General features: G+C 46.7%; 1 protein-coding gene across 4 annotated transcripts; it reads left to right on the forward strand.

Moving 5' to 3' along the window:
- Window positions 1-11,017: 11,017 nt before the first annotated feature.
- Window positions 11,018-58,907, forward strand: LOC128331499 (von Willebrand factor A domain-containing protein 5A-like). 4 transcript variants are annotated; one of them, XR_008310325.1, is made up of 21 exons: window positions 11,018-11,169; window positions 13,009-13,115; window positions 16,142-16,344; window positions 21,483-21,723; window positions 27,441-27,613; window positions 27,779-27,893; window positions 28,052-28,224; window positions 28,736-28,824; window positions 35,075-35,219; window positions 35,608-35,687; window positions 35,773-35,887; window positions 36,547-36,711; window positions 36,873-36,976; window positions 38,752-38,960; window positions 45,930-46,007; window positions 47,874-47,975; window positions 54,959-55,006; window positions 55,872-56,038; window positions 57,008-57,131; window positions 57,972-58,116; window positions 58,736-58,907. XR_008310325.1 is itself a non-coding variant. In XM_053264987.1 (20 exons), exons 2-20 carry the CDS (start codon window positions 13,076-13,078, stop codon window positions 58,049-58,051), a joined length of 2,451 nt encoding a protein of 816 aa, XP_053120962.1. In that variant the 5' UTR covers window positions 11,018-11,169; window positions 13,009-13,075; the 3' UTR covers window positions 58,052-58,675. The 4 variants fall into 4 exon arrangements, 3 of the variants coding, with proteins under 3 accessions (XP_053120962.1, XP_053120964.1, XP_053120965.1); XM_053264987.1 differs by lacking the exon at window positions 58,736-58,907 and having other exon boundaries at window positions 57,972-58,675; XM_053264989.1 differs by lacking the exons at window positions 11,018-11,169; window positions 58,736-58,907 and adding an exon at window positions 11,383-11,533 and having other exon boundaries at window positions 57,972-58,675.
- Window positions 58,908-62,581: the final 3,674 nt, after the last annotated feature.

The raw sequence follows: 62,581 nt of genomic DNA on the forward strand, positions 1-62,581 counted from the left end.
ATGCTTTTTAATATTTGCATGAAATTGCTGGGTGAGGTCATCAGGAGATTTGGTGCAGGGTGTTATCAATATGCTGATGACACCCAAATCTATTTCTCCTTATCATCAATCATCATCATCATCAGGAAATGGCATTCACTCCCTAAATGCCTCCCTATGGGCAGTAATGGACTAGATGAGGGATAACAGATTGAAGCTGAATCCAAGCAAGACATAGGTGCTCATTGTGGGGGATCGGAATTTAAGGGATGAAGGAGGAGAGCTGGTCTTGTGGTAGCAAGCATGACTTGTCCCCATAGCTAAGCAGGGTTTGTCCTGGTTGCATATGAATGGGGGACTTGATGTGTGAGCACTGCAAGATATTCCCTTCAGGGGATGAAGCCACTCTGGGAAGAGCAGAAGGTTTCAAGTTCCCTCCCTGGCTTCTCCAAGATAGGGCTGAGAGAGATTCCTGCCTGCAACCTTGGAGAAGCCACTGCCAGTCTTCACAGTATTGTGATACCGCTTCACAGTATTGTGAAGACAATACTGAGCTAGATAGACCAATGGTCTGACTCAGTATATGGCAGTTTCCTATGTTCCTATGAGTTAGATCTTCCTGTACCGGATGGGGTTACACTCTACCAGAAGGAACAGGTATGCAGCTTGGGAGTGCTCTTGGATCTAGGCCTCACCTTGGTATCTCAGGTAGAGGCTATGGCCAGGAGCGCTTTCTATCAGCTTCGGCTGATTCAACAGCTACATCCATTCCTTGAAGAGAGCGATCTCAAAAAAATGGTGCATCAGCTGGTAACCTCCAGGCTCAACTACTGCAATGTGCTTTACATGGGGCTGGCTTTGTACGTAGTTCAGAAACTTCAGTTAGTTCAAAATGCGGCCGCCAGATTGGTCTCTGGGGTAACCCGGAGAGACCATATTATGCCTGTCTTAAAAGAGTTGCATTGGCTGCCAATATGTTTCCGGGTGAAAAACAAAGTGCTAGTTATTACCTTTAAAGCTCTGAACGGCTTGAGTATGGGCTACCTTAGAGAGTGCCTTGTTTGGTATGATCCCCATTGCTCGTTGAGGTAATCTGGAGAGGTCCGTCTCCAGTTACCACCAGTACGTCTGGGCGACTTGGAACCGGGCCTTCTCTGTAGCTGCTCCTGGCCTACGGAATGCACTCCCGGCAGATATCCGCAGTTTAGCCTCGCTGTTGGCCATCAAGAGAGCCCTAAAACTTTATTTGTTTGGCTTGGCCTTCCAAGGTTTGTAAAGTGTTTTTGTATTTTAATTGGTTTTAAATGGTTTTAATTTTTTTAATTGTTTTTATATTGCTTTTAGCACTGTGTTTTGAATTGTGTGTTTTTATGTCTTTTTAAAATTGTTGTACACCACCCAGAGCCTTTGGATGGGGCAGTTTATAAATGTAATACATACATACATACATACATATTAATATTAGCCAGCTCACAGTCCAACTACCCAGAACCAGAATGTGGGGGGAAGGTTGGGGGGAAGAGGAATGAGGATAGATTAAAACAAAGTCTGTTTTGCATATCATGCCAAGGCATCCACTGGGCTGTCGATGCTGTGATGCACCTGCCCCAAGGACAATCCAGACAGTGGCAAAAATGGGCGTCAAAATAATGTTAGCATATTGGCAGTTGTTAAATAACAGTTCAATTATGCATTTTCATAACTGTAAGTAGACTATATGACTGTTTAGGCCCAGAATGAGGTAGGCATTATTAGGAAATCTGATACTATAGCATTTGGGTTCAACCAGGGGTGCACCTAGGTAATTCTGGAACCCCGACACCTCTTTGCCCCCACCCCCACTTGAGGGGGACAGGGGCAAGTTAAAGCGTTTTTTCCCCTTACTTTTTTTCAACTGCTGCTGCATGGCGAGGACAGGGGCATCTGGCGGGGTGTGCGGCACAGGCACTCAAGCAGAGACCAAGGAGGAGGAAGCAGTGGCAAGAGCTCCTTCCCTGAGACTACCTGCCACCCAAATGAGAGATCGGGCAATTTTGGGCCCATTTCAGGCCTCTGTGTGCACGCATACGCAAAGAGCCCCTAAATGGGCCGGAAACAATGTCTAACTGTGACCTCTTTAATGGGTTCTTTGCAGGGCACTTTCTAGATTAGCCGCTCAACAGCAGCAAAATGCTTCCGTTCAGGCAAATCACATTCAAAATGTAAATAGCAAAGCACCCAGCAGGGGGAGCAGTCTCGTGAAAACTAACAACTCAAAAAAACAGCAACCTTTTCACATCGGATACACAACATCATAGCAGGAGCTGCTGTATTATTAATTTTATTATTATTATTATTATTATTACTACTACTACTACTACTACTACATTTATATCCCGCTCTTCCTCCAAGGAGCCCAGAATGGTGTACTACATACTTAAGTTTCTCTTTCACAACAACCCTGTGAAGTAGACTAGCCTGAGAGAGAAGTGACTGGCCCAGAGTTACCCATCTAGTATTATGGATGAATGGAGATTTGAACTCGGGTCTCCTCGGTCCTAGTCCAGCACTCTAACCACAACACCACGCTGGCTCTCAGGGGTCCATTCTGTCACCAATGCTTTTTAACATGAAACCACTGGGTGAGGTCATCAGGGGATTTGGTGATGGGTGTTATCAATATGCTGATGACACTCAAATCTATTTCTCCTTGTCATCGATATGAGAAAATTGCATTATCCCCTTAAATGCCTCCCTACTGGCAGTAAAGGGCTGGATGTGGGATAATAAAATGAAGCTGAATCCAAGCAAAATGGAGGTGCTCATTTTAGGGGGTCATAATCTGCAAAATGGGTTAGAATTCCCTGTTCTAGACAGGGTTACACTAGCCCAGAATGAACAGGTTCATATCTTGGGAGTGCTCTTGGATCTGGGTCTCTCCATGGTGTCTCAGGTTGGGGCTGTGGCCAGGAGCACTTTCTACCAGCTGTGATTGATTCGACAATTTTGCCTGTTCCTTGAGAAGAATGAACTGAAACCAGTGGTGCGCCAGCTGGTAACTTCCTGGTTGGACTATTGCAATGCACTCTATGTAGAGCTGCCTTTGTACATAGTTTGGGAACTTCAGTTCATGCAAAATGTGGCAGCCAGATTGATCTCTGGGGTATCCACATTATGCCTGTTCTGAAACAGTTGCACTATCTGCTGATACGTTTCTGGGCAAAGTACAAAGTGCTGGTCATTACCTTTAAAGCCCTAAATGGCTTCGGTCCAGGTTACATGAGAGAATGTCTTTCTCTACAACAGGGGTGGGGAACCTTGGCCCTCCAGCTGTTTTTGAACTACAACTCCCACCATCCCCAGGCTGGGGATGATGGGAGTTGTAGTTCAAAAACAGCTGGAGGGCCAAGGTTCCCCACCCCTCCTGGGGATGGTGGGAGTTGTAGTTCAAAAACAGCTGGAGGGCCAAGGTTCCCCACCCCTGCTCTACAAGATGCCCACTGCTCATTAAGACCATCAGGAGGGGGATCCATCTTTGGGTGCAACCAGTTCATCTGGTGGCAACCAGGGATTGGGCCTTCTCAGTTGCCACCACTCTCCCTCGTTCTATTCTCGCCCTGCTACCCCACCTCAACTCCCCAGCTTTGCCGGCAATCGCCCTCCCCAATTTGCATCAGTGGGGGGGGTTGTTTCCTCTCCTCCTCCTTTCTCTTGTGATCTCCCCTCAAAGCCCCAGACAGCTCCAGCCACAATCTGTTTATTCCCATTTTAAAGCCAGTTAGGGTTAGCGTAGGGCTTTCACACCACTTCCTCCCTCACTCAAGCGAGCAGTCTAGAAAGCACCCTGGAAGCCTCACTCAGGATGCAGTTTCTCTGATCAGTTTCTCAGCTGCAGGAGGAAAGAGCAACAAGCAGCAGCCTAGGTAGGAACCGCATCCTGAACCACACAGCTGCATCCTGGGTGGGCTCCTCTGTTCAGCATCCCCAAATCCACAATTTTGATTTTTCAGCTAAGCACAGAGCAGCTCAACTGCATTCCTCAGAGCTGAGTTGCCTCAAAGCCGCTGCAGGCTGGATTTCCGTTGGTCTTTCATATATAGCCCACCCTTTATTCTTCTTTCCACCGCCAGATTATCTTCCTAATAACCCTGTAATGCAAGTTGGACTGAAAGGAGGTGCCTGACCCAAGGTCATGTTGGAAATTCTCTGTGGTGAGAGAATCCCTTTCTCATTATAGCAGAGTGCACAGAGGCACAACACAGCGGAATTTAGTTAGGCATGCGTGTATGCTGAGAGTAAAGTAACTTGGAGCCAATTCATAGTTTCAAATCAATATATAAGGCATTTATTAAGGAACTCCATTCTAGATAGGAAAGTGGGGAGTTAGAATCTCTAATCTATCTATCTAGCTGGATGCAGATGGATTCTGCATCTTCTCTGCACACATGGTGCAGGGAGAGGAGCTTGCCATGTTGCAAGGTAGAAGGGCAGGCAGGGAAGAGAGAGAGGAAGGAAGTTAATCCCTGAGATTAGCAATCTACATATCCAAAGGGATAGTGTCAGAGCAGTGGAGAAGAGATGACCAATGTCTTGACCCTCTAGCCCTCTGACTCACTAGTCTGTCCTCCACTGTCTGAGACACGAGACAGCGCAAAGTCCTTTAACTTCCAACAGGTCACTCCGTCAGCTTTACGACGCAGCAGGAATCTGGACACGAATTTCCCCATTGTCAGTCAGCACTGCCCCACATTGACTATGGGATAGGTATAGCCTCTCTTGCTCCTTCTACAGCAGTTCTGGCAGGGTCCACACCGGCAACCTGAAGAAGAGAAAGCAGGGTGGGAGTGCCCATGAGCCTCCAGAGATGCTTCTGATGGACAGGACGCTCTCTTATAGCAGCCCTTTTTCGACTGCAGAGGTTCCCGTCATTGGTCCCCAGATGTTGATGTTGGACTACAACTCCCATTATCTGCAGCCACAATGTCCAACAACATCTGGGGATGCAAGGTTAGGAACTCCTGCTCTATTGCTTGCCCACTTGAGGTGCTTTCGAAAGGAAAGTCTCCCGTGGAGTGGAAGATGGCAGGACTGTCCTTGAGAAGCTCAACCCTCTCCTTAGAGAGCCTAGACCAGTTCACCGGACACTGCTGAGCGGAGCAGCTACACCCACTTATTGTGCAACAGGGAGTTGTGATTCACCGTGTGTGTGTGTGTGTGTGTGTGTGTGTGTGTGTGTGTGTGTGTGTGTGAAGAAGTTGCCATATACTGAGTCAGGCTATTGAGCAGCTACAACCACTTGTTGTGCAACAGGGAGTTGTGATTCACGTGTGTGTGTGTGTGTGTGTGTGTGTGTGTGTGTGTGTGTGTTCACACACATATCCATCTAGCTGAGTATTGTCTGCGCTGACTGTCTGTGGCCTCTCCAAAGTTTCAAACAGGAGTCTTTCCCAGCCATACCTGGAGATCTCAAGGATTGAACCTGGGTCCTCTCTGCATGCAAGGCAGATGCTCTACCACTGAGCTCTGGCCCCATCCTCATCCTTGCTGTTTTCTCAAAATAAATCACACTGTGGTTGATTAAGTCAGACACTCTCTCAGGACTGCTTTTGAAGCCGAAACAGCCCAGGACTGTTTCCCAAGTATACTGTGAGTTCCAAAGATATCTGGATTGCCAGGAAGCTCTGAATTTCTCCCTCTCTTATTCTGTACATCGCCTGCTACCTGGACCACAAAGAACACCAGATATGGATATATTTTGATATTTGGGAGCAGCGTCAACACTCCCTCCTCCAGCTGCTTTTTTTAATCTATAGAAGAAAAAATAGAAAAATGAAAAATATAGCCACCTCTAGTTTTTTTCCCCTGGCTGAACAAATCAGCTCTCGGTTTTGGATCTCCTGGAAGAACATGTTATCTTTTGGCCCTTAAACCAGAAGCTTGTGAGAAGTGCCTGCTTTTTGTTGTCCTGTGCAAAAAAAAAGCACCTGTTCATTGTAGGGCATTCTATAAATATTGGCTGACATTCACACTACTTGATAGAATAATCCCCATTCAGCTGGGTGGCTCTGGGCCAGTCACTTCTCTCTCAGCCTAACTTACTTCACAGGGTTATTGTGAGAAGAAACTTAAGTATTTAATACACCGCTGTGGGCTCCTTGGAGGAAGAGCGGGATATAAATGAAATGAAATAAATAAATAAATAAATAATAGAATTAGTTAACAGGGGAAAAGTCCTATTAAAACTAAGTAGTCCTTTAAAGTAACTCCTGAGAAGTACTAGTGAGTAACTTAATCTGGATGTTGACCAATATATTTTTTTCCCATATGTGTCCTTAGGGTGCTATAATTATCCATTTTCATCTACAATTTTTCAACACATTGGGCATATTCTGCTGTACTTATTTTGGATTACTCTACCTGGCATGTGAATTGCAATTGCTAAGATGCTTTTATTGTGCTAGTTGAAGGGGATAATATATTATGTGGATTTTTAACTGATTCTCTTATCTGTGACACAAATGTGTATTGTGAACTGCCCGGGGACATTGTTGTATTGGGCAGTATATAAATGTACTAAGAAAGAAAGAAAGAAAGAAAGAAAGAAAGAAAGAAAGAAAGAAAGAAAGAAAGAAAGAATAAATATCCGACTGTCAAAGCAGTTATTTCCAATTTGAAGGAGTATTTCCGATTTTGACCGGCAGGTGGCAGCATGGGATGTGACCAGAAAACTGTGATGCTACAGATGAGAATGGAAGAACATAGTCTGTCAGAGTCACTCACATGGGCTCCTTCCATCTTACTAACCAAATTTTTTTTAAAAAAACAAACAAACCCAGAAATTCAGTCATTGTTTTCCACAGGTGGGGCGTGTCCACTGGCAATAATCTCCTTTCTAGAGATCATCAGGTAAGACTGATATTGGCCTTCTCACACGCTCTTGGAAGTCAGGTAAATTGTCTGCATGTGGCTATTTGGTTAACTATATACAAATGTGCAATTGGTGCAATTTAAGTATAAATTTAAGGTTTAATTTAATTCTTTTTTTTAAGTTCTTTTGACCTCTGTGTGAATATGCTCCCTTAAAGCAGAAAACGAGCACAGCAAGAAGTAGCTATCCTGGGACAGACTATTTCCCCTTAAAATGAAAACTTTATTTATTTATTTATCATCATCATCATCATCATCATCCACCCATTCATTCATTTTCAGGGAGTTTGATGTACTTCAGACACGGTATCCCCCACCTGCATGGCAAAGTGGTACACCCCACTCTTTCACCTTTGACCTAACCATCTCATTCTGCCACACATGTAGTCCAGGCCCAAGTCCAGGGTCAGTCTAAATATCACCATTGACCTAATGGTGCAGCAGGGAAGTAACTTGCTTAAGGAGCAAGAGGTTGCCAGTTCAAATCCCCGCTGGTATGTTTCCGAGACTATGGGAAACTCCTATTTCGGGCAGCAGTGATATAGGAACATGCTAAAAGGCATCATCTCATACTGCCCGGGAGAAGGCAATGGTAAACCACTCCAGAATCCTACCAAGTAAACCACGTGACTCTGTGGTCACCAGGAGTTGACACCAACTCGACGGCACAACTTTACTTTTCTTTTACAGAGAGGTAACATGGGGCCTAGAGGAAAATATAGTCTTGGGGCCCACCCTTGTCTTGCATATACACGCTCCCAAATGGTGTCTGTGTGAACCAATACCTTGGAGACCTTAGCCTTGTGGGGTTCCAGGGCAGTACCCGCTCCCTGAGACCCTGCGTTCCCACCTCAGGATACCACTGTTTACAACCACCTCTTCTGTTCTGCCTCTGATGCTGGGTCTCTGCATTGGGCAGTGTTAGTTGTTAAGAGAATGGCCTGTTTGGGAGCTCCCAGCAGCACCCCTGCATATGGTTTGGGACTACAGACTTGTAGTTTCCATTTTGGACTCCCAGAACTCACGAGATCATCTTACTGACTTCATTCATTCATTCATTCAATTTCTATACCGCCCCTCCAAATATGGCTCAGGGCGGTTTACACAGAGAAATAACAAACGAATAAGATGGATCCCTGTCCCCAAAGGGCTCACAATCTAAAAAGAAATGTAAGATAGACACCAGCAACAGTCACTGGAGGTGCTGTGCTGGGGGTGGATAGGGCCAGTTGCTCAACTTCTGCTAAATAAAGAGAATCACCACGTTAAAAGGTCCCTCTTTGCCAAGTTAGCAGGGGTGAGTCAGCTTACATGAGCTGACTCACATGGGTAAGTCATTTAGCAGGCAACATGGGGAAAGGTAACTCCAAATCAAGCCTAACCCGCAAATGAAAGAGGACTATTCCTCCGCAGTGCAAGCAAACATGTGACAACACAAGATGCATGCACGCATCGGCGTCGTGTCGCATTGACAGGCCAGCCAGGCAGTGCACGGAGGCGCGGCGTGTGCTGCAACTCGAGGGAGCAGGGTTAGGAGTCGGTCAAGATGTCTACAATGGTTAAAGGCCAAACCCATCAAATTACCCATCAGAACAGAGAGATGGAGGGTGAAGGGAGGAGGAGGAAATGCAAACTGACTGGAACAAAAAACTTTCAGTTCACTTGGCCTCCACTCTACAGACCTCTTTCTGCACAAGGCTTGCATGCTGGGGCTAAGGCTATTTATTGTCAAATATCTGGGACTTAGTGGGATTTCCCTCAGTTAGCTACCAAGTATATGGCATGGTGTTGTATGGTTGGCTTTTTGAACATATTTATGAAAGAAGGAGAAAGTTTTCTCTCTATATATATACCATGTATAATTTTATAGACCTCTATTATGTCTCCCCCCAGTCGTCTTTTTTCTGAACTAAAAAGGCCCAGCTGTTGTAGCCTCACCTCATAAGGAAGGTGCTCCAGGCCCCTGATCATCTTGGTGGCCCTCTTCTGCACCTTCTCCATTTCTACAGTGTCCTTTTTGAGGCATGGTGACCAGAACTGCACACAGTACTCCAAATTCAGACACACCATAGTTTTGTATAAGGGCATTATAATATTAGCACTTTTATTTCCAATCCCCTTCCTAGTAATTCCAAGCATTGACCTGTTTCACAGCTGCCACAAACTGAGTCAACCATTTCAACGAGCTGTCCACCACGACCCCAAGATCCCTCTCCTGGGCACTTTCCAGGTTGCCACAGTGTCACTATATCTCTTAAATGTGCTTCCATATTGCCTGTGTTGTGACACCACAGTCCCTGCAATGTCAGCAAGGTGCCGTTCACATTTCTGACGCCTTCTTTCGGATTTTGTTGCTGCGCTGTAGCCCTATAAAGCTGAATGTGCGTCACAGAAAAATAGCTGTATTTCCCTGTTGTAGAAGGCTTACCGCGTCGTTTTTACATTGTAATGTGGTGTCGTGTGGATGGTTCCAATCACAGTGTGGTGATTTATTGATTTCTAGAGCCCCTTTCCATTCATGAAATTTTTTTTTTCCTCAGCAGGTCGGCCAGTATTTCAGGGACTGCTTCCCTCCTGTCCCCCGGCCCGGCAATTCTCAGAGCGCTCACTTTCAGCCTCTTTTTAAATGGTGCTTGCCATCCTGTGGTTTTATGCATCCTTGTATTGAAAATCATGTGTGTGTGCCTGTGTGTGTATTTATGCATATAATATATTGCTTAGGCACTTTTTTGAGTCAATCAAAAGGTTTTTAAATCAAATAATTTGAATGACTGATTGATGAACCATTGCAATCCTAGGAAAAAACAATGCTTCTGCTATAGAACCCCTGCTAACTGGGCAAAGAGGCACCTTTTACCGTGGTGATTCTCTTTATTTAGCAGGGGGAGAGTAACTGGTCCTATCCACCCCCTGCACTGTACCTCCAGTGACTGTTGCTGGTGTCTATCTTACATTTCTTTTAAGATTGTGAGCCCTTTGGGGACAGGGATCCATCTTATTCGTTTGTTATTTCTCTGTGTAAACCACCCTGAGCCATTTTTGGAAGGTCGGTATAGAAATCAAATTATTATATTTATTATTATTATTATTAATAATAATAATAATAATAATAATAATAATAATAATAATAATAATATATGTTGCCCCAATACAGGCATTTCTGTATACTAAATGTTAAAGAATCTATTGATAATGCCTGCAAACATGACCTTAGAATTTGTTTTACATCTCAGAATCTTGTTTTACATCTTTACATTCTTGCAAATTCAGTAGCTTAAATTAAATATTTAAATTTAATTTAAATATTTTGAATTTAATTTAAATAAGCAAACTAAATAGCTTAAATATTGGATCCTTTAGAGACAGAGGGGGGAGTGGGGAAAGAAATATGTGGGATGGGAATATGTTGAGTTGCATGTTGAAATGTTTCTGCTAATGCAAATCTGCATAACTATACTTGTTTTACATTCTTGTGAGTTCTGTTTGTTTGTGCCCTCAAGAATGCACGTGTTAAAAATACTGCTTGTGTGTAGGACGATGCTTGTGGTGTGGGTGGGGCAAAGGGCCTTTAGGTCCAGGCTCCAAAATTACCTAGTTGCACCAGTTCTAGCCAGAAGAAAACAAAACATATAAAACACACCCATTTCCTCTCAGTCAAGAAAATGGGAGCAGCTACATTCCTTCCCGATCATGCAAACATTCTGTTGAGCTTGTTTGCTCTCCCTTAATGAAAGGATCAGACTTGCATTTGGCAGTTTATTTTCCTTATTTTAAAGGTTTGACCTTGCTGACAGGCAGGAAGAATTGTTCTTTCCTTGCTGCTATTATTGGTCCTCCACCTGGATAGACCAGGCACTCGAGTCCTCCGAGGGTGGAATTCACCGATGCCAGCTGCTTGCTATGCCACCTAATGGCGCAGCGGGGAAACGCTTGGCTAACAAGCTGAAGGTTGCCAGTTCAAATTCCCACTGAAACACCTATACTGGGCAGCAGCGAGATAGGACGATGCTGAAAGGCATCATCTCATACTGCGGGGGGAGGAGGCAATGGCAACCCCCTCCTGTATTCTACCAAAAACAACCACGGGTCTCTGGGATGCCAGCAGCTGACACTGATTCGACGGCACACTTTACCTTTAACTGGTTGCTGGTGGGTGGAGAATTAACGGGAATCGCTTTGGCTGTTTTCGCTTTTTATTTACTGTCTTACTTTCGGTTTTGCTCAGCTACGCAGCGAGTGATTTGCAAAGAAGCGAGAACAAGGCAGCTCCCTCCGTTCTTCAAGGTAGGGCGGCGATCCTGGGGTCCCTCTCTTTAGCACCCCCAGATCCACAACTCTCCCCTTCCTCGCTAACTAGCAGGTCCGCCCAGCTGCATGCTCGGATTCCTCAGTCCGGGTGGAATCTGGCTTCAGCTGTTCAGTGTTGAGAGACAGATACTAAGCACAAACCCTCCGCGGCACTTTGTTATAAATTCCTGGGTGGGGAGGGGGGAGATGATCGAGTTCCGGATTGTAATTCAAAGGAAGAACTTGAGGACCGGGAAGTTTGGGGGCGAGGGAGGGAATTGTCAATTGTTTTGCTCCTAGTGCAACCAGAGCGGACTTTTGCACTATACCGCTGGCGGAGACAGGAGCAGGAAGCCACACAGTATGTTATTACAAGACGTTATTCCAGCGGCATTGAAATGTGTTAGTTTTGATTGTGGAGAAGCAAATGTCCTGGGGAGACTCAAGCTTAGAACAGACTCTGACCCATTTTCTTTGGATCTAAGAGCCAGCCCCCAAATTTAGACAACATCTAGACAACGAACATTCGACAAAATTGTCAGACACACTGATGGATGTTGTGGAGGGTAGAGGGACTCTTCTCATGGACATCCAGCATCCGGGGGCAGGGGGGGTGGGAAGAGGTGCACCTAGGGAATTTTGGAGGCTCGATCTAATGGCCTCCCCCACCACTGGCAAGATAAACATCATCCCCCTATGCACACACATTGTGATGCACACCAGGGGCATAGCTATAATTGAACGAAAGGGTTCAAAGAACACGGGGCCCCAGCTCCTGAGGGCCCTCCAGCTCCATCCCTCCCTATCTTCTGCATTGTCTCCCTCACTATGGGGGGCCGCCCGAGAGAGGGATGAACATGGCCCCCTCTCCCCTAGCTATGCCCCTGACGCACACATTATTGAATGCGTGAGGTCCCAAACAAGTACTTCTACAAAGTACTTTTATAGCTGTTTCCCTCATACACACAGAGAAATCTTATGTAGATTTAACTAAAGGTTTATCCAGCAACAACTCCCTTTTTCCTCCCTTTTCCTTTGATGACTCCTCTCCCCACACCCACACCCCACAGGATCCCCACTGGAACAAACATCCAAACAACAAAATACAAAAGACTACAGGATAGAATACAACACAGCGCAAAACACAACACAAAAATTCAGGACTTAAAAAGAGCAACAACTAAACGAGAGACAAATCTCCCCTTCAGAAACTATCGGACAGCAAGTCCTGTACTAGGTCAAATAGAAGAACTTGAAGTGGAAATTCCCATTCAGGTCTCATGACCAAAGCAAAACAATCACTTCACCAACATGAACAACAGTTGCCACACCCTCCCAGAATTCCAGGTTTCACCCGGATTTTAAGCCTCTCACCCAGATTGCTTAGACTGCAGATTTGCCTGGATTTCAGCTTTCATTTAAAAAACAAACTAAGCTCTAGCCTCTGGAAGCGGAGGAGCAAAATGTGCAGTCACTATTCTGCTCAAAAATCATTTTCAAGCCAAATTACATAATACAGGTTGAGTATCCCTTCTCCAGACATCCGAAATCCGGAATGCTCCAAAATCTGGAAACCACCACGGTGTGCGGCATAACAAAACAAAAAACAAAATGCCTCGGCTCACTTGCTCTGTCGAGTCAATGTTGCCTCCTGGCGACCACAGAGCCCTGTGGTTTTTTTTTGGTAGAATACAGGAGGGGTTTACCATTGCCATCTCCTGCGCAGTATGAGATGATGCCTTTCAGCATCTTCCTATATCGCTGCTGCCCAATATAGGGAGAACAAGTAACTTGTTTGTCAGATTCATTGACGTGGGCTCTTTCCATCTCTCAAAGGAAAGACAGCAGAAATACAATCCTCATTGCCTAGGATCAACTTCCTCTCCGGAGATTATCATCAGCCATGCCTGAATGTGGCCTTCTGACACACTCTCACAAGCCTGGTAAGTCATTTGTATATGGTTATTCTGCCAAGTGAAGTAATGTGAAAGGAGTAGCTATAATATAGTCCTGGATTAATAATATGTATATACAAAAAATAAAAATATAAATGGATATTTTAATAATAAAAGTTGATGGTACTTAATAGAAATACTTAAAAGTTAAAAAGTCATAGTATATAAGAAGTCCTCAAACATACGCTGGTTAATTCATTGATTTTTGTATCATAAAAAGTCCTCGGTATAAGAGCATGGCTCCTTTAAGAAAAAACCTTTTGGAGAGAGGATATGTCAGAATCTACTACAGTATATAAGGAACTGCTGAAAGGGCTGTACTTCAGTTACCTTCCGGATCAAGGTCATTCCTTGTTTCTTTAAAGTGTTTTTTCTAAGCGTCTGCAAAATTGCAATGATATGTTGTTTGACATGGTAGAATTGAAGATGTTACAACTGCTTTAAAAAAAAGGTGAATCTACAGCCGGTCTGCTCAACTTAGGCCCTCCAGCTGTTTTTGAACTACAACTCCCATAATCTCCAGCCAGGGATAGCCAAGGATTAGGGATAGCCAAGGATAGCCAAGAGAGCCAGTGTGGTGTAGTGGCTAGAGTGCTGGACTAGGACCGGGGAGACCTGAGTTCAAATCCCCATTCAGCCATGAAACTAGCTGGGTGACTCTGGGCCAGTCACTTCTCTCTCAGCCTAGCCTGCTTCACAGGGTTGTTGTGAAAGAGAAACTTAAGTATGGAGTACACCACTCTGGGCTTCTTGGAGGAAGAGCGGGATGTAAATGTGAAAATAAATAAATAAATAAATAACTGTAGGCCAACATCTGCAGGAGGGCCGTAGTTGCACAGCCCTGATCTACAGTATTATAGTTTATGGTACATGGCTGGGCATTTTCCAGATTAAAGGCTACAACAGTGTCACTATGTATCTACTAAGTGTAGATACATCCTTCCTGAGTTGCAATACTGCAGTCCCTGCACTGTCAGCAAGGTGCCATTCACCTTTCCAAAGCCTTCTTTTGGATTTTATCTTTGTGTTTATAGTGCTACCTACCACAAAGCAAGTGTGTAGAAAAAAAAGTAGCTGTATTTTCCCGTTGTAGGCGTTTGAGATTCTGGGGATCGTTTTCAATATGATCCCACCAAGCTGACACATTTTACTGCTGTTGTAGCGGGTAATCTGGAAAGCGCCCAGGAGTGATATGTCAATGGCTCCAAGTTATCCTGGAGGGGGGTACCAAGTGGAGAGCTACGGGGCTCTTTCCTGGGCCCTGTGCTATTTAACATTTTCATAAATGACTTGGAGGAGGGAGTCGCGGGGATGCTTATCAAATCTGCAAATGACACACAACTGCAGAAGATTGCTGACATCTTGGAACACAAAATCAAGATTCAATCTGATCTGGACAGGCTTGAAAACCGGGCCAAAGCCAACACGATGAAGTTCAGTGGAGACAAATGTAAAGTTCTGCATTTGGGTAAGATAAGTCAAATGCACGAGTTCAGGACAGTAGAGAGCTAGCTAGGCAGAAGTACGAACGGGCTGGGTGTCTTAGTGGACAGCCAACTGTGGACAGCCAACTGTGTGGTGCAGCTGCTAAAAAAGAGGATGCATTCTTCGGCTGCATTAACAGAAGCATGGTGTCCAGATCATGAGTAGCAATTGTTCCACTCTGTTTTAAACTGATCAGCCTCACTTCGAATATGTGTCCTGTTCTGGGCCCCACATTTTAAGAAGTGTGTTGGTAAAATGGAATGGGTTCAGAGGAGGGCAACAAAGATGATGGGGGGCCTGGAAACCAAGTGATGCCTCACCATGAGGTTTGTAGAGATTTCTAGCTCGATAATTGGTTGCTGCCGCCACTTGAGGACACTTTCAGCACTCACCCGGATCCTTCAAGTATCTCAGGGTAGCTGGGTTGTCTTAGCACAAGACTCCTTCCGTCTTCATGTGGGAATTTTATTTTATTTTTAAATTATTTTTACACTTATATCCCTCTTTTCCTCCGAGGAGCTCATAGGTACATGGTTATTTTTATCCTCACAACAAACCTGTGAGGTAGGTTAGGCTGAGAGATACATGACTGGACCAGAGTCACCCAGGGAGTTTCATGGTTAAGTGGGGATTCGAACTTGGCTCTTCTCGGTCCTAGCCCAACATTCTAACCACTACGCTATGCAGGCTCTCTTTTTGACGGTAAAAGATGCCACCCAGGATAAACAACCACCAAGGATTTATTCTTGTTTGAAATAAAGATAGTACTTCTCCCGTTTACACAGAACTACATAAAAGCACATCTTCCCACAAGTAACAGTTTCATTTCAACTGACCTTAACTGTCGCAGATTCCTTGTCTGCATTCCAATCTGCATATGGAATCCCCACTGCTCAAGCTGCTTCTCCTACGTTCAGCACAAAACCTCCAGTCTAACTTTATACCTTCCCACAAACAAAAACACAAATCGATATTTTATCATTGAAATTCTAGAATAAGAGAAACCCTTGTTTTGTCACAGGGGGGGTCAGGAAACCAAGTCCTATAAGGAATGGTTGAAGGATGGGTATGTTTAGCCTGAAGAAGAGAAGACTAAAGGGAGATAGGATAGCAGGCTTTAGCTATCGGAAGGGCTGTCACACAAAAGGAGGAGGAAACAACTTCTCTGTTGCTCTGGAGGGCAAGACAAGAGCCAATGAGTTGAAAGTTCAAGGAAGCAGGTTTAAGCGAAACATCGGGAAGAATTTCCTAAGGATCAAAGCCATTCAACAGTGGAATGCTCTGTCTTGTGTAGTGGTAGGCTTTCCATTGCCGAAGGACAGAGACAGGACAGCCGCCTGCAAGAGATGCTATATAGCGGCTTGCTCCACTGAGCAATCTGTCAGACTAGAAGACCTCCAAGGTCACCTCCAACTATGCCAAAAGCGGGTTTCCCTGCTGCTGTGCTGGCTAGCTGCAAAATCTGAGCCAGGCACTGCAATGACTGATTTGCTGACTCTGCCTCCCCCTTTACTATTTTCTGACCCCAGTACCCTTGCAAAGCATCTCCGTTGATGTGCTGGTCCGAGGCTTTGTGGCTGATGTGGTGTCTGAACTCCGATACCAAAATGAAGAGAAGAACCCAGTGGAGGCTGTGTTTGTCTTCCCCCTGGATGATGAGGCTGCCGTATATGCGTTTGAGGGCCTGATTGGCGAGACGCGGATTGAGGCCCAGATCCGAGAAAAGAAACAGGTATGTTGGCCCTGGGAAGAATGGGCGACTTTAGGAATGGGATTGCGGAGTCTCAGAGTAGAGCCAGAGGCTTTTCTGAAATAGGATTTTGACCTCAAATACAAGCCTTGTATCAGGAATCCCAAGATGGTACTCAAGATAAACTGTGACAAATATCAGGATCAGCAAGTATTTTGTGGAATAGAAAAAGGCCCTTTTCAAATGATACTTTACCAGCTCACACAATTAACAGGGGACACGCTTGTGAGCACACCAATTGTGAAGTCTTTTGTGGACATCCTGATTAGGGATGTGCCCGAAGACTCTTCGGCACCAGCGGGGTAGCTCTTTAAGGGCGGGGGGGAGTGTACTCACTCTAACCCCACCGGCGCTCTTCAAAGTCCAAGCCCCTCGGGGCGGCAGTGTTCCTCCCTGCCACCCCGTTCCCCCCGTCGGCCGGAAGTGGCCGGAAGTTGCGATCGCACATGCGCCCGTTGTGCGCGTGCACGGCAGACGGGCGTGCATGCGCACGCACAACGGGCGCACGCGCGGGTGCAACTTTCGGCCACTTCCGGCCGACGGGGGGAACGGGGAGGCAGGGAGGAACGCTGCCGCCCCGAGGGGCTTGGACTTTGAAGAGCGCCGGCGGGAGAAATGTGGCGTGGGGGGGTGAGTACACTCTCCCCCGCCCTTAAAGAGCTGCCCCCGCCGGTGCCGAAGCACCGAATCCCGCCCAGTGCCGAAATGTTTCGGAGGCCTTTACAATGGCCTCCGAAATGTTTCGGGTACATCCCTAATCCTGATGCGCTCCTGGCACATCCCCTTTATTGCAAGGTGGGGGCTGATGTCATTCCGTTCTAACTGAGGGATGTTTCAGAGTGTGGGGAGTATCTTCCTGTCCTTAAGAAAAGTAAGGGGAGGGATAAAAATTGGAACTTTATGCAGTTTGAACTAATATGCACTCCCCTGGGGCAACTCTAGAAATAAGATACTAGCTGACCCAGGTGCAGAACATCTGCACCTCTAGTTCTCCTCCCTCCTTCCCCCCTCCCTCTCGGCTCTCCCCCTCCCACAATTCTCAGCTCCCCCAGCTCCCACCACTTTCTCTCCAGCTGCCACTGTTTCTCTCCCCCCCCCACCCAGCCACTGCTGTTTTCTCCCCACCACCACCTCCACTTTCTTTCTTTTCCCCCCCGGCCACCTCCACCATCGTTTTCTTTCCCCAGCCGCCACCATTCTTCCCCCTCCCTCTGCCCTCATGCTTGTCCGCCACCGCTTTCCTCTGCCCCTCCCGGCACTTTGCTTGCAAACTCTTGTGAGAGTTGCCACACATGGGATTAGCGATGGATACGTCTTAGAGTATTATATATAGAGATTGATAGATATAGATCTTATGCTGGTCTACAACCGAAATAAAGAATCTGTCTATCTATATATAGATCATTTGTGTAATTTGTAATAAATACTGGTGCTGTTGGTGATTTAGAGAATTTGCACTTTAATCTGTTTGCTTCCTGTTCTTAGATTTGTCTTAACAATGTGCTTTTCTTAAATTCTTTCTAACCTTTTATTGGTCCCCTTACTGCCCCCAGAGAGCAGAAGCAACGTAAAGATAACAAATGGTACAATCCAGCCAAAGTTACACATCATTAAGGTTCTGCTCTCTCCCTGAGTGGATGTGTGGGTATTCTGTTGCAGAAGGAGTCCTGCTTCTGCTTGCTTAGCTCCTTTGCTGAAACTCAGTTGGTCCGCCCTGGTTGCATATGAATGGGAGACTAGAAATGTGAGCACTGTAAGATATTTCTTACAGATAGAGCTGCTCTGAGAAGAGCAGAAGGTTTCAAGTTCCCTCCCTGGCAGCATCTCTAAGATAGGACAAGATTTTTTTATTGAACCAACAAACTACCAAAGCATACAGTACGTTGCCAAAGCACAATTCTATACAAAGTGTTGTTTGTACATGATATATCTACAAATATTTACACACAAGGATTTGGAAACCCACAAGGTTATGAAGTATATGCAGGTGGTACTGTAACTGGGGGGGGTGGGATTTCAAGGCACATCAGGTAATTGGGGGGGGGGTTACGTCCGACGTCCATTTCCACAATTTGTCCCATTACTGTTTAGAAGAGATACTGTACTCTTGTCTGCCTGCAACCTTGGAGGAGCCGCTGCCAGTCTGTGAAGACAATACAGAGCTAGATAGACCAATGGTCTGACTCAATATATGGCGGCAACTTCCTATGTTCCTATGTCTTCTCTGTAAAGTTCATTGATGTCAGTGATGGATTTATACACATGCCTAATTTTTTTTCTCTATTGAACGTAATACAGTAAGACTTGAAGTACTTAAATGGCTGGATTGTGTTTGTAAACATCAAAGTTATAATCTGCTATTTTTACAAATGTTTCTATGTTCTGTGGGAGCAGGGAAGCTGCATGTACCTCTTAAACTTCAGCCTGAATGCATCCCTCCCCAGCTCAATTTCCCGCTGAAAGAGCAAGGCGAAGCGTGGGTTCCTGGAGCCTCATTTGCAAAGTCAGCATAAGATATGAGACTTTTAAAAGTCTTTACTGCTTATGTGGCACATAAGCTAAAATGGGTGCCTTAATTTTCCGTTTCCATGCTTTTTAGTGCATGAGTGAAAATTGAAAGCATCTCATCTCTCATTTTAAGCCAAAAGGTTTTTGTTTACTTAACGTTCAGGCCTCTTGAAAAAGAAAATCTGACTAGATACTATGAAAAGGAAGCTCATATCCATGCTAAGTAGTCTCCAAAATGCGGCAGCAAGGCTGGTCTCCAGGGCAACTCGGAGAGACCATATTATGCCTGTTTTGAAACAGCTGCACTGGCTGCCAATATGTTTCCGAGCAAAATACAAAGTGCTGGTTATTACCTTTAAAGCCCCTAACGGCTTAGGTCCAGGTTACCTTAGAGAGCGCCTTCTTTGGTCTGATCCCCACCGCACACTAAGATCATCTGAGGAGGTCCGGCTCCAGTTGCCACCAGCTTGTCTTCTCTGTAGCCGCTCCTAGACTGTGGAATGTGCTCCCTGAAAACATCCGTAATTTGAATTCTTTATTGGAATTTAGGAGAGCCCTAAAGGCCTACCTGTTCGGCCTGGCCTTCCAGTGCTCTTAAATTGTTTTAAAGGGTCTTTAAAGTATCGGGTTTTTATAAAGTTTTGAATTGTTTTATTTTTTAGCTGCTTTATTGTATTATAAAAAAAATTTATGCCCGGTCATTGATTGATTTTAACTGTTTTATGATGTTTGGGAACCACCCTGAGCTATTTTGTAAGGGCGGTCTAAAAATCGAACAAATAAATAAATAAATATTATTGAGGTGTAAAGCCGCCATGTTCAAAGCAGTCTACCCCATCATTCTAGGTGCTCATGGAAGGAAATCTTGCAGTGGTGTTTCCTTTGTGCACATGGTTGGAGGTTCCCAGAAGTATCTAACTGGGCACTGTGGGAACTGGATGGTGGGCTAGATAGATATTTTCTGTGACCTAGGAGGACTCTCACCTTCCTTTTAAAAGATGACACAGATTAATGGAGGTGAAGTGTAGTAGTGGCTTTTACCCTTGCTGGCTAAGCTAAGTCCCCATAATAAGAGATACTGTGAATCTGATATGGAACCTCCACGGTCAAAGGCAGGCTGCTACTGCCTTGTGTGCCCTCACAAGTCCATCTGCCCTTGTGGCTCCCTGTCACTTAGCTGCCATGCCATGCACCCTAGCAAGCTTCTTCACCACCTCTCCATCACCTTCTGTGCCCTCGCAAGCCCCTCTGCCACCTTGCCACTATCTTGTGGGCCCTCACAGATTCCTCCACCACCTTGTTTCATCATTGTGGGCCCTCCGGCACCTCACCACTGCGTCACCTCATACTCTCAAATATCTCCGCCATTTTGCCACCACCTACCATGACCACACTAAGCCTCCCATCTCCTTGCATGCCTTCAGGAGCCAAGACAACACATTATTGCCACCTTGTGTGCACTGGAGGCCCTGCCACTTCTCATGCCTTCATGTCCATTTGCCCCCTGTGCAGTGTTCCTTCTAAGGCTTGCATGCACGCTCACACAGTTTTTGATGTCTGCTCAGTTAATTTTAGATCCCGCTCAGCTTGAATTGGGAAGATCCCACTCTGAATGCATGTGTGCATACACTGCCTTGATACTGCCTCACAGAACAAAACTCATTCCGCACACATGAAAAAAAATTAGAGAGAACACTGCCCCTGTGCCCACACAGATCCATTCACCACCTCATTGGTCAGCTCCACATTCTCAAAAGGTCCTCTCCTTGCTGCTACCTTCTATAGTCTTGCAAGGACCCACCCTTTCTGTGCTCCATGGCACTGGGGGAGGGAGAAAACAAAAGTGGAAGAAGAAGAGAAAAGGAGAAGAAGAAGCCCATGAAACTAAAAGGGGTAGCGGGAGGGAACATTTCTTTAGCTCTAGAGCTGCCAGAGTCCTCCTGACCTAGACGTTCATTACCAAGCACCTAAGTTCAAAAGCAGGAGGTCACACTCTGGAACTTGCCTGGACTTGCCCCTCCCAATTCTAGCTTCAGAACCCTCAATGAGCAAAATCAGATTTTATTTTAGTTGCTTTTACAACTAAAATAAAAGTTGTAAGGGACTTTATGAGGCTAATGACTCGGGGAAGACTGAATGGATTTTTTTCAGAATAATACAGTATTATGATTCAGTATATACTTGGATTTTTAAAGAAACATTTAAAGGAACATTCAAAAATAATAATAATATATGTTATCTGATGGCAGAAATAGTAACCAACTGTTGTTTTCTAGCATTTAAAATACAGTTCTTAAACTGCTGCATCTTAGCCATTTTACATTGGATGTGCACCAGATTTGGAAGAGTGGTATGGTGTCACCTAGCTAGACTGTAAACCTTCTCACAAATGGGACAGTCGGTTTTATGATTTTATGGTCAACCACTTGTTCAGAGGTTGTAATGTTAGAATAGTAAAGCAACTACTCATCTTAAATATAGGTTAAGTATTATGTTGCAACTATTGGGGGGGGTGTCTCAAAAGAGCTTGTATTCTAGCCTTATCTGTGACCAATTTTCCTTGCCTTTTTGACATGAAGTCCTCCTTCCTCTCCCATCCTCTTCCAATACAGGCAGAGCAAGAATATGAGGATGCCTTGAGTGAAGGCCGCGAAGCTTTCCTGCTCGGGAGGGAGGCAAACACCAGTGACATCTTCACCTGCAGTCTGGGCAACCTTCCGCCCGATGGGGAGGCCACCCTGAAGCTGCGCTATGTCCAGGCATTGGCTCCGGAGCCAGACGGGGCTGTCCGCTTTGTCCTGCCCGCTGTGCTGAATCCTCGCTATGTACCCCAGGGCTTCGTCCCAACACCTGGTATTCTTCTCTGGGGGAGGGGGGATTGAAAAAGTGGGTTATTGATGGCCATTTCTCAGCCCTTACCCCACACTGACTCATAATTACATAGGAAGCTGCCATATTCTGAGTCAGACCATTGGTCCATCTGTTTTCTGCACAGACTGGCAGTGGCTTCTCCAAGGTTGCAGGCAAGAGTCTCTCTCAGCCCTGTCTTGGAGATGCCAGGGAGGGAACTTGGAATCCTTTTCCTTGGAGAGGAGAGCTGGTCTTGTGGTAGCAAGCATGACTTTTCCCCTTAGCTAAGCAGGGTCCACCCTGGTTGCATGTGAATGGAGACTAGAAGTGTGAGCACTGTAAGATATTCCCCTCATGGGATGAAGCCGCTCTGGGAAGAGCAGAAGGTTCCAAGTTCCCTCCCTGGGTTCTCTAAGATAGGGCTTAGAGATTCCTGCCTGAAACCTTGAAGAAGCTGCTGCCAGTCTGTGAAGACAACACGGAGCTAGATAGACCAATGGCCTGACTCAGTATATGGCAGCTTTCTATGTTCTAACCTTCTCATGCAAGCATGCAGGTGCTCTTCCCAGAGCGGCCCCATCCCCTGAGGGAAATATCTTACAGTGCTCACATATAGTCTCCCATTCAAATGCAACCAGCGTGGACCCTGCTTAGCAAACAGGACAATTCAGGATTGCTACTACAAGACCAGCAGTTTCTCTTTAGGAAGTGTGTATCTTGGCACAGCTGACCTGGCTGAGGCCTTCCATTCCCTGCCCTGCCCCACTCATGTCCTGATATTGGAACCCGGCATACCAGTCCCTCTTTAGGGTGTTTCTAGTGGGGGACTTCTTTGTGGAAGATTCAGTGGCCTTGCACCAGAACTGCTTGCAGGATATATTGTTGAGCACCCACAGCTCGCAGTTTATTGCATTATTTTTTGTCTATGCCAAGATGGATACTCCAGGTTGTGCTCCCTCCTTGACACTCCTGCTGTTCCTTTTTCACCGCTGCCTTAGGTGGGTGATCTGTGCATCCACAGAAAGCATACTTTTTATATTATTTGTTGCACTAGAATGCACTTCTGACTTTCCACAGAACCCACCCCCCTACTTCTGCAGAATCTACCCCACATACTCCTGTTGAATCTCCCATGGAGCTCCCGTTGAATTAAGTGTTTAATTGTATCTCTTAATAAAATATTTCCTGCAAGCAGGTCAAATTGTTGCCCTTTCCTCCTGCCCAATCACCCAAAATTACTTGGCTCAGTCTTAGGCCCACTTTCCTGGGAGTAATCCAATTGAATTTTCTGCCTGTATTTCACAGGCAGATTGCACAAGGAAGTTGTGTGATGTGCTGAACATCATGTGGACAGCCAATGGCATTGCCCATAAGAACCAGCATCACTGCTGATTCTTACGGGCAATGTCATGGGCTGTCCACATGATGTTCAGCACATCGCATAATTTCCTTGTGCAATCTGCCTGCCAGTTTGTGAAATACCAGTACTTTTTCAACAGGAGATTTTTCCTGACTTGATCACAGAGGGGAAGATATTGCAGGGGAAGGGAAAGTATGGATTGGCCATAGTACAACCTGCAATCTATTTGTAAAAATAAAAAGGTGGAAATTGTTATCTCAGCTGGAGAACAGATGTATATTTACTCAGAATTAAGACACATTAAAGTCAGAATTGCATTCTAGTGCAACAAAGACCTCTCCTCCTTCATGAAGGAGAGGTCTATCAATGGCTACTAGTCAGAGGGCTGTGGGCCACCTCCAGTCTCAAGGGCAGGGTGCCTCTGAGTACCAGTTGCAGGGGAGTAATGGCAGGAGAGAGGGCACGCCCTCAACTCCTGCCTGTGGCTTCCAGCGGCATCTGGTGGGCCACTGAGCGAAACAGGTTGCTGGACTAGATGGGCCTTGAGCCTGATCCAGCAGGGCTGTTCTTATGTTCTTATGTTCTTAAATAATTTTAAATAGCTGGCTAGATCTTAGGGGGAAAGACCCAAATATCTAAGAGTCCCAGAACAACAACCCAGGTGGTTCAGATTTTTCTAAGAGCTACTTTGGAGTGCTGGGACCTGGGAAGAAGAGAGCATGGAATGTTTTGAAAGAGCCGTTGGTGACAGTTGGACGGGGAGTGGCAACTGATGGTGCAGAAAGACCAAGGGAGAAAAGAGATAAGGAGGAAAAGAAAGAAGACATCAGGAAATAGAAGACTGGATATGAAGCAACAGGAACAAATAGACTAAGAACTGCCTGTTCTTAGTATCAATGGCTACTAGTCGGAGGGCCAACTCCAGCCTTCAAGGCAGGATGCCTCTGAGTACCAGTTGCAGGGGAGTAACAGCAGGAGAGAGGGCATGCCCTCAGCTCTTGCCTGTAGCTTCCAGCAGCATCTGGTGGGCCACTGTGAGAAACAGGATGTAGTGGTTAGAGTGCTGGACTAGGACCGGGGAGACCTGAGTTCAAATTCAGCCATGATACTAGCTGGGTGACTCTGGGCCAGTCACTTCTCTCTCAGCCCAACCTACTTCACAAGGTTGTTGTGAGGAGAAACTCGAGTATGTAGTACACCGCTCTGGACTCCTTGGAGGAAGAGCGGGATATAAATGTAATAATATTAATAATAATAATAATAATAATTACAAAAAGCAGCTTTACTGGGAACAGCCTATATTCTGCGACGATATCTATAACCATTGACAATAAAATTCTGGCATCCCAGGTCCTTGGGAAGGACTCGATGTCTGGATAAAACAAACCAGTCAATAACACCTGTCTGACTGTGTAAACAAGAGATAATAATAATATAATATAATAAAAATTGCACTTTAATTTGCCATTTCTGTGCTTTCTAGAGCATGAGTGGGCATTTAAAGCATCTTAACCCTCATCATAAACTGAAGGTATTTCAATTACTAGATTTCCAGGATTTTAAAAAAGGAAAGCCTGACTGGCCGCTTTGGGAAAGAGAAGTATAAAAGTGGCTCTTACCATGCTGGTGAAGTGGAACCTACATATTCATACGTATTCTATCCCAGAATACCTGTGCTATATAGAACATTAAAAGTTCAAAGGCAGAACTTGAGTTGCTCATCAGGGGAAGTATGGCTGTGATGTAGAAGGCAGTCCCCTATTACCTTCTGTGCCCTCACAAGGCCCACTGCCAAGTTGTTGCCACCACACAAGCCTTCAAAGGTCCACTTGGCACCATCTGCCTCACATACCCTTTGCAAGTCCATTCACCGCCTCCCCGTTACATAGCATTCCTTCATAAGTCTTTTTGCCACCTTGCTGCTTCATTGCATTCCCTCACAAGGCACCTCGCCACCTCCTCAGGTACTCTTCTGTGGCTCCACCTTTCTGTTGCCTCACCAGAGAGAGGAAACAAAAGCCCCATGCAAAGAAAAGTCAAGGGAATGGTTATTTAACTTTAAAATTGCCAGAGTATTCATAGACTCTCCGTAGCAGGCAGCTAAATTCAAAATCGGGAAGTGACTTTCCAGATCTTGCCTGGACTTGCCCCTCCCAACTCTGGTTTCAGGGCCCTCAGTGGGCAACATTGATGAGAAGTTATCGTCGTTTTTTCTCTTATCGTTTTTTCACTTACCCAGTGAGGCGGTGGGGCGAGCCCCGAGGGGCTCTTGCTTCTGGCTCCAAGCGCCCGGCGTGGGCCGGGCACAACCTGCTCCGGGGACGGTGTCAGGTGGGGAGTTTGACTGGGCTGGTACACCTGTCAAACCATAACGCAGGTGTCCTAAGGCGAGCTCAGGGAGGACAGAAACCTCCCGTGGAGCAGAAGGGCAAAAGCTCGCTTGATCTTGATTTTCAGTATGAATACAGACCGTGAAAGCGGGGCCTCACGATTTAAAAAAAAAATTATGGGAAGAGAGCTGGTCTTGTGGTAGCAAGCATGACTTGTCCCCTTAAGCTAAGCAGGATCCGCCCTGGTTGCATACAAAATGTAGACTAGAAGTGTGAGCACTGTAAGATATTTCCCTTAGGGGATGGAGCCACTCTGGGAAGAGCATCTAGGCTCCAAGTTCCTTCCCTGGCTTCTCCAAGATAGGGCTGAGAGAGACGACTCCTGCCTGCAACCTTGGAGAAGCCATTGCCAGTCTGTGTAGGCAATACTGAGCGAGATGGACCTATGGTCTGACTCAGTATATGGCAGCTTCCTATGTTCCTATGTGCCCTTAGTTGATTCTAACCTGCTATTTATGGAGATTCAGGGGCTAAGCACACAGGAAATATTGGATGGCATTTTCTAATCCTCACAGGATTACGGATCGGTATATACTTGACTTTTTAAAACATCATTGAAATTGATATTTTAACAAGTATAAGATGCATTATCTGATCGCAAGATACTATAGCCCACAGTTGTTATCTGGAGTTTAAGAGACTGTTTTTAAACAGCTCAGTCGTGGCCATGTTATATTCAGACTGCAGCAGATTTGGAATGGTGCTGTCATTTCTCACCTAGCTGATGTGCAGAAATGTTCAGGCATATTGGATGGAAAGTTTTGATTTAATGATGAATGGAAGGTTCAGTACTTACCATGGTGGAAGGTTGAAACAACTCCTCATGTTAACTACTACCGTGCCAGTCTTATGGATGGATGGATGGATGGAATTTATATACCACCTAGTGTAGAAATAAACAGTGGACTTGGGTGGCTGAGTGACTGAAAGAAGTGATTGGAAAGAGAATAGGACTATCCCAAAATAGGCAGTAGTTTCTCCATACTCAGGGAACTCCCTAGGTATGCAGAAGTGGATGACCTTGTAAATTGAAGGGGAGAATAAAAGGGAGAAAACCTCCAAAGAGACCATTGAGCACTGAGCATTATGTTCAGTGGCCTTCAGGAGCCACACAGTGTGGAAAGTTTTATGTTGAGCCGGGGGGACATTGGCCTTTCTAAGCACCTATCCTGGGGTGGGGGGCATTAAGGTTGGGGAAGAGGCAACATTTTGTTGTACAATAAAAGTGTGTACCTTTTTATTATCAACCCCTGCTGACTGGCCAGACAAGCAGTCTTTAATGTGGTGGCCCTCTTATATCTGGCAGCTGTCCCAGTTCATCCCAGCGTAGCAGTGGGATCCAGTGTCTGCTTGCTGGTGTCTCCCTTGTGTCTTTTTTGTTTTTAGGTTGTGAGCCCCATTGGGACAGAGAATCATCTTCTTGTTCCTCTTGCTTTGTTAACTTGTGTTGAAAAGTAGTATATAAATGTTGGTTATTTTTTACTTATGCGGTGCTATCCATGCTTCTTTCCAAAATACAAGAGAACAGATCCCTGCCCCAAGGGGCTCACAATTTTTTTTTTATGGAAGGGAGACAGTAGAGGAAGGGAAGGGAAATGAAGGGGGAAAGGAGGTGATTATGATGGTTTCACTTCCTTAGGCGTATTTACAGCAGGGTGTTAGAACTATGGGGTTGTTTGTGTCAAGGCTTCATAGAAAGCCTGGGTTTTGAGATGGAAATGAGGAATTTAGCCTCGCAGTATTGTTTTGGAAAGCAGTTTGAGACTAGGCATAATCTAGCTAACATCAAAATCCCTCCATCGTGTTTTCCTGCCTCATGGTGCATCTGCCTACGACAAGCCGCCTCCTGCCTGTGTTGCTTGTAATGCACATCATGCTATGTTAATCAAACCTTTTAAGAAGATTCCTTTCCAAGAGGGTTTGCCAGTTCTGTCCAGTAATCGTAGACTTCCCTGTGTCACTCTCTGCAGGATCAGGAGCAGGCACTGTCACCAACAGCATACCACGAGTGCCCAAGGGGCAGCTTCCCTACACACTCAGCCTCAACGTCACACTGGAAGCTCCCTGTGGCATCAACCGTGTGGAGTCCAAGTGCACCCTTGAGCCCCTGCACTACACAGCAGAAGACCATACCACTGCCCAGGTAGGGGTACTCATGAACCAAAATGATGTTATTGGTAGTGGGTTCTGGAAAAGGCTGAATTTTTATCCTTTCTCCTGGATCCATGGAGATGAGGGACATTCTTTTTGGGACTGGAATTCTCCCAAAGCCTCACCTTCTTACTTCCTCTGTTTTCTACTCCCCAAGGTCTCCTTGGCCACAGGTCACCAGTTTGACCGAGATGTGGAGCTGCTGGTTTATTATGAGGACGTTCACAAGCCCAGCACCCTGCTGGAGGCTGGGAAGACGGGAGCTGCCCCTGGTGAGCAAAGGCTATCTTGAAGGAAAGGAGTGTGGGTTGAAATGCAAAGGATGCTGGGAGGTTGACTTGCATTGGAAGGGGGGGCGGGGGGGCTAGTATACTGCGATATGTGTGTAGATTTGGTGGAAATGCCAACTGAATCTAATTTTATCTGACAGGCTCCTTGATGGGGGACCCAGCACTTCTGCTTACCCTGTACCCCAGCATCCCTGCCCCAAAGCCTGGCCTGAATTCTGCTGGGGAGTTCCTCTTCTTGCTGGATCGCTCTGGAAGCATGGATAACAGCTCTGGGGTTGGCAGGGATTCACCATCCCGCATTCAGAGTGCCAAGGTGCCATATGGATGGACAAATGGGGAAGCATCACCAGAGCCTCGGAGAGAGAGTGATTTGGGGGCTGCTCCAAATGGAGGCAAAAGGAGGAGAAAAGAAATGACTTGTAGAAGATGGGGGGGAGTGGGTAGGACTCGGGTCCTGTCATGCTGAATCAAGACCCAAAAGTGAGACTATACAGGGTACATAGGGAGCTGCCATACTGAGTCAGACTCTTGGTCCATCTAGCTCAGTATTGTCTACATAGACTTGCAGCAGCTTCTCCAAGCTTGTAGGCCGGAGTCTCTCCCATCCCTATCTGGAGATGCCAGGGTGGGAACTTGGAACCCTCCATATGCAAGCATGCAGGTGCACTTCCCAAAGCGGCCCTATCACCTTACAGTGCTCACACATGTAGTCTCCCATTCAAATGCAAGCCAGGATAGACCCTGCTTAGCAGAGGGGACAGTTCATGCTTGCTACCACAAGACCAGCTCTCTAAGCATTTGTCTTTCCCTCGCCTATCTCTCAGGAGACCCTGGTTCTCATCCTGAAGAGTCTCCCTCTGGGATGTTACTTCAACATCTACGGATTTGGATCTACTCATGATTCATTCTACCCGTGAGTTTCAGAATATGTCTCTTACTTCCCCTGTGAATCCTGGCTGATTCCTGGCTGTGCAAAGAGGTTATAAAGTAGAGTGCTATAAAGTGCTAAATATAATCTTATATTTAGCAAGGGAAGAGCAATTGTTCTCTGCTACTGGAGTCCAAGGGCATCTCACGTGTGGGTTATGCGATCCCATGTGATTCCATAGGCAGGATTAAGCCAATTAGGAAAGCTTTTAAGACTGGGAGGAGAAAACCCTCAGTTCTTTTTAGTCCTGCAAGGCTCCAGGCAGCTCTTCCTCAACTCTCCTTGTTTTCCTCCAGCTTGCCTCTCCTTATCTCTCCCTTCAGAACAGCCGCGAGCCTGCCCCGAAGGCAGAACTCGTCAGCATGCTCCCTGACCGCCCATAGCTCTCTGGAACGCACTGCCACCGCCAATCAGCTGTTCAGCAACGTTCCGGAACTTCAACAACTGCCAGTGGACATTTCTGAGGGTGGGGAAGTGGCCCGAGCATCGACTCCATCGCCGCTTCCTGCCAGCTCTCCCTGCCTGCTGTCAGGTGCGGTGGCATTCCCGCTACCCCTGCACGCCCATTGAGGGCTCGCGGTGGGGCGCAGAAGGCCAAGTGTGCGTGATCCCACCGGAATGAGAAGGCCCAAAAGCAGTCAACCCTGCCCAGGACCAGGGCACCTTCAGAGAAAGCAGGGGTGGGCCCTGCCCTCCCAAAGCAGATGGCACCACCCCGCCCCCGCCCCCCCGCACAGTGGTGACAGGGAGTTCAGCCACAGCACCATCTTCTGACTTGGTGAGCTTGGCCCAAGCTGGGTCTCTTGAATCTATTGCTCCTCAGGACCCTCAGGGTCATCTAGTGTGACCCAGAATGCATCCACAGACCAAACTTTGATACAACTCTCAGGGGATATGCCACCTACCTGGGGGTCATGGTTTGAGGACTTGTTAGCAAAGTCTTTTGAGAGATGATATGTTTTGAAATCAAAAAAGCAAAAATGTCCAGGAGGGTCTCCTCATCCTCTTCAGTTTCTTCTGCTTCTGAGGAGCCAGCCCCTAAAAAAGTGAAGGAAAAGAAAAAGCACATTAAAAGGTCCAGGAAGGGCAGTTCTAGATCTAAACAGAGAGAATGCAGTAAGCACTCATCTGAACTTTCTGGGTATGAATCCCCCAATCCTAGAGATCTAACTCCTCAGGGAACTGGGGCTTTACCTACTGCTTCATCACAGGAGCTTCCTCAGAGACCCTGGGCGATGCTATACCTATCATCAACCTAGACGAGGACCCCACTTCACCAGTCAATCCACTAGGTGGTGGGGACCCAGAACTGCCAAGATCTGAAGGCGAATGGTCTGATGGCCAGGAGCCTGAGACTTCAGAGGCACCCCTCAGACTGTTTCAGGCAATAGATTTGGCACCCCTCATGTCAAGAACAGTGAACGCCCTAGGTCTTAACCCGCCCACCTCCCAGGAGGTCCAGCCCACCAGCAAAAGTCTTCTGGTGTTCCCAGGGTCAGAGCCTTCTAACGTGTCTCTTCAACTCCCAAAACAATTGGTGGAAGCAGTAAAAACAGAATCGTCCCTGTCTACCTGATCTAAGAGGGCCCTTGTGGTGGCTAACAAACTCTATACCTTCCAGCATGAAGGGAGTGAGATCTTCAATACTCCCCTACGGATGCGCCGGTTGTACAACTAATTTCCGGCTCAATTCTGACCAGGGACAGGGAATCAGCCCTGAAGGATCCCACTGATAAATGCATTGAGGGGTCCTTGAAACATGCGCACGAATTAACGGCTTTGTGGATGAGAGCCTCAGCAACTGCCTCCATGGTGCCGAGAGCATCTCTAATCTAACCGGATGATTTGATTCAGGATCCTCCTACAGATCCGGCCAGATTGCTCCAAACACTCCTAAAGTTACATAAGGTGCAAGCTTTTGTCTCGGACGCTACTCTTGATGGCCTACGTTTTGCATCTCAGGCAGCTACTGTACATCCTTGGTGGTGGGCCGCCACATTTTGTGGCTTAAGTACTGACAGGTGGATACTACATCCTGGCCGCCATTGCTTATGACGGCGAAAAATTGTTTGGCAACGCGGCATTAAACAACATCATAGTAGAATCTAAAGATAAAAAGAAATCCATGCCTTCCTCCTCAGGAAAAAAAAAAGGACCAACATCTAGGGAGACGTTCCTTTCAGCCCTTTTGTCCCTTTTGCTCATCCTTTGGAGGCAGAGACAAGGGTTTCAAATCTTAACGACCCTTCTGGGGTCAACCTAGGGCAACCAGACAGGTTTTGGGGAGTAGAGCTTCCTTCAATGCCCAAGCCAAGCAGTCCAAACAACAGGCATGATGGGGCATGAGAGGTATCCCTCGGTGGTCGCCTCTCCTTGCACTGGCACGTCTGGGAGGCCACCACCTCAGATCAGTGGGTGCTCTCCACCATAAAGGAGACCTACTCCATAGAGTTATCCAGCTGTCCACCACACAGGTTCCTCCCCACTCCAGCCTCTCGCCATCCACATAAGCACCAAGGCCTGCAGGAGGCAATTCAACACCTCCTCACAATAGGGGCCATAGAACCCATCCCATTACACCAGCAAGGCAAGGGGATTTACTCTATAATCTTCACTGCATCAAAAAAGGATGGTTCCCTGTGAGCAGTGTTGGACCAAAAACATCTCAACCAGTTTGTACACAAGTGCACCTTCCATATGGAATCACTGAGATCCATTGCAGAGGCACTCCATCATCTAGATCTCCTCATGCCCATCGACCTCAAGGAGACCTACTTACATGTGCCTATTCACCAAGACAGCTACCACCTTCTCCGCTTCCTCTACTCAGGAGTCCATTACCAATACAAAGTGCTTCCATTCGGCCTCTCATCAGCTCCACGCATATTTACAAAGATCCTGGCACCCGTGATTGCACACCTTTGGCTCCAAGGCATGAGGATCTTTGGGTATCTGGATGATCTTCTTCTCCAATCCACAACCCCTCAGATGGTCCAGAGGGACCTACGTCTCACCCTATGGACCTTCGACAACCACGGGTTCCTGATCAACATGTAAAAAGCCAGTTAAAACCAACCCATCGAATCCTGCATCTCGGAGTTCTCATAGACACTCAACACAACAAGCTGTTCCTTCCACTGAAACGCAGGCACACTCTGAGCTTGAGGTCCACAAGATCCTGGATTCAAGATTCCCTACCTTGCTGTCCCTAACCAGACTCCTGAGTCTGATGGTAGAAAGTTTGGAGTCGGTCCCATGGGCATGTTTTCACCTGAGGTCCCTACAGTGGTTCCTTCTCCCATTCCATGTGGACATCATGATGAAATCCAACAGGCGGGTTCACCTGATACAACAGTTCCTTCATTCCCTGCATTGGTGGATCAAGGCACCACACTTGTCAATGGGCAAGGAATTCCTGGATCCCCCCAGGATCATAATAACTACAGGCGCCAGCAAGAGTGGCTGGGGAGCCCATTGCCTCCAACAATCGGCCCAAGGGAAGTGGTCGGCACAGGTGCGCCAGCACAGCATCAACTGGTTGGAACTCAGAGCCATTCACTTGGCCCTATGAGATTTCCAAACCATCGTCCATCACCGCCATGTGCTCATCTGCACCGACAATACCACGGCGAAGGCACACATAAAGCACCAGGGCAGGATCAGGTCCAGATCCCTGCAAGTAGAAAAAGCCCTGCTCTTTCAGTGGGCAGAACTCCATGTGGAATCACTCATGGAACATCACATGCAGGGTGATCTGAACATGGCGGCAGACTGGCTGAGTCACTCAGATCTACTTCCAGGGGAGTGGCATCTAAAACGGGAAGCTTTCCAGCGGATCACACTACACTTTGGACTTCTGGTGGTGGAGCTCTTTGCAACCCCGAACAACGCCCTAGTCCTTCATGAGGTTCCCTGCCACCAGACAGAATCAGTGGATGCACTCTCATCCCCGTGGCCAGAGGCCTTCTTTACACATTCCCTCCAACTCCGCTCCTAGCAAGGGTACTCCGCAGGTTCAAGATCCTGAGGGCGCAACTAATTCTGGTGGCTCTGTTCTGGCCAAGGAGACCATGGTTCACAGAACTCACCAACCTGGCCTCAGAACCACACCTCATCCTCCTTCTCACACCAGATCTTCTGCAACAAGGTCCCGTCTGGCACCCAGATCCAGGCTGGTTAAGGCTAGCTGCCTGGAAACTGAATGGCGCATCTTAGGGCAACATGGCTACTCAGCTACGATGCTAGATACAATGCTAGCATCCAGACAACTACCCACCAACAGGATTTAACAATATACCTGGAGAGCTTTTCTGAGATGGTCAGCACGTCACAGAGTGCCCCGGGGATCTGCTTACCATGACACACCTGTTGCAGTTCTTGCAAGATGGTCTAGACCAGGGACTGTTGGTGAATACCTTAAAATGTCAAGCCACATCTTTGGTGGGCCTAGTTCCTGGAACGTCACATGGCTCCATGCACCGCCACCCTCACCTAAAATGCTTCCTGATGGGTGCCTCCCTGCTGTCACCTCCAGTGGCCCACCGTTTTCCTAACTGGAATCTGCATACTGTTCTTAAGGCGCTCCAGGGTCCTCCCTTCGAACCTTTATCCTCTGTCCCACTCCGCATGCTATCCTTCAAGCTGGCCTTCCTCGTGGCCATTACCTCGGCCCACAGAGTGTCTGCCCTTTCCATATACAAGCACCTTCGTATTCTTTCAGCGGACTCTGTTAAACTCATCCCAGACCCCTTTTTTCGGCCTAAAGTATCTTCTCCTTTCCTTGTATCTCAGGATGTTATTCTGCCTTCTTTTTGCCTGAGACCGGTTCATCCAGTGGAGAGGGCTGGGCACAAGCTGGATGTACGCAGGTGCTTTGAAGTATATATCAAGCGGACAAAGCACATTAGGACTTCGGACTCCCTTTTTGTGTCTTTTTTGCTTCCTCCATGGGACAACCTGTCACGCCTGCCACCATAGCTAGGTGGTTGAAGGCGTGCATAAGCTTGGCGTACGAATCACAGCATTTCAGGGTGCCCACTAAAATACTTACCCATTCCCCGAGGGCCACATTGGCCTCGGCAGCTTTTTCAACCAGCGCTCCTGTCCAGGATATTTGTACAGCAGCCACCTGGTGGCAGGTGCCTTCCACTTTTACTAAACACTATAAGACTAGACGCCTTTGCCTCTGTCCAGGCGGCATTTGGAAGGTGAGTCCTTCAACAGGTTATCCCTGCAGAGTAGAAGCACGGAACTCCTCTTGTTGGAGTTCTAGAGCTGTGGTATGTCCCCACGTGTGAGACGCCCTTGGACTCCAGCAGCAGAGAACAGAGCATTTGTTACTCACCATGAAGGCTCCTTCTTGCTGCAGAGTCCAAGAGCATCTTGACCCACCCTTCTACCTGCGCCTACTGTCAAGGGACCTGGGGATTACAGGCATGTTTTTCCCCCTTAGGAGGTTCTCTGCATATACCCCACCCCCAGACTATAGTCCGCAGAGTGTTACTGGGAGAGGTATCCTGTATTTTCTTCCTCTCTCCTGTTAGCTGGAGGATCATTGTAGTATGTTAATTAGATTGTTTAACTTCTGTTTGTTCCTAGTTTTTTGCCAGACAGGGGTTTACTCGAGGTACTTATTGCCTCTTGGCCTAAAAGAACTGAAGAGGGTTTGCTACTCCCAGCCTTAAAAGCTTTTCTAATTGGCTTAGTCCTGCCTTTGGAGTCATGTGTGATCACATAACCCACATATGAGACACCCTTGGACTCCGCAGCAAGAAGGAGCCTTCACGGTGAGTAATCAATGCTCCATTCTTATCCAACCCCAGCCCAACATCCCTGTAGTGGTTTTTGCTGGTGTTTACCTTGCATACCATTTTATGTGGTAATTCCTTTGTGGCTGAGAATTGTCATCTTTATTTTTTATTTATTTTTCTATGTAAACTGCTTTGGGGATATTTGTTTAAAAGTGGTTTATAAATATAATTGTACTCATAACCCATCTTTTGTCACCCCAAGATTGCCTGTACCACCCACTTGTCCACCCATAGGAATGCCAAATTTCAGCACTTTTGGAAATAGTATATAGATAAAGGCTGATTTGTGATAATGCTAGTGATGGGAAGTAAACAGGGGGTATGTTTGAGCCAGGTACATGGATATGGGATTGAACAGGAACAAGATAGTGGGCATGGCTGAGTTTGGGGCAGCCAGATCCTTGACTCTCTGGCACCCCCTGCAGGCAGAGTGTCGAATACACCCAGAAGACCATGTCGAAGTCCCTCCAGCGTGTGAAGGAGCTGCGGGCTGATTTAGGGGGGACAGAGATTCTCCGACCGCTGAAGGACATTTACAGCCAGCCGTGCCGAGAAGGACATCCTCGTCAGGTATTGAAAGCTCTTTGGGAGGCCAGTTCCAACATTTACAGACCCAAACTCTGTGCAGAAGTCAGGGGGAGACTCACAGAAGAAACATGAATGTGCCTGGCCAGGGGTGTTAGCGATTTGAGGAGAGTAATGATGAGTAATGGGTACATTCCCTTGTGAAGCAGAGTGTGGTCATACACTCTGCGAGCTGCAGAACATTCTTCCATCTTCCACATCTGCTGTGGAGGAGGAGGGCATGTTTCTACAAGAATGAGTAAGTGGGCGGCATATTGGCACAGTAGGATTCTCAGTATTTGATGACTTGTGGTGACCCACTATCAGGAATAGACTTTGAGCCTCTGTTCTTGCATCTCTCATTCCCTCCCTCCGCCTCTCGTTCTCTCCCCAGCTCTTTGTGTTCACTGATGGAGAGGTATTTAATACAGATGAGGTCATTGCTGAGGTACGCCGTCACAGCAGCTCCCACAGGTAAGAACAGAGAACTAGAGACACCCTGCCCCCCTGGTCCAGTTTCCCTTTCCTGGTCTCTTCACGTGCACCCTCTCCCCAACAGGTGCTTCTCTTTCGGCATTGGCGAAGGGGCCTCCACGGCCCTCATCAAAGGCATCGCACGAGCAGCAGGGGGCAGTGCTGAGTTCATCACGGGCAAGGAGCGCATGCAGGCCAAGGTGAGGAGGACCCCGCAAGCACTCTGGCTGCTTCTCCCTGATCTGCTCACTGCCTGTTCCCTCCCTTGACATGTGGGTCACTTGCTAGACGACTCTCCCCATTCCACTGACACAGAGACACTTGGGAGCCCAAGCCCCTCCTCACCAAAAGAGCATGCTGCTTAATTTGAAAAGCAGGAATGACACCGGAGTATATAAATAAGCAGCTCTCCCTCTTGGTCTTCTCTCAGAAAATGGGCCTCTCCCACTCTTTTCCCCCTGGAGTGCCTTTTCAAGTCCTGCAGCACAAGTAATGAAGCATGGGTTCACATCTAGATTTCATTTAAAGAGAAATTAAACACGGTTGCTTGAAAAACAAAATACTTCCGTTTTTTCTGATTAAAGGAGCACTTGCTTTAAAAAAAACATTCCTGTATTGATTGAACATTCACATACCACCTACTGCATGCCAGATATTTGTCAGAATCATCTCTCTGTAGTGTATTGGAAGCTCTTTGGGCAAAGGACTGGAGAGAGAAATGCAGAGATCTTATTTAGCCGCTTTACTGGTTTAGTAGCATTTAAAGAATATTTTCACAACCACGAGGACTAGAACTTTGCTTTTCTTATTTTTCCCTGGAACCCTGCTCCTCATTCCCAAGATCATTATCTTCCCACAGGCACTGCAGTCTTTGAAGAAGGCCCTCCAGCCAGCAGTGACAGGGATCTCTCTGCGCTGGGATTTGCCTCCTGGTCTTGAGGCTGCGCTTGTGGGGTCAGGCCCTCAAGTCATCTTTGAGGGGCAGCGCTGCCTCATCTATGGCCAGATCCGTGGGAAGCCTCAGGCAAGTGGCACCCATCAAACCCTTGAACATTAAATAATCCTTCTCATAGACTCCTTTTTCTGGATCCTACCACTCTCTGAGGAAGTTGTGCACTAAATGCATTCCCCCAGTGATAAGCTTTCCTTTCCTTTCTTGCTCTGACACTTTCTCTTCTCCCACAGTCCTCAGAATCAGCAGAAGGATCTGTTGTGCTGAAGTACAGCTTCCAAGACCAGACTCTCACAGAGACTATGAAGTTCCCACTCCAGGCTCAGGAGAGTGACAGGTGGGACACCTCGGGAACCATATATTTACCTATAGATCCACTATTGGAGCATCTTGGCTAGACAAAGAGTGATCTGGAGAATTTGGAATGTGCTTGTGGGGGGATAACAAATAGGCACAGTTTCAGTACCTGTCGTACGTTGTTTCCTGCCCGTATTTTGCAGATGAGGGAAAGCTAAAGGCCTAATGCTGCCTCTGACAACTGTGTCCTAAACTAAGAAAATGCCAGTCAAAGATCATATCATTATTTTGCATCTCCAAGATGGAAAACACTTGCAAACCTCTACATTCATAACGATATTAAATATGTGCTATAAACAGTTCATATTTTATTCTTAAAGGAGTGCACCAGGTTTTGTTTTGAACAAAATAATAAACCACCTTCCAATTATTATTTTTTAAACGTGATAGGTAGTATATACAGGTCGGGAATCCTTTATCCGGACTCCCGAAATCTGGAAAGCTCCGAAATCCAGGCACCACGCTGAGAGGCGGGGGAAACTGCTTGTAGCTTCAACCGCTCACACACACAAAAACTCCTCAACCCCCAAACCTCAGCCCCTAAACCAATCCCGCCCCAACTCAGCAGCTAACAGAGTATATACAGTACTGTATAACAAAGCAGCAAAAAGCCCACAACTCATAGGGAGAACATTACGGTGGCTCTATAATCTGCTGGGAAGCATTGGGGCTGGGATTGGGCTGGACGCACAGTTTGCAGGAGCGATCGCTTATGGCTCCTAAACTTGCTGTTGTTGGTTCCTCAGCTCATTAGCTCCCCTTTTAGTTCTTCACCTCAGGCTTTGCTATCTGCCTTTTGCTTACTGCCTCTCAAGCACTGCCAATCACATGCTTCTCATGCCGGTCTGAGAGAGGGAAAGGCAGAAAGGAGTGCGATCCCATTGAGAAGTGTGTGAGTGCAATCCCATTGAAAAGCGTGTGAGAGGGGAAGGAGGGAATGCTGGAAGGAGCTTGGCGGGAAGGCATGAAGGAACTGGGTTGCAGGGAGGGAAGGAACTTCAGGGGAAGCTGTTGAGACCCTCTGCAAAGTTGATTATATACTTTGAATAAAACCTTTTAAAAAAACAAAAAGTAACCTTGCATGCCCAAGATATCTCATTTATGAAAATATTCCGAAATCCGGAAAAATCTGGAGCACCTCTAGTCCCAAGCAGTCCGGATAAAGGATTCTCAACCTGTAGATGTTTTTAATGCCTAAATCAATATGGTCAGTTATCACCCCAGATACAGACATTCAGGAGCCATTTAGCTTTGCACCTTTGCCAAGGTGTTGTCAAACTTTCAGGTGAAACTTTGGCAAAGGATGGGAAGCATCTAGCCACAACTGGCATGTGTGACAGTCCCTCTGTCCAGAGGGAATTCCTCATTTTGACTTATGCATGTGTCAGTAGTTACCATAGGCTGAAGCAGAGGTTTTTTTGCACCCATACCTCAAACTAGTATTGAGTATACAGAACTGGGAGCTCCAGGTGCAAGCGATGGTGAGAGACGAGGGCAAGCACTATCAAGAGCTGACCGCACTGGTGGGAACTCCAGCAAGCCAGGATTGTACAGCTGCTGTTGAAGATCCAGGCTGTTCGCATTGAATATTGGTTGCCATGAATTCAGTCTTGATGGAGAGGCTTTGGGCCTGCGGACCAGGCCTATTTCGGGGCTTCCCTTCCCCTGCCAATGGGATCACAGCAATAAATTTGAAGGCAAAATGTTAGCACGAAGGATACCAAGCTCTCCCCACATTTTTCTCTCCCTCTTCAGGCTCCCTGTTCACCGCCTGGCAGCTCAGGCCCTGTTGCAGGAACTGGAGGAAGCCAAGGAGCAGGATGAAGGAAAGCGGCGCCTGGCACTGGAGACGAGCCTGAGCTCCGGGGTGGTTTGTTCACAGACGGCCTATGTGGGAGTGAACATGGAGCTGAGCAAGGCCCTTCAAGGACCCCTCAGTCGTCGAAACATTCCACTTGCACAATGTGAGTATAATATTACGCCTGTCATGGTAGCCCTGATCACTCAAGGTCTCCTCAACTGAACGGAGACAATACATTTTGGGAATTAGAACTGGACCCATTCTCCCTAAAAGCAAATGGCAAAGTGTCATTAGTTTTATAGCTGGACTGAGGAAAGTTTTTTTAAAAAAACGTAGAACGAAACCAAAAAATGACCTCTATATTACTCACAAGAAGCCTTCAAATCCTTCAGGGTAAAAGACGATATACTTCCAAACCAAACAATAACAAACAGATAAACCTAAATAAACTGAAGTGGACTCCCAATATTCATGTAGAACAGTTTCTCAAAAAGACATTGAATGTAACGCTATTATTATTTACTATTACAAATTCCATACATTCACAAACATGCACATCAAATGGACTCCCAACATTCATGTTCTGATATGTATCAAATTCTCATTAGAACTACCAGACATGTTTTGTGTGTGGGTTTTGTGATTATTTAGCAAAGCACCGAGGAAGCTACCACTCCAGTTACAGAGTGCAGAGTTTAGTTGTTGCAGATATTTAAGTAACAACATGGAGATCTCTGTAGAGTCTAAACTAAATAGGTCTATTAGTGAAATACATTTGGGATAGGAAATACCTATCCTATCTATCAGCTACATAATGAATAGATAGGGGGAGAGAGAGATGTTTCCATTCTCTCTCTAGGAGGAAAGGAAGAGGACTGACTCACTACAGGAAGTACCTGAGCAGTTAAAGCAGGGGTCATAGAGCAGAGGAAAGCAAGGACAGGTAAAGGAGACCCTCGTTGGCTACTCCCAATGCCCCTAGTGGTCATTAGTGTTGGAAGTGAAGGACTTTGCGCTGTCTCATGTCTCAGTGACAAAGGGGGACAGACAGAGTCAGAGGGCTAGAGAGGTCAAGACATTGGTCATCCCTTCTCTACTGCTCTGACACTGTCCCTTTGGTATGTAAATTGCTATTCTCAGGGACACTTCCTTCCTGCCGCTTCCTCTTTCTTCCTTCTTTCCTTCCCTTCCTTCTCCCTTGCAACATGCAAGCTCCTCTCTCCCTGCACCATGTGTGCAGAGATGCATCCATGTGCATCCAGCTAGCTAAATAGATCAGAGATCCTATCTCTCCACTTTACTATCTAGAATGGAGTTCACTAATAAATACTCCTTATATTGATCTGAAACTTTGAACTGGCGCCAAGTTATTTTGCTCTCAGCATACACGCATGCGTGGGCAGACTCCGCTGTGTTGTGCCTCTGTGCACTCTGCTATATTAGAAGGGTATCTCTTACCAGAGAGAATTCCCAACAATTAGGATAGTTGGTGCAAATGGCCAATGCACTGGAATTCCATCTCCAACATTTTGACTACAAGCCTTCACCACTGGACCTTTTAAGCTTGTATTAATGTCACCAATACAGAAACATGAAAAACTGTTTTCCCTTTTCTTTCTTTTCCTCTCCCTCCCTCCCTCCCCCCCTCTCCCCCCCCCCCCATGCTGTGGGACAGTTTTCTGACCTAACATTGACATCTTCACACCAGTTGAGAAAGTGGTGGCCCTGAGTGTTCTGGCCATGCTAGGACATGTGAACATATATCAGAAAGGCTATGGGAAAGGTCAAGGAGGAGCTGGTGCTTTTCCCAACAAGTGTCTACAGTTCCTATAAAGAGGAACCCCACCAGGCTTTGTGAGTTGCAGTCCCAGGCCCGTCCTTAGAGCGGAGAGACCGGGCCCCGATTTGGAGTGGCTCCACAGTGGTGGGGCCGCAGCGGCATGAGTGGTGAGCAGCCTGCCTCGCCGCTCACTCAGCTCCAGCCTCCCACCAGCCGTGCCATCGGGGGGGGAGGGTAGCAAGCTCGGCGAGGCTGCCCACATGCCCGCCTCAGCTCCCAGTGGCACAGCAGCCGGCCCGGCTGCCACCATGTCGGGGGAGGGGCGGGCAGTAGCCAGCAAGCGGCAATCAGCCTGCTCTGCTCAGTGAGGCTGCCCGTGCGTCCGCCTCTGCTTCTGGAGGCATGGCAGCTGGCCCAGCCACCATGTGTGCTGGGTGGGGGGAGGCAGTGGTTGGAAGCCCTGCCCCACACATGCTGATTCACCCCCAGCCCCGCACCCCCTTAGGGATGGCCCTGTGCAATCCTTGGTCTGCGTAGGCAAGTTGGAAATCTGGAAAGTGTTGGGTTGTTTGTAGGGGTTTTGTTTTTGTTTCCTGTCCATCCCAGAGCAGATTTGCAGGGATGGCAGGATCCAAAGGTAAGTTAATTGAAGTTCCAGCATCTCAGACATTGGGGGTGGGGTTCACGTTTGTTTTTTTTACTCAGCCTTTAGTTTCCCATCCTGCAGTCCTACACATGCATTCAGCTGTATTACAGTACCAGCCCTTGTGTGGCAATCTGCAGGTACCTGAAGCAATGGCATCATTGAAGACTCCCTTCATATTGTTGCCCTTTTCTCCTTTATTCTCCCCTCTCGCTCTCAAGTCCCCACCTATGCCTACGGGACAGGATACTATCCTGACAATAACCTCTTCACACCACCTGAGAAAGTGGTAACCCTGAGTGTCCTGGCCATGCTAAGACATGGCACATAGCTCAGAAATATTACAGAAAAAGTCAGGGAGGAGCTGGTGCTTTTCCCAGCAGCTGTCTATGGTTCCTATAAGGAGGAACCCCACCAGGCTTTGAACCGCCCAGAGACGTATGTTGTAAACTGCCCAGAGATGTACATTTTGGGCGGTATAAAAATATAATAAATAAATAAATAACGGGTTGCCAACTGTCCTGCATTGTACGGGATGTCCCTGTTTATAGGAAAGAAATTCTCATCCCGTTTGGGACTCAATTTCTCCTGCTTTTTTACTTTTTTTATTTTTAACTTTTAAAGATGCTGTGCAGCAGCAAGAGCTCCGCACCCACCTATCAAGCCAAGACAGCAGGTGGTTCACGGTGGGTGGGCGAGCGCGCTGGAGACACGGAACAGGCAGACTTAGACAGCGGCAAAGGAGCTCCTCCCTCAGCCTGGCCTTCCTCGCAATTGAGGCAGAGCGGCTCCCTGCTTCTGCTCGCCATGACCCACCTGCTGTCATAGTTTGACAGGTGGGCAGGGAGCCCTTGCTACCTGGGCAGGGCCAAGTCCCTGCTCCTAGGTGGCCCGTCCCCCTGCCCGACTTGTGCCCCGAATTTGTCCAACGCAATGTTGGCAACCCTAGAGGTCAAGTCCTAGGTCTGCTTAGGCAGGGAGCAGGTAGTTGGGCTGCTGTCCTTTTTCTGGTGTGTGTGACATCTTTTGGAGTGTTTTTCACAGTTTCCATCTTGTGCTTCCTGTAAGCTGCCAAGCTTCTCTCCTGGCCTGAGCTCAGTGCAGGAATGGCAGGATACAAATATAACTACTTTTTAACCCTCATTCTGAGTCATGAATTTTTATTCACAAGTAGAACTTCTTAGTTTCAAGATGTTGGTCCCAAGATTTCCAGAATACAGAAACCACAGTAATTTTATATTTCATTTCAGGGGAGTGCAGTGGTGAATCCCACTCCCATCCCAAGCATGGTGCCCTGGGCAACTGTCCAACTCACTGAGAATGTGAGTTGCTAGCTAAGAAAAATGAGAATCCTACACCAATGAGGATCCAAAGTTAAACATCTCAGCATCTCAGCTGAAAGGACACACTGTAAAGGCAATCATCACAGGTCTGGGAGCTGGTCAAGTGCATTCCACAAGCCATTCTCCCACAATCATCACACCTTTCTTCTTGTTTCCTATCAGCTGTCCTTGGGCACACATTTCTTGGGTACATACAAAACCAATGTCTTCCATCCACTCAAGCCAAGCACAGTTTTTCAGTGGTTCCCTTTGTTAATGTGGCTGCATCTCTGGGGATACGTCTTGCTTGTTGTGTCTCATAGTGCCTATATAGGTCAGTTCCTTGCTCAGGAAAGCCTCTGCCAGTTCTACAGTAGGGGGAAAGTTCTCCTCCACCACAATCCTCCAAGGGCCACATCACTTGAGCACAACCTTGCACATACTATGACATCAGGGCTATGGCAAGAACACACCCACCGTGATGTCACCAGTGGATGTGCCAGTGTGCTCTTGGAGAGGAGAGCTGGTCTTGTGGTAGCAAGCATGACTTGTCCCCTTATAACTAAGCAGGGTCTACCCTGGTTGCATATGAATGGGAGACCAGGAGTGTGAAGACTGTAAGATAGTCCCCTCGGGATGGAGCCGCTCTGGGAAGAGCAGAAGATTTCAAGTTCCCTCCCTGGCTTCTCCAAGATAGGGCTGAGAGAGATTCCTGCCTGCAACCTTGGAGAAACCACTGCCAGTCTGTGAAGACAATACTGGGCTAGATAGACCAATGGTCTGACTCAGTATATGGCAGCTTCCTATGTTTATCCTTTAATTGCTTGAGAGGGTGTGCATCTGAGTTACCACTCTACACATGCTCCAACAGAGTTTGGGATGCATTTAGAGTGGTAAATCAATGAATACCACCCCCCCCCCACACACACACACAGGCAATTAAAAAATGCACCATGTAACATCAGGGTGGGCATGTTCTCACCAGAGCCCTGATGTTGTTGCATGTGCAGGGCTGTGTTTACCTGTAGCAGCCCCAAGTGGTAGTCTTCCAGCTTCTCAAAGAAAACATCTGTCAGTGATTAGGACCTTTCTGCTGCACAGCACCACCATATTTTTGAACTGCACTTCTTTAGTTTGTTTGGCATGTGTCACCATAAGGGACAGTGTCTCAGAAACCTAACAGCTGCTCCTCAACTGTTAGGTTAGATGCAGGAATGTAGCACTGCTGCAGCTGCTGTACAAACAAGGTCCAGAAACCCCTAACGGTTGTCCGTTTGGTAGTCCCTTTGCTCTCCTATGGTGTGGCTTTGTCATCAAACCTTGAATAACATGTGATGTCCTCTAACCATCTCGGCTGCATCATTGCACAGAAGTAGAGATACCCCAAATCTGTTGCCCACAGTCCCTGCAGCACTTCATGATTGTCATGAAACACCCATTCAGGACTAGCAGGCCAACATATGCTTATGTTAGGATTTTCTGTTAGGCATACCTCATATCCCAGAACCACCTCAGGTGTCAGAAGCCCTGCCTCGCTGCGATTGGTTACATCGGCAGCTACACTGTTCTCTGATGGCCCCCACCATTGTCTGACTTCCACCCATCGCTGGCCAGTGCCTCTCACTCCAGCCGAGCCTCACTTTGCTCCAAGGTGGTATGAGTGCTATGCCTGGACTCCACACCACTCTGACACTTTACAGTGTTGCTTCAGTGTTGGTTTCATCTGCCCAAACTAGGGAGCACCAAACAATGCAGACTAATGCCAGACACTATCACCTTACACGGTCAGTTTTACTGGCAAGGAAAAATAAAACTTTTCTGAACAGAAACAGGGTGTTTTCCTATCCCTATTGACTTGGCATTGGGGCCAGGATAGGGACTGCCCCAATGGAGAAAGTCCATGCAGTTCTGGGGTTACTTTTCTCCCAATTAAGTTACAATGGAAATAGGATAGGAACTGCCCAAATGTAGGGAGTCCATGCATTCCAGGGGTTGTTTTCTACCCTGTGTCATATTTATATTAATAGCATAAATATCAAAACTGGTGAAGGGCCATATTTGTGGCTGTATCGTGTACCAAAGTGCAGGTAAGAGTATCACAACAAGGGCATAGCTAGGAGTGCAGTGGTTTGCTTCTTTGGGCACATTTAAGTAGCCAGGGGTAGGAATGTACCCATTACTCAGGATGAGGGGTTAAAAGAAATCTGCCTGTAACTTACATAAGATGTTAATTTAGCAAAGTTCTCCTCTACCAACTGGAAAGGTCCATTCAGAAGGTCTAGATTCTTTACTATCTTTGGCTGATTTCTGCCCCTCTGGGATCCAAGAAGACATACAGACGAGAAATAAGAGATCAAGAATATTTATTCTCACCCAGTTTCTTGACAATCTTAGAAGTCAGCAACAAAATGCAGTTCTCAGGTTACAGGTAGCACTCTAGTCATAAACACTAAATGGAGATTTTGTCCAAAAAGAAAAAGACTAGCTGTACTAAGCTGGAGGTTTGCCTGTTTTCTTCTTTGCTCCTCTTTCCCCCTGACTTTTCTGCCCCACCCTTATATCTTGTCCTAGCATCACCCCCTCAAATTTGTCCCTTTGTTTTAGCATTGATTGACCAAACTATTATTTATTATTTTTTATTCAAAATATTTATATCCTGCCCCTCCAGTGCACTACTGCTTGGGGCGGCTGACAACAATAAAATAGATACAAGATACAATTTAAAAAAATTAAAAAAAATTAAACAAAAGTCAGATTAAAAACCACAATGATTATTAGGTTCAAATTAAAAGTTATTTTAAAAGCTAAAAACTGAAAATTATAAAAATCTAAAGAAAAAGCTAAAGAACCTACCAGATATAACCAAAAATGGAGCATACTCCAAACTAATTCAGCATACTCTTGACCTAACCAATTGGTCAGTTAGCCTCAACTATGATTTACGTAAGATGTGCACAAATTAATACAGATGTATTTGCAACTTCCATTATCAGGTACTTTTGTCAACAATCTACTTCAAAGGATCTATCACAAGAAAAACAGTCAGGGACTTTTATGGCCATGTCTCCATCCTGATACACCATCCTTTCAACCCTCAATTTTTCCTTTGATGTAGAACCTCACCCACGTCAGAAAGCCACTAAGGAGTATCTATGAAAGTTGCATCTTCTGACAATTTGGAAACTGCCTGAAAAACAGTCTGAGAGGGCACATTTCTGACTTTGTAGGCCTGAAAGCCTGGATTTTCCCAAAACCTTGGTCAAGTAGCCTGGTCAATTTAGCCATAGAAAATGCCCTTCCTAGATTCTTACACTTACACTCTGGAATCGCTAGTCACTCAGACATTTGGTTTGGTTCTTAATTCTCTTTTTTTAACTCTACCTATAGGTTTTTATGCTGGAGTCCCACAGATAAACAGAAGTCTGCGTTCACCCAGAGTATGTTCCAGCACCTACTCTGAAGGAGGTAACCATTTTGAAAAGCTTGGAAGTTGAAGCAATGCAATTATTGGAGTTTCCCTTCATTTTTGGTAGAAGATCAGATGCCCAACATGTCTGTCACCGCACAAAAGCACTTGAGCCAGCTAGTGGTGTGCACAGAACTGCAAAGGTCGGGTTTGATGCCAGCGGGGGTGCCTCTTTAAGGGCGGGGGAGGGTGCACTTACCCCTCCCGCCAATTTTCCCTCGTTGCACTCCGTTTTTTGCAGTCCATGGGGCGGCAGCATACCTCCCTGCCACTCCTTCCCCCATTCTTGGAGGGAAGTCGCCGGAAGTACCTGGTGCACATGCGCACATCGTGCGCTCATGCACAGCAGATGGGCACGCACACGCGACATGCACACATGTGCACGGTACTTCCAGCCAAGAATGGGGGAAGGGGCAGCAGGGAAGTACGCTGCTGCCCCAAGAAGTTTCCTAAAAACAGAGCACCGGTGGGGGGAAAGCGGCGGGAGGGGTAAGTGCACCCTCCCCTGCCCTTAAAGAGGCACCCCCCTGGCCTTGAACCTTCGAGCTGGTGCCACCTTTGAACCGGTTTGGAGGCCTTTAGAATGGTCTCCGGACCAGTTCATGCACATCCCAAGAGCCAGCCTTCGTGGGGTTGGATATCACAAGATGTACTTTGGGTTGGGAACATTCGGAATGGATGTAGAACACTCCTAAGATGGACTGAAGATCTGCCTCCAGTCTGTTGAAATGTTTGTGTTAATTCTGGGAGGATAGCTCTGTCAATGCCTAATACCCATGATGCCTAAGGGGAACTTCCATGGGAAAAGGCAGTATACCTCTCAGTTTCAGATGCTGGGAGACAACAGGAGAAGACTGCCTTTTTTCTTTCCTGCTTGTGAGCTTCCCAAGAGCAACTTACTGGCCATGGCTGGAAACAGGATGTAGTACTGAATGGGCCAGCAAGACCCTTGTGTGGGTGACTAACCATGGGAATAAACAAAAGATTAGGAGAGAGGGTGAGGTCTCACCTTTGCCTCTGATCTCCACATGTCAATTGGCACAATACAATCAGTGTATGGTGGTCAGTGGGCACAATTCTGCTCACTCCCTTCACCCTCCATATTTGATTATCCCAGTTTAGTTGTCATTATTATGTTTTTATAGCAATAGCATTTAGCAATAGCACTTACATTTATATACCGCTCTATAGCCGGAGCTCTCTAAGCGGTTTACAATGATTTAGCATATTGCCCCCCAACATTCTGGGTACTCATTTTACCGACCTCGGAAGGATGGAAGGCTGAGTCAACCTTGAGCCCCTGGTCAGGATCAAACTTGCAACCTTCTGGTTACAGGGCGGCAGTCTTACCACTGCGCCACCAGGGGCTCTTATAACAACAGGCCTGCTGGATCAGGCCCAAGGCCCATCCAATCCAGCATCCTGTTTCCCATAGTGGCTCACCAGATGCCTCTGAGAAGCCCACCGGCAAGAGGTGAGGGCATGCCCTCTCTCCTGCTGTTGTTCCCATGCAACTGGTGTTCAGGGGCATCTTGTCTCTGAGGCTGGAGGTGGCCTATAGCCATCAGACTAGTATACCTTGGAGAATATAGCTCCATCAAGTTTCTCTCATCCCAAACCCCAATGATTTGGAGAAGCCAGTGAAAAACTAATTGTCCTTTCCCCCTTTCTCCCCCCTTTTCAGTCCCCATAAGTACCTGTGGGTCAGGACTCTGGCATGACATGGATCTCTTCACATGTATAGACAAAATGGTGACATTGCATGTCCTGCCAGGAATAAGAGGACACAAAAGTAACTTAGCACGAAGTACCACCACCAACAGTCATTTGCATGTGGTTTGTTGTTGTTTTTAATCTGCTTCCAGTGTTCTACAAGTGTTCCGCCCGTGTTGCAGTGCCAAAGCCGCAAGCCCGAAGGTTCAATCTAAGAATGTCTGCAGTCTCATTAAAAAGCAAAAGACGTGAAGGTAACTAAAGCAATGCAGTCATTTGAGATTTCCTTCATCTTCTGCATGAAAGATTCAGATTCTGAATGGGGGGCGGGGTGTAAAATCCTAATTTTAATGCTGGCATACTGTGAACTGGGATTTGAATACTTGTACTGGGTTGCACTGTCATTGTCCTGACAGTGATATTTTTGTATAGTAGAGATAGGCAGAGTATAGTAATGATCTGAAGGGAAATTGTCATGAAATATGATGCAGGACAGAAGCACAGGGTGCAGTGAAATGGCAAGGGGACATCCATAGACAGAGGGTTGTGGTGTGTCGTCCCCCCCCCCCACACACACACACAAAAGTCCCATTCCCAGCTACCAAGTGCCTTTTCCAACCCTTTCTATTCTTCAAACAGGTAGCAGATCCTATCTACTCAGCTTTGAGCGGGTTGTTGCTTAGTGTTGGCCTAGAAATTTGTCAAGGTCTTTAATTGTTCAAAATAGCACCAAAACGACAGATACGCAGCACTAGGGTGTAAGGGGAGGGGTGAATAGCCATGGAAGTCATTGCTAAGGCCTCTCCTGATCTGATGAACCTGAAATGCAAGAGACCCAGTCAGGAATACTATGGAACGGGGTAAAAGAGAGCCAGCATGGTGTAGTGGCTAGAGTGTTGGGCTAGGACCGGGGAGACCCAGGTTCAAATCCCCATTTAGCCATGAAACTAGCTGGGTGACTCTGGGCCAGTCACTTCGCTCTCGGCCTAACCTACTTCACAGGGTTGTTGTGAGGAGAAACTCAAGTATGTAGTACACCGCTTTGGGCTCCTTGGAGGAAGAGCAGGATATAAATGTAATAATAATAATAATAAATCTCTGTTTCCAAGATGGAAATTAAGAGAAAGGAGTTCTTTAAGTACACCCAAGCTACAGCCAGTTTAAAAACAGCTTATAGATCTATTGAGCAGCAAGATAATAAAGGTAACCTTCAAAGAAAGCTAGAAATATTACAGTGAAACTAAATCCCTTCTTCCCATTCTTGACAGACAGTTCAGAACTGTGCAGTGTAGAAAGAACAAGGGAGGAGCATACAGAACTAATGGACAAACTAAACAGTAGCATGTCACTGGATCTGAATGACAGCCACTGAAGAGAGAGTCAGATCTGGGTTGCATAGTTTAACATATCTCTTCCAGATGGGAAAGTGGCCAATAATGTGTGGGAGATCCAGGCAGAACTATGGATTTACTTAGTTATAAGTTAATTGTCAGAAAGTATCACTAGGATAGAACTGTCCAACATAGGGACACAGCAACCACCATCCATTCTTTAGAATGTAATCTCAGGTGTTCTGTGGGCCTGCTTTTTGCAAACACTTGAGAAGTTCAACTGATAGGGAATGCAGCTGCCCACCTACTGATGAGAACTGGAGATTTGGAATATATAAGGCCTTGTTCAGTTAATTGTCCTTACTTCCTGTAAGTGCCAAGGCCCAATTCAAGGTACCAGTATTGGCCCAGAAAGCCCTTGCAATATATGAACCTATTGGCTCAGTCCAAAAATCTGTCTGTTCCAGCTTCCAGTCTTGAGCAGTTATTATTCAAATGCTTCTTGGAAGCTTGCAGGCAGATTTCAAGGCACCATCTTACGGTTTCTCCCTAGCATCTCATGTGCACGAGTGTCCTGCCTCTGGATATGGAGGATCCATTTAGCTATCATTCATTTGTTTGTTTGATTTATCATATTTATATACCACCTGATATATGTATCTCTAGGCAGTGTACATAATCCAAAATACAATATAAAAAGAAAATAAAAGATGATTGAAACATTTCCACAGAATAAAAATGACAGCTTAAAATTAGTTCTAATTAAAAGCCTGATAAAAAATGTCTTACGGGTCTTTTTAAAAGCAATCAGAGTTGGGGAAGCTCTTGTTTTCACAGAGAGTGCATTCCAAAGCCCTGGGGCTGCCACAGAGAAGGCCTCAGAGCCATCCAGGTGGTGCATGAGTGGGACTATATGAGGCTTGTTTGGGTTATTTCCCCACTTTGGATTTTTCCAGGGTGGCTTGCCATAGGGCTTTGATATTGGGCACAGATGTAGGGCAGGATGGAGGGGGCTCTGTATATTTAATTTGGAGCAGACTGGTCAATTAATTGATTTTAAAAAAAAATTAAACTTCAAAAAAGTTACTATAAGTGGTTTGTTTCATGTCAGAATTTTTTTTAAAAGTAACTTCGGGAACTAAAGCCCCGCCTACCCCAGACCATCATTCCACTGCTATGTGGAATCAATCCTGTGATTTAATGGATTGTTTTCTTACTGCAGTAAAGCTGCCAGAAAGAGGTATCTTTATCCATAGAGTACATCAGAGCTAGTGAAAGTGGAACTCTGTTAACATACAAATAAACCAACAGTATATTTTAAAATAAATGTATTATGCTCGTTAGTGATCCAGAAGGTCTGCGAGGGAACAGTGAAGCAAGAAGTTTGTTTTATTAATTATTTATTTATTCAATGTATATACCACCCTTCCAAAAATGGCTCAGAGTGGTTTACAACAGAATAAAAACAAAATTAAAATCAAAACTATAAAAACATAATAAAACCAATTAAACATTCAAACAGTTTTTTTAAAAACCTGAAAACCAGGGCAAACATTTAAAACAATTTAAAACAGTTTACAGCAGTTCAAAACCCTGGAAGGTCAGGCCAAACAGATAGGTTTTAAGGGCTCTTCTGAAAGACAATAATGAACTCAAATTATGGACTTCTGCTGGGTGTGCATTCCATGGCCCAGGGGCAGCTACAGAGAAGGCCTGCCTCTGAGTCACCACTAGACAAACCGGTGGTAATTGGGGACAGACTTCCTCAGATGACAACGTGTGGTGGGGATCATGCAGAAGAAGGCACTCCCTAAGATAACACAGACCTAAGCCACTCAGGGCTTTAAAGGTAATAACTGGCACTTTGTATTTTGCGCAGAAACATATTGGCAGCCAGTATAACTGTTTCAAGACAGGCATAATATGGTCTCCTGGGTTGCCCCAGAGGATAATCCGGCTGCCGCATTTTGAACTAGAGTTTCCAAACTATGTACAAAAGCAGCCTCATGTAGAGCGCATTGCAATATTCAAGTCTGGAGATTACCAGTTGATGCACCACTGTTTTGAGGTCATCCTCTTCAAGGAATGGGTGCAGCTGTTGAATCAGCTGAAGCCGATAGAAAGCACTCCTCGCCATGGCCTGCACCTGAGATACCAGGTTGAGGCCTGGGTCCAGGAGTACTCACAAGCTGCATGCCTGCTCCTTCTGGGATAGTATAACCGCATCCAGCGCAGGAAGATCTAACTCACCCCTCAGATTCTGAGCCCCTGCAATGAGCACCTCCATCTTGCTTGGATTCAGCTTAAGTTTGTTATCCCTCATCCAGCCCATTACTGCCTGTAGGTAGGCATTTAGAGAATGAATGCCATTTCCTGAAGATTAATTGGAGAAATAGATTTGGGTGTCATCAGCATACTGATAACAGCCAGCACTAAGGATGTGCAAACAGGTTTAACGTCGAACTGATCATACACACCCCGTTCAGTCCGACCTCAGACCGAACACCACCACCCCCAACTGTTCGGGGGGTTCACAATTTTATTTTATTTTTACACACAAACACAAAATTTTTGTTACCTTTTCCCATTCAGGCGAGTTCCTTGGGGCGGCGGGGGGGGGTCCGCGGAGGTTCCCCCTCCCCCCGCCGGCCTCCGTTCTAATCCCCTCTGACCCATTTGGCTGGTTTTTTGGCTAGTTCGGGCCTTCATAGTTCAGCGCACCGGCCATTTGGATGTCACCGCGTGGCAGCATCCAAAATGGCCACCACGCAGAAACGGTCGAAAAACCAGCCGAATGGGCCAGAGGGGGTCAGAATAGGCTGGCAAGGGGAGGGGGAACCTCCGTGGACACACATACACACACCGCTGCCACCCCAAGGAGCCCCCCCAAAGGTGATAAGGTTAAAAAAAATCCATTTAAAAAAATTCGCGAACCCACCCCCAAATTGAACTGGCAGGGTTTGAGGGGGTGCTGATTCGAACTGGTCCAGTCAGGTTCAAGTCCTTTCTGGACTCAGACTGAACCAGGCCAGCCAGTTCCATGCACATCCCTACCCAGCACCAAACCTCCTGATGACCTCACCCAGCAGTTTCATGTAGATATTGAAAAGCATTGGTGACAGAATGGAGGCCTGAGAGACTCCATATAACAGCTCCTGTTTTGAGGAGCAACTGTCATCAAGCTCTACGATCTGGAATCTACCTGAGAGATAAGAGCAGAACCACTGCAAAGCAGTGCCCCCTATCCCCAACTCCCTCAGGCGATCCAGAAGGATACCATGACTGATGGTATCAAATGCCGCCGAGATCCAGAAGAACCAGCAGAATCACACTCTGTCGGTTCCCCAGTAAATCAGGCCGATCAAGGCTGTCTCAACCCCATAGCCAGCTCTAAAGCCAGTTTGAAATGCATCTAGATAATCAGTTTCCTCCAAAACTGCCTGGAGCTGGTCGGCCACCACCCTCTCAATCACCTTGCCCAACCGAGGGAAATTGGAGATTGGCCTGTAACTATCCATTGCTAAGGGGTCCAAGGAAGGCTTCTTAAGGAGTGGTGTAACCATTGCCTCCTTCAGACAAGGAGGCACCCTACCCTCCCTCAGTGATGCATTTATGATATTAACTAGGCCACCTCCAACAATCTCCCTGCTAGATAGAAGCAGCCAAGTTGGACAAGGATCCAGAGAACAAGTGGTAGACCACACTACCCCAAGCAGCTTGTCCACATTCTCAGGAATCACAGATTAAAACTGATCCAACCTAATACTGCAAGGAGGATTGCTGGACAACTCCTCCATAGCCCTGCAGAAATAGTGGAGTAAAATAGTGGAGTAAAAAACCCATTAAAAGAGTCACAGCAGAACAACGCCGGGGATTGATTTGAAGTAGAAGGAGCAAAAACTAAACTCCTCACAACCTGGGATAGCTCTGCTGAGCGTGAACCTGGAGATTCAATGCGCACAGACCAAAATCTCTTTTTTGCTGCAAACACTGCCACTGCATAAGTCTTCAAATGGGTCACATGCCGCATCCTGTCAGAGTGAAACCGGGTTCTCCTCCACTTGCGTTCTAGTTGCCTACCCAGCTGCTTCAGCCCCCGCAACTCCTCAGTATACTAAGGGGCCATTTTTGAAACAGGTCGGAAGAGATGCTTAGGCATAATCATGTCTACTGCCCTGTTGAGTTCCCTGTTTTAGGTTCCCACCAGGGGCATCAACAGAATCATCGGCCACACCAGCATCAAAATCCTCCAAGGCCTTTTGAAATCCTACTGGGTCTGGCAGCCTTTTCAGACGGACCATCCTAATAGGTCCACCACCCCTGCAGAGGTGGATTGTAGCTGTGAAACCAACCTTAACCAGGTAGTGGTCCGTCCATGACAATGGGGAAACCACCAGATCCCCCACCCACGGAACACCCCCCTGATCCAAACAAAAGACCAAATCGAGTGTGTGGCCGGCAACATGAGTTGGTTCAGAAACTACTTGGGATAGGCCCATAGTTGTCATGGTCACTATGAACTTCTGAGCCACACCAGACAAGCCAGCCCCAAAGTGGATGTTGAAGTCCCCCAGCACCAAAAGCCTTGGAGACTCCCACACCAACTCCGTGACAAGTGCTGTCAGCTCAGTTAGGGAGTCAGTTGGGCACCGGGGTGAATGGTACACCAACAGAATCCCCAATCTATCCCTAGTTACCAGCCTCAGAAATACACACATGATATAAGTCAACTGTCTCACAGGGCCCTGGTAAGGGAGATGGTATTCTTATGGACCACAGCCACTCCACACACACACACACCCATTTCCCCTAGCCTGCTCCATGACAGAGTAACCTGGAGGAAGAAGCTGAGCCCATACTAGACCACTTGCCTCCCCCAACCAGGTCTCAGTTATACATGCCAGGTCAGCTCCCTCATCCACAATCAAATTGTGGACAATTTGGGTCTTATTTTGAACTGACCTGGCACTGCAGAGGAGCAAGGCCAGACTCTGTGGGTGGTTAGAGCTGCTCCCCAAGGCCTGAGAGTTGATAAAAGCAGTAGCACTTGGGAGGGTTGCAGTGAAGGCCTTGGAAAGAAGGCTATTTAGATGCCGAGACGTGTCTACACCAACAAATCGTTCAGACAGTGTTTTTCCCTGTGACATTCTATGAATGCGAAAGCTGGACTTTGAAGAAGCAAGATAGAAAAAGCATTGATGCTTTTGAACTTTGGTGCTGGAGAAGACTTTTGAGGATACCATGGACAGCCAGGAAAACAAACAAATGGATCATACAACAAATCAATCCAGAATTTTCACTCGAGGCACAAATGACCAGGCTCAAACTATCATACTTGGGACTCATGTGAAGAAGATCCAGGTCCCTTGAGAAGTCCATAATGCTGGGGAAAGTGGAAGGAAAGAGAAGTAGAGGACAACCAGCAGCAAGGTGGATAGACTTGATCACAACAGCAATGAATGCACGACTGAGAGACCTTCAAGGCCAAGTTGAAGACAGATCATCCTGGAGAGAATCTATCTATGTGGTCACTAAGAGTCGACACCGACTTGATGGCACTTAATCAATCAATTGATCAATCACCTCTGGGTTGTTTGTTTAGTTTTGGTAACTGCAAGAAACTTGTTCTTAGAAATTGAGTTTTTAAATCTCTGGAGAGTTCCTTTCCAGCCAAGGACTGTCTCAGCCTAATGAACCTGAAATGCAAGAGGCCATTCAGGGATACTGCAGTAAATCTCTGTTTCCACACAGGAAGGGATAGAAATTAATGGTGAGGAGTTGTTCAAATATGTCAAGAGCTGTGGTCAGTTAAAAAGAGCAAAAAGAATGATAAAGGTAGCCTAAAACAACAAAAAGCTAGAAATGTTTCCCTGAGTTTAAATCCCCTTTTCCCTTTCTTTTCACAGTTGACATGGACGACCATCTAGAAGATTTATCAGATTGCTCAGCCCCAGGTAATGCATCAAAAGGGCTCTGCTATATGGAGAGGACAAATGAGGTGCCTGTAGAACTAAGGGGATACTTAACTGCAGAGGGGCTCTTACCCTTCTGGGCCAAGGTCCAGGGCCTCCACACCCCCTTTGATTGATTGATTAAGTGCCCTTGAGTCGGTGTCGACTCTTAGGGACCACATAGATGGCTACCACACCCCCTAGGGGCTCCCAAATCCTCTTTAGTCTGTCCTGGGTGGGGTGGGCACCTGGGCCACCAAGTTTATACCTGTTTTATATTCTTACATTCTTGTGGGTTCAGTTGCTGTTTGTACCCTCAAGAACCCACATGTTAAAAGAGTGTGTGTGTGATCTGAATTACAGCCACTGGAGAGAGAGATAAAAGGGGAATTGTGTGATTTCCCTTTGAAATGTCATCTCTCTTTCAGATTACAAGGTGGCCAGTAAAAAAAAGGGTGTGTGTGTGTCCAGATGGAACTATGGATTTAGTTTTGTTGCAGTTAAATTGAGAAAAAGTAGAACTAAGGACAGAGTTGTCTGATGTGTGTGGGGGTGGAAGTGCCACCATCCATGTTCTTTTCCAACTCAGGCCTCAGAGACACAAAGGTACACTCTGTGAAGCTGCATTTTGCACAGAAGCTTCAGCTGGTGGCAAATGCACCTGCCCACCTACTAACAGGAACTGGAGGCTGGGAACATATAAGACCCTATTCTGATAATTGACCCGGTTTCTTGCGAGCTTCAAAGCCCAATCCAGGATGCCAGTGTTGCCTAGAAAGCCCTTGTAACATATGAACTGCCCATTGGATGAGTCCAAAGGTCAGTCTTCTCTAGCCTGCATCACTAAGGCAGCTGACTGCTTTCACAGGTTTGCTCAGAGAAGAGGAGAAGGAGACCACCCTGAAGGAAGAGGGATCCCTTCTCTTGCGCTTGATCTTACTGCAAAATGCTGATGGCTCCTGGCCCCTTGATTCTGACCTGGCCACCCTGCTAGACCTGAGTGAGGCTGAGATCTCCAGCCAAAAGCCTGCCCAGGTAAGTTTGGAGCAGGGCAGGATTTGGCAGTAGACTGGATGCCTCTAGCTATTATTTCAGGAGAGTGGGGGAGGGATCACGAACCTAAACGGTTGGCTGGGGTTGGACATGGCAGGGATATGTCAACCTGGTTTCAAGGCTGGGGACAGAGGCGCTCTTCTGGGCCGAAGTCCAGGGCCTCCACAGCCCCTGGGGCCCCCAAATCCTCTTTAGTCTGTCCTAGGTGGTGTGGTCACCAGGAGGTGCATGATTATGCTTAATTTGCAGGGGAGGGGGGCCTCCAAAGGCCTCCAGGCCCCAAAATTACCTAGGTTCACCTCTGGCTCTGGACAGGAATTTGCAGTTGCCTTATTGACATGATGAAGGCCTGCACAAACAATGAGGTTATTCACACAAGCGAAAACTGTGTTCTATCCAGGTTTGAGAGCAGTGTGTGCTCCCAATTTTTGGTTGTGTGGATGCAAACAACTAGGTAGGAGGAGGGGGAAGTGATATTGTGGAAGCAAGGTAGGAGGAAAACCTGGGTAGCTTTCCCACCTACCTTGCTTCCACATAATCACTTCTCCTTCCTCCTGCCTAGTTGTTTGCATCCACACAACCGAAAATTGGAAGCACAAACAGGTCCCAAACCTGGGTAGAACACAGTTTTTGCTTGTGTGAATAACCTCATTGTAGTTCAGTGCTAACTCTTCACTCAAGTTACAATTCCAAACGTAAAGTGAAACCATGGCTTCAGTTGTTTTGGGAAGAGAATCTCTGTCTGCAGAGGGCATGTTTTGGATATCTCCTTGCTGCCCAACAAGCAAAAAGTCTGCAGGGGCAAGGATACAACCTTAACCATGGCTTACTTGGAGCAGATGCGATACTTAATGCTAGCCAAGGAAAATGCACCATGACTGACTGTTATGTCTGCAAAGGACCAATGAGGGAACAGGACTCAATGTGTCTTTCTCCTGCTACCGTGGTAAGGTGATCCCAACCGCATGGGCAACGGTGCTGGCCGTCCTCTGGCTCCATTTCAGAGCCGCAGAGCAGAATGACGAGTGGCAGCTTCTGGAAGCGAAAGCTCTCAGCTGGCTCCAGGCAACTGCAGGTGAGAGCCTCCGGTGCAACTGGGAAGGGACCCCAAGGAAGGGGGAGAGGAAATGCAGGGGCTAGAGCTGGAAGAGTGAGACCCCAACACCAAAGGTGCCCCAGGCTCCTGATCCAAGTGGTCACCCGCTGAGTTTCCCGTTCTGTTGGGAAAGAGAAGGTAGCTCTTCCCTGCTTGGACTCTGGCCTAGGATTCCTTCCCTCAGGACTGAGCAGTGTTGTCCCTGCAACGGCCAGACCAGTTTTTGTATTGAAAAATTCTGGTCCACCACTGCTGTTCCTTTCTGTGGGATTGGTCAGCCCAGCTAATCACTCTGCATGGTCATATTCGGTTGGTATTCAACATTAGGTTAGGAGAAGGCGGTGACCCATTTTAGAGGGAACAGTCTCTCTTTATTCTAATTTTGGCGGTTGGGTGGGGCCTGGGGGGATGTCTTCTGGGAGGGAGCAAAGGAATGGAGGCTCCTTGGGTAGTAATGAGAAGCTAAGCTTGGGTGTTTGGGCTGGGCGGTCAACGGGGAATGTGCGCTACCCACAGTTGCCCCAGGAAGCCCTTGCATGTTTCCATGCTGTTGTGCCAAAGGGCCACTTACCTCCTTTGGCCCTCTGGAAAAAGGGCAGCCCAAACACCTTGCCCCACTCCAAGCAGTTTTCTGACTCGAGACTAGACTGCCCCATATCTTCAGTGCCCTGCAGTGTTGTGCATCCCTTTGTTCACACAGCGAGGGATGGAGGGAGGGGATGCTGTTTGGTTGTAATTGAGAATGGGCTGGCCGTGTGTACAAGTCAAAATGAGGCTGCTGGTGCCTCTAAGTCCTAACTCTGCCTCTCTTCTTTGCAGGGCCTCAGCTGGCTGAGTGTGTGAAGGCGGGGAATGCCCTGCTGGGAAGCAGTGTCAGCCCCCAGGCTTTTGGGCTCTAAGGCCCTCTCTCCAACCCCGTGCCTTAAACTGGAGCCTCTGCTTTGCTCCCATCTCCCTTTCGCAGGTACCAAAGCACTGAGTCTATGGAAACGTGGGGGTTACGTTCCCAGACTCAAAACCAAAAAACCCAAAATTGCCCCCCAAATGTGGAAACAGGCCCAACAAACTGCCATACCGTGCTCTGCCAGCTGTCAGGAGTCCAAAGATGCCCCTCACAAGCGCAAAAGTGCCCCAAATTCAACTTAAAATTAGGGGGTGGAAGGTTGTTTACGACAAATGAGCCAAAAATGGCTCCCGCTCTCAAAATGGCTGGAAATGACCTCCAAGATCATTTTTGGCCACCTGCGGATAAGTAGGATTTATTCAGTTTTTGCCAGATTTTTTCCGCGTAGATGTACCGCAGATGGTTCTCCTGTAGTCAGATCTTTGCCACTCCACTTGGGCAATGAGACATGTACTAACACTGAAGAGGTGGACACCAGTCATGGTGTGGGCTGTAAGGGACTGCTTGCTTCAGTGTGCCAAAGAGCCGGCACCAGAACCCAGGCCATGCCTTGCATTGCATCCAATAGAAAGTCTCTGTTCTTTACTGTATGCATTCTAATAAAAGATATCTGCTTATATATTGTATTCCTGTGTGGTGATTTACATGGGAGTTCCCACATGGCTATAATTCTTTGCAGGAAAGCTTTGATAAACTTTGAAGAGCAGTTCCAGTGTTTCCTTCTCCTAGGACCTGAATTGAGCTTCTGTTACAATGATGGACACTAGAAAGGCTGACACTGGATCAGCAAATTGCTTCCCATTCCAAAGAAGCATATCAGCCCTCCACCTAGTGTATGTATCAGGTGATGTAAATGCACTTTAAAATAATTTCAAAAGTACATGTGCTTTTATGTGTCATCCTTCAAGTGGCCAAAACAATATTCAGAAACATTTTCAACATGCTGTAGTGATTGTGGAGGTCTGGTAAATATGTTTTGATATCAGATTTTACATTTTCAAGCATCACCCCAAGTCAGAAAAAATGCACCTGTTTTTGTCAGCAGCTACAGCACTGCTAGCTCACCTCTACCGCTCTTAAAATGGCATGTCTGTCTTCACCCTGTCTTGGAATAGACACAACAGCTGGAAAATGTCTTGGTATTCTGAACCTTTTGTTCCTCTTCTTTTGAAAAGCCACTTACTGATCTTAAAATGCCCAAAGTCAGATGATCATCTAAACCATGTGGTTAATAGAGTGATACAATCTTACATATTTTGAATAAAAATCAAGTCATTCTTCCTGACTATCTACCAATAACAAATTCTTCATGAACAATCCTGCAACGTACGATTAGCACAGGATGCAACTACCCTAACCCTAACCCTGGAATATGGTGGGTGAAAGGTTTATTTTTTTAAATGCATTTTTTCAAAGGAATTATGAATGTAATTATATTTTAACATTGTTATCAACCTGTTTTAATGCTTAATAATTCACAAATGACATCGTGCCCAATAGGCGTGTGCCTGAATAATTTCGGCCCCTCTTTGAAGAGGCGCCAAAATGATTGGCCTCCCTGCAGCCCAAATTGGAGCGGGGCAAGGGGTTCCTTGAAAAGGAGGCAGGCAGGCAGGCCCTACCTGCCCCTCGGAGCCTCTGCCACCCCATCGCAGCACTGTTCTAAGAGAAGCACGCCCCTGAAAGTAGCAGCTCGTGCTGCAGTCTCCTTTAAAACGCCCCGCCGTGGCAATGGGAATGCTTCCCCCAGCATCCCGTGCGCAACGTCAGCACACAAATGGTGTTGGCGCATGTGTCGGCACCATTTGCATGCCAACACCACACGAAGGATGCTGGGGGAAGCATCCCATCGACGTGGGGGGGGCGTTTTAAAGGAGACTGCGGCACGAGCTGCCACTGTCACGGGGATCTTTCTCTCAGAACAGTGCTGCGATGGAGTGGCAGAGGCTCAGAGGGGCAGGTAGGACCTGCCTGCCTCCTTTTCAAGGAACCCCTCCCTGCCCCCTGGCATGTGCCTGAAGTATTTCATGGGAAGCAGAAGATACAGTGATTCGCATTTACTATGGTAATTATTCAATAAAATGAATAATATTTGAAGTTGAAATCCTACACATTTAAACCTGTTCTTTTACATCCCTTTTGCAAGCACATTAATGAAACATTCATTACATATATTTAATTTCTTCAACTTTCCTATCAGTGTAATAATGTAAGCAAAATGATTTTGCCCTGCCAGCGAAGAGTCTCGTTTACTAGTAAATAAATATCTCAACCCTGTGGGCTTTCCCTCCCTTGGGACGTGACAGGAAGAGATAGAAAACTTCCACTTTGGAATAAGCCATGCTTGCCCATTATCTCTAAAATTGGAAAGCTGTGGTTGACTCTTAACTTGTTTAATTTAGTTTGTATGATGTGGTAACCTGGTTTGTCAGCTAACCACAATGATATGCTTAGTTGTTCTCTTGGATACTCTCTGCTCCAATATGCCATAACATTCTTAATCAGGCACATATAAGTAGTTATGCACACACTTGTATTATCTAGTGGCAGCATAAATGATTTTGCTCAAGCTTGTGGAAGATAAATCTCTAGCACAATACAGCAACTACTCCAGCACTGTCATAAAAAGCTGCTTGTATTTGGTTACAATAGGCTACACTTAGGATCCATGTACAAACGCAATCGAACAAAAACAGGGTGGAGTTTAAAAATCTGAGGGGGGAGGCATCATCGGGATGGTTTAATAATGAAGAGTTCCAAAGCTTTGCCCGATGAGAGAGATTTCATGGACATGTTCTAGAAGTTAGTCAGATTTTATTTTAAAATAGGAGCAGATGTCTCTAAACAGGTGCAAGTTTAAGTGTGAATGACTACACCTCCATTCATTGTAAATGTGAACCTGGGTACAGGCCCCCTGAGATGCAGAATACAGATAGGAAGTGAACAACTCTTCTGGTGTCCTGTGTACATATCAGGGGCATATCTAGTGTGGGGCAGGCAGGGCACGTGCCCGGGGCGCCATTTCTTAAAATTAATTTAAAAAAAAAAAACTACCGAAAACAAAATGGCCACCGTGCATGCTCAAATGGCCTCTTTGAGGCCCTAGGCCATACCAGGCCTCAGAGAGGCCATTTGAGCATGTGTGGTGGCCATTTTGTTTTCAGCTGCCATTTTTTAAAAAAAAATATTTTAAAAAATGGCCAGCGCATGCTTAAATGGTCCCTGTGAGGCCCTAGAGGCCAGCAGGGGGCAGGAGGAACCTTTGCAGACCCCCCCCCCAGCCTTTAGAAGCCCCCCAAAGGGGCTACAGGTAATTTTTTTAAAAAAAAATTAATATAATATAAGTCACTATACACATATTCAGATATGTGACCTTCAGACTTGTATTTTTCCGCTGATGATATGGTAAAGTTATCTGAAAGATGGGTGTCAGATGTTTGGACAGGGGGCCCAATTTCAATGCTTGCCCTAGGCGCTATTTTCCTTAGATACGCCTCTGGTACAGATCTGTACCTGCAGTGGACCCTGATTGTAGGAGTGCTGACCATAATGTGTGTGAATGGGACTAGGGTGTGTTGGAGAAGTGTAGACCCACAGAGAGCATACTGTGGCAGATCTAGCCAGACAAAAACAAAATGTACCCACCCCTATTTCTGTCAGACAAGAAGGCACAAGTGAGCAACCCTGAGTAAATGGGAGTGCCAGTATTTTTTCTTAAGGGTTTGTGTGTTTTTTTTTTTTAAGGTATTTTTCCTCATACAGAAAAGAGAGAGCGAGAAGAACATTTTTAATCTTTTTTTTTTTCCTACCAGATTAAAGCAAGTTCATGTTTTGTTTTATTTCTTGCTCTCGGGAAATGATGGACAGTAAGGGTAGTGCTAGGAATAAGGGCCAGCCTCTGTGCTGCTCAGGGGAGGGAAGAATGTAAAGAGCACCCAGCCTGCAGAGGAGGGCACGGAAGCCAAAATCCTAGTTTCAGGAGGAAGCTCAGAGACCCGGGGGGCAGATGGGAGCACAGAATCCAGAATATTGGAGATTCCAAGTAGAACTCAAGCAAAAGGAAATTTAAAAAGAAAAACACGTGGTGGAGAAGAGGAAAGCTGAGTTAGCCCATGAGGCTGAGATAGCACAGATTAATAGGAGGATTGTTCCCCGACCAACTGCCCCAGAAGCACTAATGGAACAAAAGAAACTTCCTGAATATAAGGAAGGGGAAGAGGCTGGTGCATATCTGGCCAATTTTGAAAGAATATGTGTCCGTTATAAAATACCTGAGGCACAATACATGTATTACCTGAGACCACATCTCAGTGGGACACAGTTGACCGTGTCTGCTGAGATGGAGGGGAGCAGAAGAAAGAATCAGGGTCTCCCCACACGGCTGACAAATGTGCAGAGGCCTGGTCTACCTCCATGGCTGGCTATGGCAGGTAGACCAGGTATCGCAGGGACCTAGTCTACCTCCACAGCAGGCTATGGCGAGTAGATCAGGCCTCCGCTTTGGACTCAAGTCGTTTGGGGCTCC

This window comes from Hemicordylus capensis, chromosome 6, assembly GCF_027244095.1.
Source record: "Hemicordylus capensis ecotype Gifberg chromosome 6, rHemCap1.1.pri, whole genome shotgun sequence".
Taxonomy (NCBI): Eukaryota; Metazoa; Chordata; class Lepidosauria; order Squamata; family Cordylidae; genus Hemicordylus; species Hemicordylus capensis.

Coding starts and splice junctions, on each gene's coding strand:
- LOC128331499 (XM_053264987.1), top strand. CDS start 13,076: ATGCCTGAATGTGGCCTTCTGACACACTCTCACAAGCCTG. Junction 36,977..38,751: donor CAGGCTCAGGAGAGTGACAG/GTGGGACACCTC, acceptor CTCCCTCTTCAG/GCTCCCTGTTCACCGCCTGG. Junction 56,039..57,007: donor CCAGCCAAAAGCCTGCCCAG/GTAAGTTTGGAG, acceptor TACCGTGGTAAG/GTGATCCCAACCGCATGGGC.